We start from the raw sequence: 72089 nt of genomic DNA, 5'->3' as shown, positions 1-72089 counted from the left end.
GTCAATTGCGTATCCTATCTTTTTAATGGGATTTGCCTAACGCTGGTATTACGAGTCTTGGAAGAAGTGAGCAGTAGACCCTCTCCTGTCAAGACTTCTACCGCATTTAAAAGTCAGTAGTTGAAGAGGAAATGGGGCGGGATTATAGCATTTGCTGATGTGTGAGCAGCACTCACTTGCAGTTACAGTACTGTGCTTTCATACCCTGAGAAGAAGAGCTGAATAAATTTAATAGAAGATATGTCTTCTCCTCCAAAAGAGAAGTCGGACACGAAAGCTGGCCACCCTCCTGCTGTTAAAGCTGGAGGGATGAGAATTGTGCAGAAACATCCACACACTCACGTAGAAACCAAGGAGGAGAAAGAAAGCAATGAGGAAAATTGGGAAAGTGGCATTGTTCCACCTAAACCACCTTTGATAATCTCTGGAGCTGTCACAAGGGGTGACAAGGACTCCCACCCCCAGCTGCTGCTCAAGTAGCTCATCATAAACATCATGCTTCGGTGAAAAAGTTACCTGGCACAAACCAGGTCACTCATCATATCCATCAACCCCGCAAGTGAAAAGACAACCTTGGAAAAAGCAGCAGCACATTCACCATGTTTTGTGAAATAGGTTGTGATCTCTTCTCTGGCCTAAAATTGTGATTTAAATGTATGTGTATGTATATATATATATATATATATATATATATATATATGTATGTATACGTATATATACAGTATATTCAAATCCTTCACACCTATATGTGTTGTGCAAACAAGTATTACACCCATTTTATGAACCTTGTATTATGAGGTTTGTGTATTAAAGGAACATTATACGCGGAAAAAAAATACAATAAATCATGCATATGAAAGAGCAGAACTTTTTTTTCCAACTAAAGGTTTTTAAATTGAGACTAATACAGCAGTCATAGTTGTATACTTCCTAATAATGCTGATTTATACTTTTTGCTGATGTTCATTGAGTATAACATTTTAACTGATATTTCTGTATTAGTTCAATTTAAATAGTAGTTTTTAGGGTTTTTTTCTGGCAAAAGCAACAAAAAAATGTTTAAATGCTGTTCTTTCATATGTATGCTAAATACTATTTGAGTACAAAATCCATTAAGCAAATTCCCACAGATTGGTGCACCTGTTAGTATTTTAGGTTTAGTTACATAATTCCAACTGATGTAATTCAGATTTTATTTGATTATTTCTGTTAAACCCCTAAAACAAAATGCTAACAAGCCAATAAAGATACAGATTACCTTGAAAAAAAAAAAGTCAGCTAACGCCGGAACATAAAACTCTTAACTAAAGTGCTAAAAGTACACTAACAACCATAAACTACCTATTAACCCCTAAACCGAGGCGTGCCCCCCCCCCCCACATTGCAAACACTTAAATAAATATATTAATCCCTAATCTGCTGATCGGACATCGCCGCCACTTTAATAAATTTATTAACCCCTAAACCGCCGCACTCCCGCCTCGCAAACACTAGTTAAATGTTATTAACCCCTAATCCGCCATCCCTAACATTGCCGACACCTACGTATATTTATTAACCCCTTATCTGCCTCTATCAACGTCGCCGCTACTATATTAAAGGTATTAACCACTAAACCTAAGTCTAACTAAATACTTACTTATAAAATAAACCCTTAGCTAGCTACAATATAACTAATAGTTACATTGTAGCTATCTTAGGATTTATATTTATTTTACAGGCAACTTTGTATTTATTTTAACTAGGTACAACAGTTATTAAATAGTTATTAACTATTTAATAACTACCTAGTTAAAATAAAGACAAATTTAAACACAACACTTGTTCGGAGAGCCTAAGGTGCTTCTACCATCTGGTAATGACTTAATTTGTTAATTGCTGACATGATACAAGCCCCACTGGTGATCTTAGTAGCTGCATTATTTAAAATATGGGTGCAGTGAAAATATCTAGCTATGCTTCACATGCACGTGCAGAGAAAAATGTTAACACTAAAACAGTGATAACTCTTAATAGAAGCATTTTTGCCAATACATGTATATTGAAAATATGTTTCTATTCAAAAATGCAATAAATATACGTGCATTTAAATTTTGTCTGGAATGTCCCTTTTAAAGGGACAGGAAACCCCCCAAAAATTATTTCATGATTTGGATAAAACAAGATATTTTAAACAACTTTCCAATTTACTTCTATTATGACATTTGCTTCATTCTCTTGTTATCCTTTACTGAAGAAACAGCTTTGCACTACTGGCAGCTAGCTGAACACATCTAGTTAGCCAATCACAATAGACAAATGTGTGCAGGCACCAATCAGCAACTAGCTCCCACTAGTGTAGGATATGTGCATGTTCTTTTTCAACAAGGGATACCAAGAGAACGAAGCACATTTGAAAATATAAGTGAATTTAAAAGTGTATTAAAATGACATGCTCTATCTGAATCATGCAGGTTTCATTTTGACTTTCCTATCCCTATAAAGTAATTTTAATAGCCCTATGAAGAAAGGCAAAGTGCTGTACTCTGTACGTTAGCATGTTGCTTCACCTCTGCTGTTGATTCCTACTTTAAACAATAGGATTAATACGCATCCAGATTCCATTGCTCAGAGGTTTCACAGCATTACGAAGAGCCATAGGTATGCTGCCTGTGATCACGTTCATTAACTTATCTCTGCGTAGCGTTTTATGACAAGTTACTTGAGAAGCAATGTGGTGACTTCATGAACTAATGAAAGGTTATGAAATTCAGGAATTCTGGCAAAAACAAATTGCTTTCGGATAATCTCAGGCTTTTAAAGTCTAAAGGGAGTTTTTGTTTTTCTCCTACCACTTGTTTTAGTTTCTTCCTATTGCTGAATGTTTTTTCTTTATGTTATAATATTCATCATTGGCATGTTTTTTCTTTATGTTATAATATTCATCATTGGCATGTTTTTTCTTTATGTTATAATAGTTATCATTGGCATGTTTTTTCTTTATGTTATAATATTCATCATTGGCATGTTTTTTCATTTTTTTTCTCCACTATAATTGTGCTTAGCGATACTAAGACAAAAGGTTGTTATTATTATTTTTTATATATAATAGTACACCTTATTAAAGGTTTCCATGCCATAGTGAAAGTACTATGGCCATATTTCCATTTCTAGTTTAAACTTTAAACCACTTTAAAAAAACTACAGTTTAAACCTAACACCCTAATATAAACCCCGAGTCTAAACACCCCTAATCTGCTGCCCCCGACATCGCTGACGCCTGCCTACAGTTATTAACCCCTAATCTGCCGCTCCCGTTATCGCCACCACCTAAATAAAGGTATTAACCCCTAATCTGCCACTCCCGATATCGCCGCCACTATACTAAAGTTATTAACCCCTATTACGCTGCACCCCAACATCACTGCCACTATATTAAAGTTATTAACCCCTATTCCACCGCTCCCCGACATCCCCGCCACTATATTAAAGTTATTAACCCCTATTCCGCCGCTCCCCGACATCAGCAACAAAATAAAGTTATTAACCCCTAAACCTCTGGCCTCCCACATCACTACCACTAAATAAACCTATTAACCCCTAAACCGCCAGCCCCCCACATCGCAACAACATAAATTAAACTATTAACCCCTACACCTAACCCTAACGTAACCCTAACATCCCCTAACTTTAAGATAATTAAAATAGATCTAAACTAAAGTTACAATTATTAACTAAATAATACCTATTTAAAACTAAATACGGTACATACCTGTGAAATAAAACCTAAGCTAGCTACAATATAACTAATAGTTATATTGTAGCTAGCTTAGGTTTTATTTTTATTTCACTGGTAAGTTTGTATTTATTTTAACTAGGTAGAATAGTTATTAAATAGTTATTAACTATTTACTAACTTCCTAGTTAAAATAAATACAAAATTACCTGTCACATAAAACCTAAGCTGCCTTACACTAAAACCTAAAATTACAAAAAATAAAAAAGCTACCATTAAAAAAAAAAAAAGAAATCCAGAAAAATAAAAATTATTCCTATTCTAATACCCTTTAAAAAAAAAAAAAAAGCCTAATCTAGAATAAACTACAAATAAACCTACCTTTTGGGGGGCCTTAGAAGGGCCTTTTGTAGGGCATTGCCCAAGTTAAACAGCTCTTTTGCTACAAAAAACAAACAAACACCCCCTAACAGTTTACAAACCCCCATGCCCCAAACTACCAAGGGCCCTTAAAAGGGCCTTTTGGGGGGGGGGGGGGCTTAAAAGGGCCTTTTGTAGGGCATTGCCCTAAGTTAAACAGCTCTTTTGCTACAAAAAAACAAACACCCTTTAAAAAAATACATTACACAAAATAACAAATTATCAAAAATAATAAAAATTATTCCTATTCTAATACCCATTTTAAAAAAAACACCCCACAATAAAAAACCTAATCTAGAATAAACTACCAATGGCCCTTAAAAGGGCCTTTTGTAAGGCATTTCCCTAAAGAAATCAGCTCTGTTTATAAAAAAAAATTACAAACCCCCACCCCCCCCCCAAACTCACAAAATAGAAATAAAAACAATCTAAAAAAAAACCTATGCTACCCATTGCCCTGAAAAGGGCATTTGAAAGGGCATTGCCCTTAAAAGTGCATTTAGCTCTTTTACATGCCATTAGATTTAGCTCTTTTACATCCAATAGAATGAGAGCTCTTTAAATCCTATTGGCTGATTTAAACAGCCAATAGGATTTTAGCAGCTCTAATTCCTATTGGCTGATTCAAAATTTTCAGCCAATAGGAATGCAAGGGGCGCCATCTTGGATCGCTTACCTTGCATTGAAGATTCAGTGTACGGCGGCAACCGTATGAAGAGGATGCTCCGCGCCAGATGTCTTCAGGATGGACCCGCTCCGCGCTGCCGGGATCAAGATAGAAGATGACACCTGGATGAAGATTAAAGAGGCCGCCTGGATGAGGACTTTGCCGCCTGGATGAGGACTTCGCCGCCGGGATGAAGATTAAAGAGGCTGTCTGGATGAAGACTTCTCGCCACCTGGATTAAGATCATTCAAGCGGGACTTCAAAAACTGTAAGTGGATCTTTGGGGGTTAGTGATAGGTTTTTCTCCTGTTAAGTGTAGTCAGTCCACGGGTCATCATTACTTATGGGATATTAACTCCTCCCCAACAGGAAGTGCAAGAGGATCACCCAAGCAGAGCTGCTATATAGCTCCTCCCCTCTACGTCACACCCAGTCATTCTCTTGCACCCAACTAATAGATAGGATGTGTGAGAGGACTGTGGTGATTAAACTTAGTTTTTTATATCTTCAATCAAAAGTTTGTTATTTTAAACGACACCGGAGTGTGTTGTTTCCTTCTCAGGCAGAATTTGAAGAAGAATCTACCTGAGTTTTTTGTATATGATCTTAGCGGACGTAACTAAGATCCGTTTGCTGTTCTCGGCCATTCTGAGGAGTAAGGTAACTTCAGATCAGGGGACAGCGGGCAGGTTCACCTGCAAAGAGGTATGTTGCAGTATATTATTTTCTAAGGAATGGAATTGACTTTGAAAATACTGCTAATACCGATATAATGTAAGTACAGCCTTAAATGCAGTAGTAGCAACTGGTATCAGGCTGACATGTATATATGTTAACACTTAAGTATTTATGGGGAATGGCACTTCACTGGAAAAATACTGTATGCATATATCTTTTAGCCTAACTTGCAGTGGGAGCGACTAGCAGCAGGCTTTTTAAAGACATTTCATATATTAGATTTTAAACGTTTACTGGCATGTTAAATCGTTTAATTATCTGAGGTACTTGGTGAAAATTGTTTTGGGCTTTATTTTCCACATGGCTGTCGTTGTTTTAAATTAAAACAGTTTACTGAGCTCCCCTCACTGTTGTAGTGTGAGTGGGAGGGGCCTATTTTGGCGCTTTTACTACGCATCAGAAATTCAGTCACAGTCTGTCTTTTTCTCCCTGCATGATCCAGGACGTCTCCACAGAGCTCAGGGGTCTTCAAAACTAGTTTTGAGGGAGGTAATCACTCGCAGCAGACCTGTGAGACTGTGCTTGACTGTGATAAAAACATTTATATTGTCAATTGTTATACGTTTTTTTCTGATATTAAGGGTTAATCATCCATTGCTAATGTGTGCAATCCTTTGCTAAATTTGGTTTATATAACTAATCCGGTTCATTGTTATTCAACTGTGACAGTTTTTGTGTGCTTCTTAAAGGCACAGTAACGTTTTTACATATTGCTTGTAAATTTAGTTGAAAAGTATTTCCAAGCTTGCTAGTCTAATTGCTAGTTTGTTTAAACATGTCTGACACAGAGGAAACTCTTTGTGCAATATGTTCAAAAGCCGAGGTGGAGCCCAATAGAAATTTATGTACTAATTGCATTGATGCTACTTTAAATAAAAGTCAATCTGTACATGTTAAGCAACATTCACCAGACAACGAGAGGGAAGTTATGCCGACTAACTTGCCTCACGTGTCAGTACCTGCATCTCCCGCTCAGGAGGTGCGTGATATTGTAACGCCAAGTACATCAGGGCGGCCATTACAAATCACTTTACAAGACATGGCTAATGTTATGACTGAAGTTTTGTCTAAATTGCCAGAACTTAGAGGTAAACGAGATCACTCTGGGATGAGAACAGAGTATACTGATAATGCTAGGGCCATGTCTGATACTGCGTCACAATATGCAGAGCATGAGGACGGAGAGCTTCATTCTGCGGGTGACGGATCTGATCCAAATAAATTGGATTCAGACATTTCAAATTTTAAGTTTAAGCTGGAAAACCTCCGTGTGTTGCTAGGGGAGGTGTTAGCGGCTCTGAATGATTGTAACACAGTTGCAATCCCAGAGAAAATGTGTAGGTTGGATAAATATTTTGCGGTACCGACGAGTACTGACGTTTTTCCTATACCTAAGAGACTTACTGAAATTATTACTAAGGAGTGGGACAGACCCGGTGTGCCTTTCTCACCCCCTCCTATATTCAGAATTTTTTTTCCAATAGACGCCACCACACGGGACTTATGGCAAACGGTCCCTAAGGTGGAGGGAGCAGTTTCTACTTTAGCTAAGCGTACCACTATCCCGGTGGAGGATAGCTGTGCTTTTTCAGATCCAATGGATAAAAAGTTAGAGGGTTACCTTAAGAAAATGTTTGTTCAACAAGGTTTTATATTACAACCCCTTGCATGCATTGCGCCTGTCACGGCTGCGGCAGCATTTTGGTTTGAGTCTCTGGAAGACACCCTTGACTCAGCGACATTAGATGAGATTTCACTTAAGCTTAAAACCCTTAAGCTAGCTAATTCATTTATTTCTGATGCCGTAGTACATTTAATAAACTTACGGCTAAGAATTCCGGATTCGCCATTCAGGCACGCAGAGCGCTGTGGCTAAAATCCTGGTCAGCTGATGTAACTTCTAAATCGAAACTACTTAACATACCTTTCAAGGGGCAGACTTTATTCGGGCCCGGTTTGAAAGAAATTATCGCTGATATTACAGGAGGTAAAGGCCATGCCCTGCCTCAAGACAGAGCCAAACCCAGGGCTAGACAGTCTAATTTTCGTGCCTTTCGTAATTTCAAGGCAGGAGCAGCTTCAACTTCCTCTGCTCCAAAACAGGAAGGAGCTGTTGCTCGCTACAGACAAGGCTGGAAACCTAACCAGGCCTGGAACAAGGGCAAGCAGGCCAGAAAGCCTGCTGCTGCCCCTAAGACAGCATGAAGTGAGGGCCCCCGATCCGGTAACGGATCTAGTGGGGGGCAGACTCTCTCTCTTCGCCCAGGCTTGGGCAAGAGATGTCCAGGATCCCTGGGCGTTGGAGATCATATCTCAGGGATATCTTCTGGACTTCAAAGCTTCTCCTCCACAAGGGAGATTTCACCTGTCAAGGTTGTCAACAAACCAGATAAAGAAAGAGGCGTTTCTACGCTGTGTACAAGACCTTTTACTAATGGGAGTGATCCATCCAGTTCCGCGGTCGGAACACGGACAAGGGTTTTACTCAAACCTGTTTGTGGTTCCCAAAAAAGAGGGAACCTTCAGACCAATATTGGATTTAAAGATCCTAAACAAATTCCTAAGAGTTCCATCATTCAAGATGGAAACTATTCGGACAATCTTACCCATGATCCAAAGAGGTCAGTACATGACCACAGTGGATTTAAAGGATGCTTACCTTCACATACCGATTCACAGAGAACATTACCGGTATCTAAGGTTTGCCTTCCTAGACAAACATTACCAGTTTGTAGCTCTTCCCTTCGGGTTGGCTACGGCTCCAAGAATCTTTACAAAGGTTCTGGGCTCTCTTCTGGCGGTTCTAAGACCGCGAGGAATTTCAGTAGCTCCGTACCTAGACGACATTCTGATACAAGCGTCAAGCTTTCAAACTGCCAAGTCTCATACAGAGTTAGTACTGGCATTTCTGAGATCACATGGGTGGAAAGTAAACGAGGAGAAGAGTTCTCTCTTACCACTCACAAGAGTTCCCTTCTTGGGGACTCTTATAGATTCTGTAGAAATGAAAATTTACCTGACAGAGGACAGGTTAACAAAGCTTCTAAATGCTTGCCGTGTCCTTCATTCCATTCAACACCCGTCAGTGGCTCAATGCATGGAGGTAATCGGCTTAATGGTAGCGGCAATGGACATAGTTCCTTTTGCACGCCTGCACCTCAAACCGCTGCAATTGTGCATGCTAAGTCAGTGGAATGGGGATTACTCAGATTTGTCCCCTACGTTGAATCTGGATCAGGAAGGAGACCAGAGATTCTCTTCTATGGTGGCTTTCTCGGCCGCATCTGTCCAGGGGGATGCCCTTCAGCAGGCCAGACTGGACAATTGTAACTACAGACGCCAGCCTTCTAGGTTGGGGCGCTGTCTGGAATTCCCTGAAGGCTCAGGGATCATGGACTCAAGAGGAGAGTCTCCTTCCAATAAACATTCTGGAATTGAGAGCAGTTCTCAATGCCCTACTGGCTTGGCCTCAGTTAGCAACTCTGAGGTTTATCAGGTTTCAGTCGGACAACATCATGACTGTGGCTTACATCAACCATCAGGGAGGGACAAGAAGTTCCCTAGCGATGATGGAAGTATCAAAGATAATTCGCTGGGCAGAGTCTCACTCTTGCCACCTGTCAGCAATCCACATCCCAGGAGTGGACAACTGGGAGGCGGATTTCCTAAGTCGCCAGACTTTTCATCCGGGGGAGTGGGAACTTCATCCGGAGGTCTTTGCCCAAATACTTCGACGTTGGGGCAAACCAGATATGGATCTCATGGCGTCTCGCCAGAACACCAAGCTTCCTCGTTACGGGTCCAGGTCCAGGGACCCGGGAGTGGTCCTGATAGATGCCTTGACAGCACCTTGGACCTTCAGGATGGCTTATGTGTTTCCACCCTTCCCGATGGTTCCTCGTTTGATTGCAAGGATCAAACAGGAGAAAGCATCAGTGATTCTAATAGCGCCTGCGTGGCCACGCAGGACCTGGTATGCAGATCTAGTGGACATGTCATCCTGTCCACCTTGGTCTCTGCCTCTGAGACAGGACCTTCTAATTCAGGGTCCTTTCAAACATCAAAACCTAATTTCTCTGAAGCTGACTGCATGGAAATTGAACGCTTAATTTTATCAAAGCGTGGATTTTCAGAGCTAGTAATTGCCACCTGTCAGCGATCCACATCCCAGGAGTGGACAACTGGGAGGCGGATTTCCTAAGTCGCCAGACTTTTCATCCGGGGGAGTGGGAACTTCATCCGGAGGTCTTTGCCCAAATACTTCGACGTTGGGGCAAACCAGATATGGATCTCATGGCGTCTCGCCAGAACGCCAAGCTTCCTCTTTACGGGTCCAGGTCCAGGGACCCGGGAGCGGTCCTGATAGATGCCTTGACAGCACCTTGGACCTTCAGGATGGCTTATGTGTTTCCACCCTTCCCGATGCTTCCTCGTTTGATTGCAAGGATCAAACAGGAGAAAGCATCAGTGATTCTAATAGCGCCTGCGTGGCCACGCAGGACCTGGTATGCAGATCTAGTGGACATGTCATCCTGTCCACCTTGGTCTCTGCCTCTGAGACAGGACCTTCTAATTCAGGGTCCTTTCAAACATCAAAACCTAATTTCTCTGAAGCTGACTGCATGGAAATTGAACGCTTAATTTTATCAAAGCGTGGATTTTCAGAGCTAGTAATTGATACCTTAATACAGGCTAGGAAACCTGTTACCAGGAAAATTTTCGACAAACTTCTTCCCTGTTTGTCGTTTATTCTGGACAGAGGAGAGGTCAAAAAGCATCTGCTACCTCTCTATCCTTTTGGCTTCGTAGCATAATACGTTTAGCCTATGAGACTGCTGGACAGCAACTTCCTGAAAGGATTACAGCTCATTCTACTAGAGCTGTGGCTTCCACTTGGGCCTTTAAGAACGAGGCCTCTGTTGAACAGATTTGCAAGGCTGCAACTTGGTCTTCTCTTCATACTTTTTCCAAATTTTACAAATTTGACACTTTTGCTTCTTCGGAGGCTGTTTTTGGGAGAAAGGTTCTTCAGGCAGTGGTTCCTTCCGTATAGAGATCCTGCCTGTCCCTCCCGTCATCCGTGTACTTAGCTTTGGTATTGGTATCCCATAAGTAATGATGACCCGTGGACTGACTACACTTAACAGGAGAAAACATAATTTATGCTTACCTGATAAATTCCTTTCTCCTGTAGTGTAGTCAGTCCACGGCCCGCCCTGTTTTTTAAGGCAGGTCTAAATTTTTTAATTATACTCCAGTCACCACTGCACCCTATAGTTTCTCCTTTCTCGTTTGGTTCCTGGTCGAATGACTGGGTGTGACGTAGAGGGGAGGAGCTATATAGCAGCTCTGCTTGGGTGATCCTCTTGCACTTCCTGTTGGGGAGGAGTTAATATCCCATAAGTAATGATGACCCGTGGACTGACTACACTACAGGAGAAAGGAATTTATCAGGTAGGCATAAATTATGTTTTTTAAGGTTTTTTTGGGTGGGATTTTATTTTAGATTAGGGTTTGGGCATGTAAAAGAGCAAAATTCCCTTTTAAGGGCAATGCCCATCCAAATGCCCTTTTTAGGGAAATGGGTAGCTTAGGTTTTTGTTAGAGTTAGGTTTTTTATTTCGGGGGTTGTTTGGGTGGTGGGTTTTACTGTTGGGGGGTCTTTGTATTTGTTTTTACAGGTAAAAGAGCTGTTTAACTTAGGGCAATGCCCTACAAAAGGCCCTTTTAAGGGCTATTGGTAGTTTATTGTAGGCTAGGGGTTTTTTTTTTATTTTGATAGGGCTATTATAATAGGTGTAATTCTTTTTTCTTTTTGATAATTTTGTTTATTTTTCGTACTTTAGTGTTTGTTATTTTTTGTATTTAGATCGTTTGTCATTTTTAGAGTAGTGTTAGGATTTTTTTAATGTGTAGTTTAGTTTAATTTAATTGGTAGTTAGTTTAATTTTAGTTTAATAATTATATTAGTTTAATTGTTAGTTTAAACTTAGTTTTTTTAATTTGACAGGTAAGTTTTAATTTAAGAAAGGGAAATTGTAATTTTAATCTAAAGTTAGGGTTATGTTTAGGTTTAAGGGTTACTAGTTCTATTTAGTTTATTGCGATGTGGGGACTTTCGGTTTAGGGGTTAAAAGTTTACTTTAGTATATTTCATTGTGGGGGACTTGCGGTTTAGGGGTTAATAGGTTTATTATAGTGGTGGCGGTGTAGGGTTTAATAACTTTAGTATAGTGGGGGTGATGTTGGCGTACGGCAGATTAGGGGATAATTATATTTAAATAGTGTTTGCGATGCGGGAGGATGGCGGTTTAGGGGTTAATAAGTTTATTAAAGTGCTGGCGATGTCAGGAGCGGCAGATTAGGGGTTAATAACGTTAATATAGTATTTGCAATGCGGGAGGGCCTCGGTTTAGGGGTTAATAGTTAGTTTATGGGTGTTTTAGTGTACTTTGTAGCAGTTTAGTTATGAGTTTTATGTAACAGATTTGTAGTGTAAAGCTCATAACTACTGACTTTAGATGGCGGTACGGATCTTGTTGTTTTAGGCTGTAATGCCGTTTTTTTTAGCCTGACCGCAAAACTCATAATACCAGCGCTATGGGAATCTCATTAAAAAAACGTCATTTTTAAGAGTGCGGTACTGACGTTGCGTTACAGGCTAAAAGGCTAATGGCTGCAGTGCTGTTTTAACGCTGAAATGACCATATTTTCAGCGATAAAAGTCGAACGCACAGACTTGTAATCTAACTGATACAGGAGTATAAAAATAACTTTTAATGATTTTTTTTTTTTGATTGTTTTTTAAATAAGTGAAAATTACACCGATGTCATCGTGAAACAATACAAATGGTCATTGGAAGAATAGGTGTTCTCAAGTACAGTCATCTAGAGTTATCAATTATCCTAGAGCATTTCATGAAATGAGCAGTAATGGGAATTACACATTGTTGTCAAGGTCCGACAAGCTAAAAAAAACAAAAAACAGAAGCTCAACGGACATTCGATATGTAAAAGAACACCATTTTCATCAAATCAATTCCAGAGTTCCCAGAGGGGGCTCAACTCTCCTACTTGTATTTTCATCTCCAAAACTAAACAACCTGGTTTCAATAATGAGCAATAAAGCTATCCTATGAGTTTTTTCATACTCATTTGCAACGTTTAGATTCAATATATAATATCCACGGTTCCCATAGTTCTAGAAATTGATCCTTTTTGTCTAAGATATCAGCTGAGAAGCTACTCATGTGGTAATAAATAATAATGTATCTTATGTTTGACAATTTTAAAAGTGGGTATTTTTCCCCCCAATATCTGGCTATACAGACTCTAGTAGCAGTACAAATCATTGCTAAGAGTTTATTGGCAATAGGGGATAGGGTTCTAAGGGGGTTATATTGAAGAGCAGAGTTAAAGTAATGTTTTTGTCAAAACAACTCCTAATAACTCTGAATTCTAACTCCAGATATTTGTGACATATGGGCATTCCCACCACATGTGAAAATAGATGCTTCTGTTTCCACAGCCTCTAAAGCAAGTTTCAATATTTTGACTCATACCTGTATAAAACTTGGTCGGATTTAAAGGATATAGTTCTCATGTAAGTTGGCGCTAGAGCTGCAACAACTAATCGTCATAATCGATTAGTTGGTTTGGTCTGTGCACAACACCAGCAGCTTCACTCTAATGAACTCCTGCACATGGTATTGTGTTTTATGGTTATGTCCTTAGCCTAAAGGACGTCTACAGACGTCTACTTTTCACTTTTTCAGGACAGTATAAGTTTACAACTACCCCTGGCTTATGTGCAAATCAGATATAATAGTCATCATTTGGATTGTTTATATTAAATCAGATGATTTGTAACTATGCTATTCATGATATAGTGTAGGGCTGGGCGATATGTTCCAAAAAAAAAAAATCGCAATTTTTGGGGGGAAAAACGCAATTGCGATTTAATCGCGATTTTTTTATAAATGACTATAACACCTTCATTTTGCATTCTAAAGTTTATTTAACACTACAGAATCTTAATGTACATGTTTCTCAATGTCCAATACACTCTTGGAGCATAAAAATACAAACCACAAAATAGTTAAAATAAAATTTGCTGCCTGTGATGTGATTAAATAGTAGCCACTAGACAGTTATTAGGTCTTATGACACACAACATTATCATGTTTTCTTGGACAGTCATTCTAACAGTGGACAGTGGTATGATTAACAAGTGAAACAGTATAAGCCAAATACACACACACACAATTTATATATATATATATATATATATATATATATATATATACAGGTATACCCCGCTCATACAGCGGGTTAGGGACCAGAGCCCCGCTGTAAAGTGAAAACCGCCTTAAAGTGAAACAATGCGGTTTTAGCTTTCTTTTCACTTGCCAGTGTATTTAAAAGCTTGAAAACATGTTTGAACTTATATATATTAAGTGTGCAATAGCACTAAGTTTAGTTTAATACTAGCACAGTACAGTATTCAATAAATACTGTACCTGTAAAATAGTGACAATGACTGTAGTAAAATTTGCCAGTCTATAACACTGAGACACAGTTTGCACTGAAATGCTGTAAACAGAGTGAACTGTGCCTAACAAAAAGGTGCCAGTCACTTTTCTCACAATCTCACAATGACTACAGCCCTATTTCAAAATCCTTGGAGGTTGAACTTCAGCTCCACAAAGCGCTGTATTAGCGAAGCGCTGTAAAGTGAAGCGCTGTAAAGTGAGGTATACCTGTATATATACATACATACATAGATACATACATATCACATACACAGTTGCACACAGATATATATATATATATATATATATATATATATATATATATATATATATATATATATATATATATATATATATATATATAAATAAATAAAAAAACATTGTAGATCCAGTTAAGTTAACCCAGTAGCAGAGGGGACTGCAGTTGTAGCCTTTTTGGGAGCCGTGGGGTTAACTGCATCTGCTATGTATTTGAGCCGTTTCTCAGAGGAGCAGGACATTGTGTGGGAGGTTCCATAATGATTACATACCCTAAGTTTCAGACGGCCCTAGGGGGAAATATAAGTAAGTGGCTTTCTCTGCTCTTCATTCCTGCATGTGCTCTGCTTTTAGACTTCTAGATTGATCGGCTGCTTATGAGAACAGAAAGTGAAAGTAAAAACAGCCATTTTACAAATGTGTGCTAAAAGCAACCACTAGATGGAGCTGGTTTGCAAGAAATCACAAACAAATCAATATTACAGCCACTTTTGAGGATTTTTTTATTTAGCAAAAATTCGCAAACTCTCGGGGTTTTAAAATCGCGGCGATTAATTGCAGTTTTAAATCGCATATGCGATTAATCGGGCAGCCCTAATATAGTGCCAAGCTTGTTATTTACACCTAGCCCCTAGATTGATGGGAGTTATTTAAATTGATGTTTTTTGTCTGTTTGCACAATTATTAGCATATTGCTTGCTATTGCTGATTATATGTACTGTATAAATAAATGTGTAAGGCTTTATCCTGTTATTGATATATAGTCCTTAGCGCTTTTGATTTGTTTTCTTTTTAATGACACGATGAGTCTACGAATCCTCTTAATTACTATTGGAAATACCACTCCTGCCCTGCAGGAGGCGGCAAAGAGCACCACAGCAAAGCTGTTAAATATCACCTCCCTTCCCTCCCAACCCAGTCATTATCTTTGCCTACGATAAGAGCAAGGAGGTGGTAAATTAGGTGTTAGAAAAGATTCTTCAATCAAGAGTTTATTATTTTTAAAGTAGTGCAAGATTGTGCACTGGGGCAGGTTCTAATAATTGCGGTGGTTCCACATCTCCTGGCGGTTTTTATAACTTAAATAACCGACCGGGAGATTCCTTAGTGACACGCCCATGATGGGAGGTACTCTAGGAAGCGGCAAGTATTGAGCTCCCTTTTTCCGTTCACTCCGCTCTATTGTAGGAAGGCATACTACGCATCTCTAATCATAGCTGCCTGTTAACTCCGGAGACCGACATAGCTAAGCGTGTTTACACCGGAGACTGACTGTGCGACTGAAGTCTAATTTGTGTGAACATACGGCTCCTGCTCAGAGGAGGTAGGCACCTCAGCAAGGTGTTGCTGAGGTGTAGAGGTGTTTCTTTAATAAAATTTAATCTTTTTATGTCAAATTGTTTAATTGTGTTTTACAATGGACCAAGAGGCCTTACAAAGTGTCACTTGCTCTTTATGTTTCGATGCCAATTTGGAACCACCAATCCCTTTCTGTTTCTCATGTATTGAGAGAACTTTAAGCTACAGGGATAGACTCTTTTCTGAGCCAACATTTTCTAAAGAGGATGCTGTTCAGGAATCTAATGACAATGTTCAATATATGCCGCAGCTTTCTCCTCAAGCGCCCCAAATTTTACCGCCCTCACATGCAGTGAGTGCCCTGCGCTTCCTCTCTAGCTCCTGCTGGAGTTACTTCAAAAGACATCGCTTCTCTCATGTCTTCCGCAGTTTCAGATGCGTTGTCTGCTTTCCCAATGTTGCACGGAAAGCGTAAGAGGAAAATAAGACATTCAGTTAGCGAGGTTTCTGATGCAGTTGTTGCTATTTCAGATGTCCCCTGCCAGAAGCCTGAGGAGGAGGATAACTTAGTAGCATCTGAAGGAGAAATTTCAGATTCTGACAGTGTAATTCCTCTTGCTGATACTGAAGTTGTATCCTTCAGGTTTAAGCTAGAGCACCTCCGTCTGTTACTTAAGGAGGTTTTAGCTACATTGGACGACAGCGACTCCACGGTCGTTATTAATCCTAACAAATTCAGTAAGCTGAACAAATATTTTGAGGTACCTTCCTCGACATACGTTTTTCCGGTACCAGACCGAGCTTCTGAGATCATTGCTAAGGAGTGGAAAAGACCGGGTATACCTTTTTCTCTATCTCCTATATTTAAAAAGATGTTTCCGATAGTCGACTCGGTTAAGGAGGCTTGGCAAACAGTCCCCAAGGTGGAAGGAGCTGTTCCACATTAGCTAAGAGAACTACTATACCCATAGAGGATAGTTGTGCTTTCAAAGATCCTATGGAAATTTTTTTTGAGGGATTACTCAAAAAGATGTATGTACACCAGGGCTTATAATGGCAGCCAGCTGTGTGCATTGCTACCGTCACTAGTGCGACGGCATATTGGTTTGATGCGTTGTCTGATGCTATCAGGACAGAAACTCCCCTGGACGAGATCCAGGATAGGATAGAAGCTCTTAAATTGGCTAATTCCTTTATTACGGATGCTTCCCTTCAAGTTATCAAACTGGGAGCAAAGATTTCAGGTTTCTCTGTTCTAGCTCGCAGAGCCTTATGGTTAAAACCTTGGTCTGCTGATGTATCCTCTAAGTCAGTGTTTTTCAACCAGTGTGCCGTGAGAGATCCTCAGGTGTGCCGCGGCAGACTGACAACAGTGCGGGGGTGTTTGTGAATGAATGTTAATATGCCATGTATAGTTTGTAGGAGGCATGGCATGACAGCACAGTACAGTGTGTATATATATATATATATATCCTGTATTAGGCTACAATGTGTGATTTTGTAAAATTTTGGGATGGTGGTGTGCCACAGGATTTTTTAATATAAAAAAGTGTGCCACAGCAAAAAAAAGGTTGCAAATCACTGCTCTAAGTCTAAGCTTTTAGCGATTCCTTACAAGGGGAAGACCTTGTTTGGACCTGGCTTGACGGAAATAATTTCTGACATCACGGAAGGTAAGGGTCGTCTCTTCCCTCAGGATAAGAGAAACAAACAAAAGGGACGACAGAGTAATTTTTGTTCCTTTCAAAATTTCAATGGAAATTCTTCCTCTTCCACCTGCAAGCAGGAACAGTCTAAACCTTCATGGAGATCCAATCAGTCTTGGAATAAGGGAAAACAATCCAAGAAGCCTGCTATTGAATCAAAGACAGCATGAAGGGCCTGCCCCCGATATGGGACCGGATCTTGTTGGGGGCAGACTTTCCTTCTTTGCTCAGGCTTGGGTTCGAGATATTCTGGATCCCTGGGCAGTAGAAATAGTGTCCCAGGGATACAAATTAGAGTTCAAAGGTTTTCCTCCCAGAGGCAGGTTTCTGTTTTCAAGATTATCTGTAGACCAGACAAAAAGAGAGGCGTTCTTACACTGTGTAGGAGACCTCTCCGACCTGGGAGTGATAGTTCCTTTTCGGATACAGGAACAGGGTCTGGGATTTTATTCCAATCTGTAGTTCCCAAAAAAGAGGGAACCTTCAGGCCTATTTTAGATCTCAAGAGTCTAAACAAATTCCTCAGAGTACCATTCTTCAAGATGGAAACTATTCGTTCAATTCTCCCTTTGGTCCAAGAGGGTCAATTTATGACAACTGTCGATTTAAAGGAAGCGTACCTACATGCTCCCTTTAACAGGGATTATCACAAGTTTCTAAGGTTTTCTTTTCTAGACAAACACTACCAATTCATGGCTCTTCCCTTCGGTTTTGCCACAGCTCCCAGAATTTTCTCAAAGGTTCTGGGATCGCTGTTGGCGGTGCTTCGGTTACGGGGCATTGCAGTGGCGCCCTATCTGGACGACATACTAGTCCAGGCGCCATCCTTACAACAAGCAAGATCCCACACGGAAATGTTGTTATCCTTCCTGAGATCTCACAGATGGAAGGTAAATTTAGGAAAGAGTTCCTTAGTCCCAAATACAAAGGTAACTTTCTTGGGAACCATAATAGATTCCCTATCAATGAAGATTTTTCTGACAGAAGTCAGTAAATCAAAGGTTTTCGATACTTGTCTAGCTTTTCAGTCCACTCCTCGGCCATCAGTGGCTCAGTGCATGGAGGTAATTGGACTGATGGTAGTGGCAATGGACATCATCCCCATTGCTCGGTTCCATCTCAGACCTCTGCAGTTAAGTATGCTCAGGCAATGGAACAGAGATTACGCAGGAGTCAAGGGATTCTCTTCAATGGTGGTTGTCTCGGGATCATCTCTCCCAGGGAACTTGCTTTCGCAGACCAACTTGGGTGATTGTGACAACAGACGCCAGCCTTCTAGGATGGGGAGCAGTCTGGGGCTCCCTAAAGGCTCAGGGAGTTTGGACTCAGTCAGAGTCTGCTCTACCTATAAACATTCTGGAACTGAGAGCGATCTTCAATGCGCTTCTAGCCTGGCCCCAGTTAGCCTCGGTCCAGTTTATCAGGTTCCAGTCAGACAATATAACTTCAGTGGCTTACATCAATCATCAAGGAGGAACGAGGAGTTCCTTAGCGATGACAGAGGTAACCAAAATAATTCAGTGGGTGGAGACTCACTCTTGCTGTCTGTCGGCGATCCACATCCCAGGGGTGGACAACAGGGAGGCGGACTTCCTAAACAGGCAGACCTTTCATCCGGAGGAGTGGGAACTCCATCCGGAAGTGTTTTCCAGCCTGATTCTCTAATGGGGTCAGCCAGAATTGGATCTCATGGCATCTCGGCAGAATGTCAAGCTTCCGAGGTACGGTCGAGGTCCAGGGACCCTCAGGCGGTACTGATAGACGCTCTGGCAGTCCCTTGGACCTTCAGTCTGGCATACCTATTTCCTCCGTTTGCTCTTCTTCCTCTGGTTATTGCTCGAATCAAGCAGGAGAGGGCCTCAGTGATCCTCATTGCACCGGTTTGGCCTCGCAGGATTTGGTATGCAGATCTGGTGGACATGTCATCTCTGCCACCTTGGAGACTTCCGTTGAGGAAGGACCTTCTAATTCAAGGGCCCTTCCTTCACCCAAATCTAGTTTCTCTGAAGCTGACTGCTTGGAGATTGAACGCTTAATTTTATCCAAGCGGGGCTTTTCAGAATCGGTCATAGAGACCATGATTCAGGCTCGTAAACCTGTAACTAGAAAGATTTACCATAAGATATGGCGTAAATATCTCTATTGGTGTGAGTCCAAGGGCTACTCCTGGAGTAGAGTTAGGATTCCTAGAATTTTGTCCTTTCTCCAAGAGGGTTTGGAGAAAGGATTATTGACAAGTTCCCTAAAGGTTCAGATTTCTGCCTTATCTATTTTGTTACACAAACATCTGGCAGATGTTCCAGATGTACAATCTTTTTGTCAGGCCTTGGTCAGGATCAGTCCTGTGTTCAAACCAGTTACTCCTCCATGGAGTCTTAATTTGGTTCTTAAAGTTCTTCAAGGGGCTCTGTTTGAGCCTATGCATTCCTTAGATATTAAGTTCTTATCTTGGAAAGTTTTATTTCTTGTTGCTATTTCTTCTGCTCGCAGAGTGTCAGAGTTCTCGGCATTGCAGTATGAGTCTCCTTACCTTATTTTTCATTCAGATAAGGTAGTTTTACATACTAAATTAGGATTTCTTCCTAAAGTTGTTTCTGATCGGAACATTAATCAGGAGATTGTTGTTCCTTCCTTGTGTCCTAATCCTTCTTCTCAGAAGGAACGGCTTATACACAATTTGGACGTGGTTCATGCCTTAAAATTTTACCTGCAGGCGACTAAGAATTTTTATCAGTCTTCTGCTTTGTTTGTGGTTTTCTCAGGAAAATGTAAGGGACAGAAGGCTACGGCTACTTCTTTCTTTTTGGCTGAAGAGTATCATACGTTTTGCATATGAGACTGCTGGACAGCAGCCTCCAGAGAGAGTTTCGGCTCATTCCACGAGGGCTGTTGCTTCCTCATAGGCATTCAAAAATGAAGCTTCTGTGGAACAGATTTGCAAAGCTGCAACTTGGTCCTCTCTTCACACTTTTTCAAAATTTTACAAATTTGACACTTTTGCTTTGGAAAAAAAGTTCTTCAAGCAGTGTTGCCTTCCGTTTAGGTTCCCTCTCTTGTCCCTCCCGTATCATCTGTGTACTCTAGCTTGGGTATTGATTCCCAATAGTAATTTAGATGATCCGTGGACTCATCGTGTTACTAAAAAGTAAAGAAAATTTATGCTTACCTGATAAATGTATTTCTTTTTTGACACGATGAGTCCACGGCCCGCCCTGTTTTATAGACAGGTTGTTGGTTTCTTATAAATTTCAGACACCTCTGCACCTTGTTACTTCCTTTCTCTCCTTTACTTCGGTTGAATGACTGGGTTGGGAGGGAAGAGAGGCGATATTTAACAGCTTTGCTGTGGAGCTCTTTGCCGCCTCCTGCAGGGCAGAAGTGGTATTCCCAATAGTAATTAAGATGATCCGTGGAGTCATCGTGTCAAAAAAGAAATACATTTATCTGGTAAGCATACATTTTCTTTTTTATTGTTTTTTTCTTCTGTTAAGTGTGATCAGTCCACGGGTCATCATTACTTCTAGGATATTACTCCTCCCCAACAGGAAGTGCAAGAGGATTCACCCAGCAGAGCTGCATATAGCTCCTCCCCTCTACGTCACTCCCAGTCATTCTCTTGCACCCAACGACTAGATAGGATGTGTGAGAGGACTATGGTGATTATACTTAGTTTTATATCTTCAATCAAAAGTTTGTTATTTTAAAATAGCACCGGAGTGTGTTATTATCTCTCTGGCAGAGTTTGAAGAAGAATCTACCAGAGTTTTTGTTATGATTTTAGCCGGAGTAGTTAAGATCATATTGCTGTTTCTCGGCCATCTGAGGAGAGGTAAACTTCAGATCAGGGGACAGCGGGCAGATGAATCTGCATAGAGGTATGTAGCAGTTTTTATTTTCTGACAATGGAATTGATGAGAAAATCCTGCCATACCGATATAATGTCATGTATGTATACTTTACACTTCAGTATTCTGGGGAATGGTACTTCACTAGAATTACACTGTAAGAAATACATAAAGCTGTTTAATAACTAGAGATTATGTTTAACGTTTTTGCTGGAATGTAAAATCGTTTTCATTTGCTGAGGTACTGAGTGAATAAATGTTTGGGCACTATTTTTCCACTTGGCAGTTGCTTAATCTGTTTTCTGACAGTTTCTGTTCTCCCTCACTGCTGTGTGTGAGGGGGAGGGGCCGTTTTTTGGCGCTTTTACTATGCATCAAATATTTCAGTCAGCAACTCATTGTATTCCCTGCATGATCCGGTTCATCTCTACAGAGCTCAGGGGTCTTCAAAACTTATTTTGAGGGAGGTAATTTCTCTCAGCAGAGCTGTGAGAATTATAGTTTGACTGAGATAAAAAACGTTTATTCTGTAATTTGTTTCCTGCTTTCAGAATTTGTTATCTTTGCTAATGGGATTAAACCTTTGCTAAAGTTGTGTTGTTTACAAGGATTGAGGCTATAACTGTTTCAATTTATTAATTTTCAACTGTCATAGATCTTCTGTGCTTCTTAAAGGCACAGTACGTTTTAATATTATTCTAATTGAATTGTATTTCCAAGTTGCAAGTTTATTTGCTAGTGTGTTAAACATGTCTGATTCAGAGGATGATACCTGTGTCATTTGTTGCAATGCCAAAGTGGAGCCCAATAGAAATTTATGTACTAACTGTATTGATGCTACTTTAAATAAAAATCAATCTGTACAAATTGAACAAATTTCACCAAACAACGAGGGGAGAGTTATGCCGACTAACTCGCCTCACGTGTCAGTACCTACATCTCCCGCTCAGAGGGAGGTGCGTGATATTGTAGCGCCGAATACATCTGGGCGGCCATTACAAATCACATTACAGGATATGGCTACTGTTATGACTGAGGTTTTGGCTAAATTACCAGAACTAAGAGGTAAGCGTGATCACTCTGGGGTGAGAACAGAGTGCGCTGATAATATTAGGGCCATGTCAGACACTGCGTCACAGGTGGCAGAACATGAGGACGGAGAACTTCATTCTGTGGGTGACGGTTCTGATCCAAACAGACTGGATTCAGATATTTCAAATTTTAAATTTAAACTGGAAAACCTCCGTGTATTACTAGGGGAGGTGTTAGCGGCTCTGAATGATTGTAACACAGTTGCAATCCCAGAGAAAATGTGTAGGTTGGATAAATATTTTGCGGTACCGACGAGTACTGAGGTTTTTCCTATACCTAAGAGACTTACTGAAATTGTTACTAAGGAGTGGGATAGACCCGGTGTGCCGTTCTCACCCCCTCCGATATTTAGAAAAATGTTTCCAATAGACGCCACCACAAGGGACTTATGGCAAACGGTCCCTAAGGTGGAGGGAGCAGTTTCTACCTTAGCTAAGCGTACCACTATCCCGGTGGAGGATAGCTGTGCTTTTTCAGATCCAATGGATAAAAAGTTAGAGGGTTACCTTAAGAAAATGTTTGTTCAACAAGGTTTTATATTGCAACCCCTTGCATGCATTGCGCCGATCATGGCTGCAGCGGCATTCTGGATTGAGTCTCTGGAAGAGAACATTGGTTCAGCTACTCTGGACGACATTACGGACAGGCTTAGAGTCCTTAAACTAGCTAATTCATTCATTTCGGAGGCCGTAGTACATCTTACTAAACTTACGGCGAAGAATTCAGGATTCGCCATTCAGGCACGCAGGGCGCTGTGGCTAAAATCCTGGTCAGCTGATGTTACTTCTAAGTCTAAATTGCTTAATATACCTTTCAAAGGGCAGACCTTATTCGGGCCCGGGTTGAAAGAGATTATCGCTGACATTACAGGAGGTAAAGGCCATGCCCTGCCTCAGGACAAAGCCAAAGCCAAGACTAGACAGTCTAATTTTCGTTCCTTTCGTAATTTCAAAGCAGGAGCAGCATCAACTTCCTCTGCACCAAAACAGGAAGGAGCTGTTGCTCGCTACAGACAAGGCTGGAAATCTAACCAGTCCTGGAACAAGGGCAAGCAGACTAGGAAACCTGCTGCTGCCCCTAAAACAGCATGAATTGAGGGCCCCCGATCCGGGATCGGATCTAGTGGGGGGCAGACTTTCTCTCTTCGCCCAGGCTTGGGCAAGAGATGTTCAGGATCCCTGGGCGCTAGAGATAATATCTCAGGGATACCTTCTGGACTTCAAATACTCTCCTCCAAGAGAGAGATTTCATCTGTCAAGATTGTCAACAATCCAGACAAAGAAAGAGGCGTTTCTACGCTGCGTACAAGAGCTCTTGTTAATGGGAGTAATCCATCCAGTTCCACGATCAGAACAGGGACAGGGGTTTTACTCAAATCTGTTTGTGGTTCCCAAAAAAGAGGGAACTTTCAGACCAATCCTGGACTTAAAGATCCTAAACAAATTCCTAAGAGTTCCATCGTTCAAGATGGAGACTATTCGGACAATTTTACCTATGATCCAAGAAGGTCAGTACATGACCACTGTAGATTTAAAAGATGCTTACCTTCACATACCGATTCACAAAGATCATTATCGGTACCTAAGGTTTGCCTTCCTAGACAGGCATTACCAGTTTGTGGCTCTTCCATTCGGATTGGCTACAGCTCCAAGAATCTTCACAAAGGTTCTGGGTGCTCTTCTGGCGGTACTAAGACCGCGGGGAATCTCGGTAGCTCCATACCTAGACGACATTCTGATACAAGCTTCAAGCTTTCAAACTGCCAAGTCTCATACAGAGTTAGTGCTGGCATTTCTAAGGTCACATGGATGGAAGGTGAACGAAAAGAAAAGTTCACTCGTTCCACTCACAAGAGTTCCCTTCCTGGGGACTCTTATAGATTCTGTAGAAATGAAGATTTACCTGACAGAGGACAGGCTAACAAGACTCCAAAGTGCTTGCCGCACCCTTCATTCCATTCAACACCCGTCAGTGGCTCAATGCATGGAGGTAATCGGCTTAATGGTAGCGGCAATGGACATAGTACCCTTTGCACGCTTACACCTCAGACCACTGCAACTGTGCATGCTAAGTCAGTGGAATGGGGATTACTCAGACTTATCCCCTTCTCTGAATCTGGATCAAGAGACCAGAAATTCTCTTCTATGGTGGCTTTCTCGGCCACATCTGTCCAGGGGGATGCCATTCAGCAGACCAGACTGGACAATTGTAACAACAGACGCCAGCCTTCTAGGTTGGGGTGCCGTCTGGAATTCTCTGAAGGCTCAGGGACAATGGAGTCAGGAGGAGAGTCTCCTGCCAATAAACATTCTGGAATTGAGAGCAGTTCTCAATGCCCTCCTGGCTTGGCCCCAGTTGACAACTCGGGGGTTCATCAGGTTTCAGTCGGACAACATCACGACTGTAGCTTACATCAACCATCAGGGAGGGACAAGAAGCTCCCTAGCTATGATGGAAGTATCAAAGATAATTCGCTGGGCAGAGTCTCACTCTTGCCACCTGTCAGCAATCCACATCCCGGGAGTGGAGAACTGGGAGGCGGATTTCTTAAGTCGTCAGACTTTTCATCCGGGGGAGTGGGAACTTCATCCGGAGGTCTTTGCCCAAATACTTCGACATTGGGGCAAACCAGAGATAGATCTCATGGCGTCTCGACAGAACGCCAAGCTTCCTCGTTACGGGTCCAGATCCAGGGATCCAGGAGCAGTCCTGATAGATGCTCTGACAGCACCTTGGGACTTCAGGATGGCTTACGTGTTTCCACCCTTCCCGTTGCTTCCTCGATTGATTGCTAGAATCAAACAAGAGAGAGCATCAGTGATTCTAATAGCACCTGCGTGGCCACGCAGGACTTGGTATGCAGACCTGGTGGACATGTCATCCTGTCCACCTTGGTCTCTACCTCTGAAACAGGACCTTCTGATACAGGGTCCCTTCAAACATCAAAATCTAACTTCTCTGAAGCTGACTGCTTGGAAATTGAACGCTTGATTTTATCAAGACGTGGGTTTTCTGAGTCAGTTATTGATACCTTAATACAGGCTAGGAAACCTGTTACCAGAAAGATTTACCATAAGATATGGCGTAAATACCTATATTGGTGTGAATCCAAAGGTTACTCTTGGAGTAAGGTTAGGATTCCTAGGATATTCTCTTTTCTACAAGAAGGTTTAGAAAAGGGTTTATCTGCTAGTTCTTTAAAGGGACAGATCTCAGCTCTGTCCATTCTGTTACACAAACGTCTGTCAGAAGTTCCTGACGTCCAGGCTTTTTGTCAGGCTTTGGCCAGGATTAAGCCTGTGTTTAAAACTGTTGCTCCACCATGGAGTTTAAACCTTGTTCTTAATGTTTTACAGGGCGTTCCGTTTGAACCCCTTCATTCCATTGATATAAAGTTGTTATCTTGGAAAGTTCTATTTTTAATGGCTATTTCCTCGGCTCGAAGAGTCTCTGAATTATCAGCCTTACATTGTGATTCTCCTTATTTGATTTTTCATTCCGATAAGGTAGTCCTGCGTACTAAACCTGGGTTCTTACCTAAGGTAGTTACTAACAGGAATATCAATCAAGAGATTGTTGTTCCTTCTTTATGCCCAAATCCTTCTTCAAAGAAGGAACGTCTACTGCACAACCTGGATGTAGTCCGTGCTCTAAAATTTTACTTACAGGCAACTAAGGAATTTCGACAAACGTCTTCTCTGTTTGTCATTTACTCTGGGCAGAGGAGAGGTCAAAAAGCTTCCGCTACCTCTCTTTCTTTTTGGCTTCGTAGCATAATTCGTTTAGCTTATGAGACTGCTGGACAGCAGCCTCCTGAAAGAATTACAGCTCATTCTACTAGAGCTGTGGCTTCCACTTGGGCCTTCAAGAATGAGGCCTCTGTTGAACAGATTTGCAAGGCTGCAACTTGGTCTTCGCTTCATACTTTTTCCAAATTTTACAAATTTGACACTTTGTCTTCATCGGAGGCTATTTTTGGGAGAAAGGTTCTTCAGGCAGTGGTTCCTTCTGTATAAAGAGCCTGCCTATCCCTCCCGTCATCCGTGTACTTTTGCTTTGGTATTGGTATCCCAGAAGTAATGATGACCCGTGGACTGATCACACTTAACAGAAGAAAACATAATTTATGCTTACCTGATAAATTCCTTTCTTCTGTAGTGTGATCAGTCCACGGCCCGCCCTGTTTTTAAGGCAGGTAAATATTTTTTAATTTATACTCCAGTCACCACTTCACCCTTGGCTTTTCCTTTCTCGTTGGTCCTTGGTCGAATGACTGGGAGTGACGTAGAGGGGAGGAGCTATATGCAGCTCTGCTGGGTGAATCCTCTTGCACTTCCTGTTGGGGAGGAGTAATATCCCAGAAGTAATGATGACCCGTGGACTGATCACACTACAGAAGAAAGGAATTTATCAGGTAAGCATAAATTATGTTTTTATATTTTTTATAAATTGTGATAATATGTACCAGATTCAACCTTTATAAGTATATATCTGTTTTTTAGAGCGGACTAGATATTTTCCCCTAACCTTATAGCTGGTTATTTACCATTGCATATAGATATTCAAGATATTTTTTTATGTTAGAATGAAGTCAAGGGTTACTTTATTTAGAGGCCCCTTGCCAAGGTGGAAAACACTTTGCATTGGTGAAGAGCTAACAAAGATAAATATCCCACTTTGGTGAAATTGGCAAAAACCCTACTTTTGCATCTCAAGCACCTCAACACCATCTGAGTGCCTCTTCTCTGCTGCAGGAAATATAGCTGCAAACAGAGAACCAGCCTTAGCCAGAAGCATGTGGACATGTTGATATTTTTGCTTTTCAATGCAAAGTTTCTGAAAGAGTGAATAACAGAATGCTACTAACAGTGATAGTCTAACTCTTTCTAGTTCTACCTCTTTTCAAACAGATTTTGGTTTTGTTTCATTATAAAACTGTGCTCTGCTGCTTAAAAATTGGACAAACAGTTGTGTTTATGTAAAGTTTTAGTTTAAAGTTTATATTTGTAACACTCAGTATGTGGATTTTATTTAAAATATAGGAAACAATTTTCTTTTTTTTTTTTTTTTTATCCGATTAGTCGATTAATCCAAAAAATAATAGTTGCAGCCCTAGTTGGCGCAGTAGAACAATAAAACACCCCTGTTCAAGACCTCTGTTTATCCCCCCCTCCCAAGAGATTGAGGTTGACCGTGCACAAGTATGATATCGAAAGAGAAGGGGAGTTCAAGGTAGGAGAAGAAGGGAATGGGCGGAGTTTGTCAGCCATCTTTAACGTCTGAAAACAACGTTTTTATTTCTGAGATCTCCGTTTGTGAGGCAAACTCCGTAGGGTAAAGGGGGTGAGATAGAACTATCAGCACTTATTCTAACATATAAGCAAGGTGTAGACTGTCCCTTTAAGTTATTTAACTCCTCTTTATTTAACTGTGGTAGCTGACAGCCTGCAAGGAATTCTTCAATATTTTTCAGATGATTAGGTTCACTACTGGGTTTAGGGAGCTCATACACTTTTTGATAAAATGAGTCAAAGATGTCAGCTATATCTTGGGGATTATTTAGCACGCTTGAATTTGGAGTATTGAGGTAAATCTAGTTATTTCTTTGAGTTTATCGGCTAACATGTTTTCAGGCTTGCTAGCAAAAATGAAGTATTTGGGATCTCTGTTTTTAATAGATCTGGCTGCATCAGCAGATAGTAATTCTTCTAACTCATCTTTGTTTTTTGATAGATCTGGGGGGGTGGGGCATTAGGTCTTTTGTAAATGCCTGAAGTAATTGCTTGATTTCTTTTTTTAATGTTATTATTCTTTGTGATCTAAGTTTGGTTTGTGTATTGGATTCTTTAATTAAAATACCTCATAGGTCTTTAGTGCTCCCCATACATAAAGCAGGTTAGAGGTTGTTTTCATATAGGAAGTGTTGGATGTCCTTTTGTAACTTTTTGACAAATAATGAGTGGATTTGTGACGATGATTTATGTCTAGCTAGATCAGACATCCTCAAACTTGGCCCTCCAGAGGTTTTGGAACTACATTTCCTATTATGCTTAGCCAGCATATCAGCTGTCTGAGCATCATGGTAAATGTAGTTCCAAAACCTTTGGAGGGCCAAGTTTGAGGATGTGTGAGCTAGATCGACATTTCCTGAAAAAGTTAATGCAACTACTCTGTGTTCTGACCAAGGGCATTAAAGTTTAGCTAATTAACAAAATAGTTAATTTGCGAGAATGATTTATGTTCTGGTGAATAGTAGGTATAATCTCTATGTGTCCTATTAACTGCTCTCCAGCTGTCAATGAGATAAAAGCCAGATGAAAAGTCTTTCATTATAGTTTGCGAGTCCCTTCTATCTAGAGAATGGCGATACAAACTTCTGTCAATCTTGGCATTTATAACTGTGTTAAAATATCCTCCTATTATGAGCCAATATCTTTAGTAAGTTAATAATTTACCTATTTCTTCTGTTATGTGTGATCAGTCCACGGGTCATCATTACTTCTGGGATATAACTCCTCCCCAACAGGAAATGCAAGAGGATTCACCCAGCAGAGCTGCATATAGCTCCTCCCCTCTACGTCACTCCCAGTCATTCTCTTGCACCCAACGACTAGATAGGATGTGTGAGAGGACTATGGTGATTATACTTAGTTTTTATAACTTCAATCAAAAGTTTGTTATTTTACAATAGCACCGGAGCGTGTTATTGCCTCTCTGGCAGAGTTTGAAGAAGAATCTACCAGAGTTTTTACTATGATTTTAACCGGAGTAGTTAAGATCATATTGCTGTTTCTCGGCCATCTGAGGGAGGTAAAAGCTTCAGATCAGGGGACAGCGGGCAGATGAATCTGCATTGAGGTATGTAGCAGTTTTTATTTTCTGAATGGAATTGATGAGAAAATCCTGCCATACCGTTATAATGACATGTATGTATACTCTACACTTCAGTATTCTGGGGATGGTACTTCACTGGAATTACTCTGTAAAAAGTACATTAAACCTTTTAATAGGTATTTATTATGTTAAACGTTTTTGCTGGAATGTAGAATCGTTTGCATTTTCTGAGGTACTGAGTGAATAAATGTTTGGGCATTATTTTTCCACTTGGCAGTTGCTTGTTTTAATTGTGACAGTTTCGTTTCTCTCTCACTGCTGTGTGTGAGGGGGAGGGGCCGTTTTTGGCGCTCTTTGCTACGCATCAAAAATTTCCAGTCAGTTACTCTTGTATTTCCTGCATGATCCGGTTCATCTCTAACAGAACTCAGGGGTCTTCAAACTTCTTTGAAGGGAGGTAGATTCTCTCAGCAGAGCTGTGAGACTTATATATTGACTGTGATTAAAAACGTTGCTCTGTAATTTTTACGTTTCAAATTTAATTATTGTTACTTTACTAATGGGAACAAACCTTTGCTAAAAGTTGTGTTGTTTTCAAGGATTGATGCTATAACAGTTTTTCAGTTCATTATTTCAACTGTCATTTAATCGTTTAGTGCTTCTTTGAGGCACAGTACGTTTTTGTTAAATAAGATTGTAACCAAGTTGCAAGTTTATTTGCTAGTGTGTTAAACATGTCTGATTCAGAGGAAGATACATGTGTCATTTGTTCCAATACCAAGGTGGAGCCCAATAGAAATTTATGTACTAACTGTATTGATGCTACTTTAAATAAAAGCCAATCTGTACAAATTGAACAAATTTCACCAAACAGCGAGGGGAGAGTTATGCCGACTAACTCGCCTCACGTGTCAGTACCTGCATCTCCCGCCCGGGAGGTGCGTGATATTGTGACGCCTAGTACATCTGGGCGGCCATTACAGATAACATTACAAGATATGGCTACTGTTATGACTGAAGTTTTGGCTAAATTACCAGAACTAAGGGGCAAGCGTGATCACTCTGGGGTGAGAACAGAGTGCGCTGATAATACTAGAGCCATGTCTGATACTGCGTCACAGCTTGCAGAGCATGAGGACGGAGAGCTTCATTCTGTGGGTGACGGTTCTGATCCAAACAGATTGGATTCAGATATTTCAAATTTTAAATTTAAATTGGAGAACCTCCGTGTATTACTAGGGGAGGTTTTAGCGGCTCTTAATGATTGTAACACTGTTGCAATACCAGAGAAATTGTGTAGGTTGGATAAATACTTTGCGGTACCGGCGAGTACTGACGTTTTTCCTATACCTAAGAGACTAACTGAAATTGTTACTAAGGAGTGGGATAGACCCGGTGTGCCGTTCTCACCCCCTCCAATATTTAGAAAGATGTTTCCAATAGACGCCACCACACGGGACTTATGGCAAACGGTCCCTAAGGTGGAGGGAGCAGTTTCTACTTTAGCTAAGCGTACCACTATCCCGGTGGAGGATAGCTGTGCTTTTTCAGATCCGATGGATAAAAAATTAGAGGGTTACCTTAAGAAAATGTTTGTTCAACAAGGTTTTATATTGCAACCCCTTGCATGCATCGCGCCGATTACGGCTGCGGCAGCATTTTGGATGGAGTCTCTGGAAGAGAACCTTAGTTCAGCTACGCTGGACGACATTACGGACAGGCTTAGAGTCCTTAAACTAGCTAATTCATTCATTTCGGAGGCCGTAGTACATTTAACCAAACTTACGGCTAAGAACTCAGGATTCGCCATTCAGGCACGTAGGGCGCTGTGGCTAAAATCCTGGTCAGCTGATGTAACTTCTAAGTCCAAATTACTTAATATACCTTTCAAGGGGCAAACTTTATTTGGGCCCGGTTTGAAAGAAATTATCGCTGACATTACAGGAGGTAAGGGCCACGCCCTACCTCAAGACAAAGCCAAAGCTAAGGCTAGACAGTCTAATTTTCGTCCCTTTCGGAATTTCAAAGCAGGAGCAGCACCAACTTCCACTGCACTCAAACAGGAAGGAGCCGTTGCTCGTTACAGACAAGGCTGGAAACCTAACCAGTCCTGCAACAAGGGCAAGCAGGCCAGGAAACCTGCTGCTGCCCCTAAGACAGCATGAATCGAGGGCCCCCGATCCGGGACCGGATCTAGTGGGGGGCAGACTCTCTCTCTTCGCCCAGGCTTGGGCAAGAGATGTTCAGGATCCCTGGGCGCTAGAGATCATATCTCAGGGATACCTTCTAGACTTCAAATTCTCTCCCCCAAGAGGGAGATTTCATCTGTCAAGGTTGTCAACAAACCAGATAAAGAAAGAAGCGTTTCTACGCTGTGTACAAGATCTGTTATTAATGGGAGTGATCCATCCGGTTCCGCGGTCGGAACAAGGACAAGGGTTTTACTCAAACCTGTTTGTGGTTCCCAAAAAAGAGGGAACTTTCAGGCCAATCTTGGATTTAAAGATCCTAAACAAATTCCTAAGAGTTCCATCGTTCAAAATGGAAACTATTCGGACAATCTTACCCATGATCCAAAAGGGTCAGTACATGACCACAGTGGATTTAAAGGATGCTTACCTTCACATACCGATTCACAAAGATCATTACCGGTATCTAAGGTTTGCCTTCTTAGACAGGCATTACCAGTTTGTAGCTCTTCCATTCGGATTGGCTACGGCTCCAAGAATCTTCACAAAGGTTCTGGGTGCCCTTCTGGCGGTACTAAGACCGCGAGGAATTTCGGTAGCTCCGTACCTAGACGACATTCTGATACAAGCTTCAAGCTTTCAAACTGCCAAGTCTCATACAGAGTTAGTTCTGGCATTTCTAAGGTCGCATGGATGGAAAGTGAACGAAAAGAAGAGTTCTCTCTTTCCTCTCACAAGAGTTCCATTCTTGGGGACTCTTATAGATTCTGTAGAAATGAAGATTTATCTGACAGAAGACAGATTAACAAAGCTTCTAAATGCATGCCGTGTCCTTCATTCCATTCAACTCCCGTCAGTAGCTCAATGCATGGAGGTGATCGGCTTAATGGTAGCAGCAATGGACATAGTACCCTTTGCACGTCTACATCTCAGACCGCTGCAATTGTGCATGCTGAGTCAGTGGAATGGGGATTACTCAGACTTGTCCCCTACTCTGAATCTGGATCAAGAGACCAGAAACTCTCTTCTATGGTGGCTTTCTCGGCCACATCTGTCCAGGGGGATGCCATTCAGCAGGCCGGACTGGACAATTGTAACAACAGACGCCAGCCTACTAGGTTGGGGCGCTGTCTGGAATTCTCTGAAGGCTCAGGGACAATGGAATCAGGAGGAAAGTCTCCTACCAATAAACATTCTGGAATTGAGAGCAGTTCTCAATGCCCTTCTGGCTTGGCCCCAGTTAAAAACTCGGGGGTTCATCAGGTTTCAGTCGGACAACATCACGACTGTAGCTTACATCAACCATCAAGGAGGGACAAGAAGCTCCCTAGCAATGATGGAAGTATCAAAGATAATTCGCTGGGCAGAGTCTCACTCTTGCCACCTGTCAGCAATCCACATCCCGGGAGTGGAGAACTGGGAGGCGGATTTCTTGAGTCGCCAGACTTTTCATCCGGGGGAGTGGGAACTTCATCCGGAGGTCTTTGCCCAAATACTTCGACGTTGGGGCAAACCAGAAATAGATCTCATGGCGTCTCGCCAGAACGCCAAACTTCCTCGCTACGGGTCCAGATCCAGGGATCCGGGAGCGGTTCTGATAGATGCTTTGACAGCACCTTGGAACTTCGGGATGGCTTATGTGTTTCCACCCTTCCCGCTGCTTCCTCGATTGATTGCCAAAATCAAACAGGAGAGAGCATCAGTGATTCTAATAGCGCCTGCATGGCCACGCAGGACTTGGTATGCAGATCTAGTGGACATGTCATCCTGTCCGCCTTGGTCTCTACCTCTAAGACAGGACCTTCTGATACAGGGTCCATTCAAACATCAAAATCTAACTTCTCTGAAGCTGACTGCTTGGAAATTGAACGCTTGATTTTATCAAAACGTGGTTTTTCTGAGTCGGTTATTGATACCCTGATACAGGCTAGGAAGCCTGTTACCAGAAGGATTTACCATAAGATATGGCGTAAATACCTATACTGGTGCGAATCCAAAGGTTACTCCTGGAGTAAGGTTAGGATTCCTAGGATATTGTCCTTTCTACAAGAAGGTTTAGAAAAGGGTTTATCGGCTAGTTCATTAAAGGGACAGATCTCAGCTCTGTCCATCTTGTTGCACAGGCGTCTGTCAGAAAATCCAGACGTCCAGGCCTTTTGTCAGGCTTTAGCTAGAATCAAGCCTGTGTTTAAAATTGTTGCTCCGCCATGGAGTTTAAACCTTGTTCTTAACGTTCTACAAGGAGTTCCGTTTGAACCCCTTCATTCCATTGATATAAAGTTGTTATCTTGGAAAGTGTTATTTTTAATGGCTATTTCTTCGGCTCGGAGAGTCTCTGAGTTATCAGCTTTACATTGTGATTCTCCTTATTTGATTTTTCATTCAGATAAGGTAGTTCTGCGTACTAAACCTGGGTTCTTACCTAAGGTAGTCACTAACAGGAACATCAATCAAGAGATCGTGGTTCCTTCCCTGTGCCCGAATCCTTCTTCAAAGAAGGAACGTCTTCTACACAATCTGGATGTAGTTCGTGCCCTCAAGTTCTACTTGCAGGCAACTAAGGATTTTCGACAAACGTCTTCCCTGTTTGTCGTGTACTCTGGTCAGAGGAGAGGTCATAAGGCTTCGGCTACCTCTCTCTCCTTCTGGCTTCGTAGCATAATTCGTTTAGCCTATGAGACTGCTGGACAGCAGCCTCCTGAAAGAATTACAGCTCATTCTACTAGAGCTGTGGCTTCCACTTGGGCCTTTAAGAATGAGGCCTCTGTTGAACAGATTTGCAAGGCTGCAACTTGGTCTTCGCTTCATACTTTTTCCAAATTTTACAAATTTGACACTTTTGCTTCTTCGGAGGCTATTTTTGGGAGAAAGGTTCTTCAGGCAGTGGTTCCTTCTGTATAATGAGCCTGCCTATCCCTCCCGTCATCCGTGTACTTTTGCTTTGGTATTGGTATCCCAGAAGTAATGATGACCCGTGGACTGATCACACATAACAGAAGAAAACATAATTTATGCTTACCTGATAAATTCCTTTCTTCTGTTGTGTGATCAGTCCACGGCCCGCCCTGTTTTTTAAGGCAGGTAAATATCTTTTAAATTATACTCCAGTCACCACTTCACCCTTGGTTTCTCCTTTCTCGTTGATTCTTGGTCGAATGACTGGGAGTGACGTAGAGGGGAGGAGCTATATGCAGCTCTGCTGGGTGAATCCTCTTGCATTTCCTGTTGGGGAGGAGTTATATCCCAGAAGTAATGATGACCCGTGGACTGATCACACAACAGAAGAAAGGAATTTATCAGGTAAGCATAAATTATGTTTTTTGCTTAGAAGGGCTCTTGTTTCTTATTATGGATATATAAGTTAGCAATAATAACTGGAGTGTCATTCATTTTCCTCTTAGAATAATGAACCTCCCTTCTTTATCAATAATTATTTTTTCTTCATAAAATTTATTGAGGAGTGAATTAAGACACCCCACATTTTTTTCTTTGTATGGGGAGCATGATATTGAACTGGAAGCATCTTACCCCAGTATTTGGGAGTGCAAGAGTTTGTGAAATGCGACTCTTGCATGAGAACGATATGGGCACCTAAAGCTTTATATTCATTGAGAGCTTTTTTCCTCTTAATATTAGAGTTCAGTCCCCTAGCATTGTGAGAAATACATTTAATCATCTTTTAAGAGGCTAAATTATAGTAGTTAAACAATAAAGCATCCCCTGTCCAATCCAAAACATATTGACTTACCCACGTTCAGAGAGCTGAGCCCCACCAACCCCACACCTGTAAGAATGACAGTCACAGTGTCAAGATTTTTAATTATAAAAAATCGACGGAATGTACAGTGAAACGTTAGATATGTATTATTTGAACTGTTTATACACAGATGCCATTTTTAGTTTTAGTTAACGCACAGTATATATTGAGTAAACATACTTTGAATACACGCCCTCTCCCCACTGCCGAGATCTTGGATCACTGGCTATGTGGATATTTCCTATGGAAGGCACATTGCTCCTCAGGACTGAGAGGTTCAGCCCACTTTTTTATCAAATATTGTAATTTCTTGTGAGTCTGACAATCCTTTTAATATCAGTCACCTCAGTCAGGAGAATTAAGGAACTGTTAACATTATCCTCTCCTGAAGTGGAGACAGTATATTTGGGTTAGAGAAGGAGTGTGTCTCTTCTAAGGCATAGTCACAGGCAGGGTTCTCTTTTTAGCAGATGCACTATAGCTGTTCTCAGAACCAAACAGGATAACCTTGATCCTACCCCTGACTGTTTCATAATGTAAGTAGTTTGCACACTACCCTAAACCAAGATATATTTCTTATGATAATAACATGAGTCATATTCAAATGACTTGACACTGGCAGACCCATTTGGTGTCAAGTGAGATACAACGATGGTGCTAGCTGTATCTGGATTAATAGAAATTATTGCTGTCTGAGCATTCAATGAGGATTAGAGGCAACCGAGAGAGAACTAGACAAAAGTCTTTTACACAAAATAAAGATAAACCTAATATACAATTAATGGAGCTGGAGAACTTGGGATGGAGTGAACCTCCTTTAACTTTCTGCCAATTTGCCTGTCTCGTGGGCTGATAATAGAGAGTCTGGATTGTTGATGTGTAAAGATGAAATACGAAAATCCAGGATTGTACCATTGGGATAACTCCTGACAGAAACAAAGTACTTGTTTAGCAAAGAAGGTTCTTGGTGCCCTGCAGAAAACACCCCACTGTTATGAGCATTAAAAAAATTAAGACCCAGTTAATATGATGTCTACACCACACTGTCTCAAACAATGCTGCTTTCTCTGCAGGTTTAGTTGCCATACAATTCTCTGAATCACTGCGCTCCCCATAAGGCTGCCTCTGACTCCACTCCAAGGTATCCAGCGACCCTGCACATATCACAGCAGAAGTCGAATATGAAACAGGATTCCTCATTATATCAGAAAACTGGAGTGAGCTAAAAAGAGTATAATTTGTTCTCCTACATGTGTCATCCATGTGGTGTCTTTACCCCATGGGGGATTTAACAAGATATTTTAATTACTATATTACGATACAGCAAACTGTGTATTTCAAATGTGTTCTGTCCAGGTGTAACTGTGCATCTAGATAGTTTATATTTAAGTAATTGTTAAACCTTATATTAATATTACCTTAGTTGTTTTGCATGGATGCTTGGCTTTCACAATACATATTGCTGGAGGTGCCCCCCTGTAGTATATCAGTAATTAGAATTAGGGGCACGGATGCATATCCATACAATTTGGACAACATAGTGCTGGTTCTGTACTTTTCTATCGAACAGGGCAACTGTTAAAGATATATTGTATATTTCATCCAGAGAATCTTCTAATCCATCTCCTCTAATCCATTTATTTGTCCCGTCCTTGCACCTTTAACAAGGGCTAAAAGAAAATAAATATATATATGAATGCTAGAGTAGATAAATCTACATGGTAACTTGCATTTCCTCAAATTATAATTCTTATTTGTCTGTTTCTATGGAATATATTATGAGAAAAAAGTCCTAGCGGAGTCAAAATTGTTCCATTTGCTATATTCACTTTGTATCCTTACTAAACTGTATAACTTTTTGGTCTTAGAACCAATTTAGGATGATCAACAATTGCTATTTATACGTCCAGTTCTTTCTCTAGTGATTACCATACAAAATGTGCACTCTTTATTCATTCAGTGCCTTTGACATAAGCACAGCAGTGAAACCAACAGGTTGTTTTCTTCATCTAGATTATAGGGAACAGTTATTACTGGTTATTTGAATAAGAACACTCAATCCAGTGTTTATTTTCTTGTTTTATTAAAGCTAAGACTGCTAGATCCATTTCTTGTATAAGTTTATTCTACAGTTAGGGCTTTTTGATAGTTCTGGATGTTTATAGCTATACTATAAACTAGGCATGGTCAACTGGTGGCCCCAGGGCTACATGTGGCCCTTGGTACTAGTTTTTGCTGTCCTGTGGAAAAGCAGAACTAATCTAGGAAAAAGTGGAACTAAAAATCTGTGCTTTAGGGTGGCCACAAGTCTGAAGGAAAAATAGCAGACAGAAAGTACTCTGCATACTCACTTAAATCTGGCCCTGTGTTACTGAACATGTTTAGGAAAGACATTATTTGTTTGTTTAATAGTCCTAAATGTATATGCGTCCCTTTAAGTTTTGTAAACGATTGATCTAGGACACACGTGCTAGGAAGTTGCCCATCACTGCTTTAAACTATAGCTAGGTAAATGCCCAGCCCTATATATTACAAAGTTGTATTCTTTATTGTTCGGTTCCTTTGATGTGTATTGCGTCAGTTTCATTTTGTAAGTAATCTAATGTCACTGTGTACTTTTTTTTATGACTTAAAGGGACATGATACCCAAAAATGTTCTTCATTATTTGGAATCCTTTGAAGTAGCAGCAATGCACTACTGGGAACTAGCTGAACAAATCTGGTGAGCCAATGACAAGAGGCTTATATGTACAGACAATTGGCAGCTAACTCCCAGTATTGCACTGCTGCTCCTGAGCCTAATTAGGTATTCTTTTCAACAAAGAATACAAAGGGAATGAAGCTAATTAAATAGAAGTAAATTGTAAAGTTCTTTAAAACTGCATGCTCTGTCTGAATCATAAAAGTTTAATTTTGACTTTACTGTCCCTTTAAAATTACCATTGTATCACTTCTTTCCCTTCTCTACTCTAAGCTATACATATTTAGGTAATTGAGCCTCTCTTGGTAAGTTTTATTATTTTAGACCATGTACCATTGTAGTAGCCCTCCCTTGCACAGATTCCAGTTTGTTTATATCCTTCTGAAGATATGACCTCTAGAACTGCACACAATATTGAAGATGAAACCTAACTAATGATCTGTAACATGTTATAAGAACCTTACGATTTCTGCTGCAAATACCTCTACCAATACGACCAAGCATTCTACTTGCCTTACTCGCTGCAATACTATATTGTTTACTATATTTTAAATAATCTGAAATAATAATTCCCAAGTCCCGTTCTTCATTTGTAACAGTCAATAAAGTGTCATTGAGTCTGACTGTATTTAACGTTTGGATTTTCCTATCCTAAATGAATAATTTTAGGCTTTGCAATGTTAATTTTTTAGATCCCAGTCATTTATCCAATCCTCCAATTTCTCATCCCCCCCCCCCCCTCGAAACATCAACTCTATTACACATTTTTTTATCATCTGCAGACATACTTTCCCCTGTAGCCCATTGCTGATATCACTGATATGTATATTAAACAGGCCCCAGAACTGACCACTGAGGGACACCACTATTAACTGCCCCCTCTCCTGAATGCACTCCATTTACTAAGACACTCTGGGCAAAATGTTTGCAGTCGGACAGCTGCAAACAGAGCCATAAAAAATTATTGAAAATGTTTTGCCTGTTTAAAAGAGACCAACACAGCTCTTTTCATTAGTACGCAAAATCAAAGTGCTCTTTGGTTCAATCTGCAATCGGCAGCATTATTCGCACACTGAGACTTTGTGGGGGTTAAACACATAGCATTAAAGGGATAGTATACACTAATTTTCATATAACGGCATGTAATAGACACCACTATAAAGAAGAATATGCACAGATACTGATCTAAAAATCCAGTATAAAGCCTTTTAAAAACTTACTTAGAAGCACTGTTGATGAGGTTAGTAGGAACACCCACTGAAAGGGGCTGGGTACACAAAAATAGCAGACACTCCCACCTCCCCCCTTCCCTGCATATAAAAAGACAGATAACATAAACAGGAGCCTGCAGGAGTCTATAAACGCATGTATAAATCTGGCACTGTGGGGCTTGGTTAGGAGTCCAAAAATCAGCACAATGTTCTTAAAAAAAATAAGCAAAACTATACATTTTTATAAAAACATTACTAGATAGGCTTTTCACCTACAAAACATTCATGCAAAGAAAAACCTAGTGTACAGTGTCCATTTAAAATGTTGCTAGCAAATTAGACTATGTCATTTTAACACTATAATGGCCCTTTAAGAAGAAATTCCCACAGCTTGTTATGGTAATGGAAAGGTCAAGGATTGACTAGCTATGCATATTACAGCAACATTTATCATGCACTTTGCTTGAATTAGGTTAAGTTTTAGGTACAGAGCAGATGATCATTCATTTTATTCTTAGTTTCCCAATTTGATGTAGTGCATGATGATGTCACACATGCAAAGGCACTTCATAATTGCTTGTGTTGTTGGGGCAGGCTCTTATGGAGGCCGTATCAAGTGGGACATGCAACCGCTTGTTTGAAAGAGGGGAGTCTATGCCCCTCCCTGGTGGCCACGGACGGGCTGACAATGGGCCGGGGGTCTGCTCGGGGTGGGCAAGGGCGCGTCCATTATGATAGACCGGCCACCTCCTGTTTACAATGACTGCATCAGCTGGGGGTTTGTGTTTTCTATGCCTTACATCTTACTGTGGGGATTGTATATGTTAAATATGTTTCATTTTGTTCATTTGCACTGACGGGGGGGAGAGCTCTTGCAGCTGTTTTGCGGAAGCACTCCCCTTTATTTGAAATCTTTGCGGACAGGGGTACTATTTACCCTTCGCAAGCTTAGGCAGAGTTAGGCAGTCTCTGCCCTATTTCGAGTACTATCTACTCTAATCTTTCTTATCTTCTCTCTTCTCCCCCTCTACTCTCGTTCCCACCCTCTATCTCCCTTCCTTCCCTCTATACACTACTTTTCCCTCTCCCCATCCCCCTCCTTTTTTTTTTTTTTTTCTTCCTTGAACAACACTGAAATGAGGCTTTGTACTTTAAACGTGAGGGGCCTTAATTCCCCTACTAAAAGAAGTCTCCTGAAATCTTTGGTTACACATAAAGTTGATATAGCCTATCTACAAGAAACGCACTGGACTAGTGAAGGGGCTAATAGGTTTAACACAAGTAGGTATGCCACCTCTATTTCTTCAGTATATCATAAAAAAGCAAGAGGGGTTACTATATTAATAGGCAACCAACTGGCCTACGAACCACAGTTTGTAGAGCAAGATCCAGTGGGTCGCTACGTTATTTGTGTTTGCCGTCTAGATAATGTCCTCTATACTTTAGTGGCACTATACTTGCCGAATGTAAATCAAGCGAGTTTCCTTAGGAGACTCCTGGGGAAAGTAGAAAAGGTTAAGCAGGGCCAGGTTTTGATGGGGGGGGGAATTTAATATGCTTTGGGACCCTCAGAAGGATAGAAGGGGACTTCAACCGCAGGGTAAAGATCATACTAGAAAGGGTGTGTCTCTTGGTTTCAGAGGTCTGGCTTCCCAGTTTGTTTGTTTTTATATCTGGTGAGTTTTTCACCCAGATGCGTGTGATCACACTTTTTTCTCCACGCCGCACCAATCATTTTCCAGAATTGATGACCTGTTTTGTTATGCTGCTTCATTGGACTCTGTCAAGACAGCAGTGATAATGCCCTGCATGTGGTCTGACCACGATGCAGTCATTGTTCATTTTGACCAATCGCTTGAGGGTAGCCCTAAGGGTAAATGGTGCATTCCAAATTGTCTGATGCAGGATGTCCACCTCACGGAGTGGGGCAGGGAGTTGGCTGAGTATCTTACTTTTAATGATAAAGAGGACATATCTATTCTGACAATTTGGGCTGCCCTAAAGGCGTACATGAGAGGTCTTTTTGTTAAAAAAAGAGGCTCTTGGCAGGCGGGAGAGAGGTAAGACATTGGGCTCTATTTCAGACTCGCCAGAAACAGCAGTTATGAAGCAGCAGTCACAAAGACGCTGCTCCATAACCTGTCCGCCTGCTCTGAGCAGGCGGACAGACATCGCCGGAAATCAAACCGATCGAGTACGATCGGGTTGATTGACACCCCCCTGCTGGCGGCCCATTGGCCGCGAGTCTGCAGGGGGTGTGTATTGCTCGCCGTATTTAGCGAGGTCTGGCGGACCTGATCCGCAGTGTCGGATCAGGTCCGCCAGACCTTGATAAATATGGGCCATTGGCTCAATTGTATTGCGAGTACTTGACACTTAGAGAGCGGCACAAGCAATCCCGCACGGTACAGCTCCAAAGGGAACTGAGCGACCTTAAGGCACAGATTGAAAAACTTGAGGTAGAGAAAGTTCAGAGGAATCTGTATTATTTAAATTCCAAATACTATCATAAAGGGAACAAGGCGGACAGCCTATTAGCCCATAAGCTTTGCCAGAAAACTCAAACAAACAAAATAGCCTATATTGAGACAAAAGAGGGGAGAGTCTACTCACCCAAAGGCATAGGAGAGGCTTTTGCCAACTACTACAAAGGTTTATACCAGATTGAATCGCAGGAGGGCAGAGCGGCTGCGCATTTGGAGGCGGTCACACAGTTTCTAGGTTTGCTCAACCTTCCTAAGGTCCCAGAAAGGCCTAGTAGAGTCTCTGTCGAGCCCAATTACCTTAGATGAAGTGGTGACCTCAATAAGAACATTACAACTGCACAAGGAACCCGGGACCCGATGGCTTCTCCTCAGTTTTCTACAAAAAACTCAAGGATCTTACTGAGAGTTTTTAACAGGGCATTTGAACTGGGCTCTTTCCCGAAGGAGTTCCTGGAAGTGGAACTTTTCACCATCCCCAAGCAATACCCGAGTCTGTGTGCGAGTTACCGACTGATTTCGTTAATCAATGTTGATGTCAAGATCTACTCAAAGATATTGGCCAATCTTCTAAATTTAGTTCTGCCACAGATTATACATCATGATCAGGTAGGCTTTTTGAAAGGCCATCAAGGCTTTGACAATACGCGCAGAATACTAGATATCTTCACCGAGACTTCCTCCTTGGGGCTCCCACTAATCACCCTGTCACTCGACGCTGAGAAGGCGTTTGACAGGGTGAGGTGGGACTACATGAGAAAGGTACTAGAATCCTTTGGATTCCTGGCCCTTTATATTGGCGCAGTTATGGCCCTTTACTCGACTCCCTCTGCCAGGGTGAGAGGTATGGGGATTCGGTCTGAACCATTTAATATCCTGAACGGCACACGGCAGGGGTGTCCCCTGTCCCCCCTTCTATATGTCCTGACCATCGAACCTTTGGCAGAACAAATAAGGCAATGTGTCGGGATCCGGGGCCTGGTGCTCCATGACACCTTGCATAAGCTGGCCCTCGTCGCGGATGATCTAACATTGTTCATTGCTGAGCCCGAGCAGTCCCTTCCCAAGGTTTTCAAGATCCTGGAAAACTTTGGGTCGCTTACCCATTATAGGCTAAACTATTCCAAAACTGAGGTCTTAGCTCTTAATATTCCTCAAGAGGAATTCCAATGTTTAAAGAGGTCTTACCCCCTTGCATGTTTGACCACACAACTCAAGAACCTGGGAGTGATCCTCTCCCCAGTCCCTAAATTGGTAATTAGAGCAAACTATGAACGCCTCCTGAAAGAATTTAATGTACTTTAGATAAGTGGGCGAACTTAGAGGTTTCATGGATGGGCAGGGTTCATTCACTGAGAATGATGTTACTTCCTAAATTGATGTACCTTTTTAGATGCGTGCCGCTGCCTGTCCCTGCCTACCTGTTGAATCATTTTCAGTCTCTCTTTAATAAGTTCACTTGGCAAAAGAAGCTGCCGAGAAGCTCTATACCAGCTCCAACAGCCAATTCGCTGTGGAGGGTTGGCAGCACCAAATATTAATCTATATTACAAGGCGGCAATACTCTCTCACGTTTCAGCATGGGGGGTGTGGTAAGAGAGAGCAAGGCAGTATCAGCTGGAGCAGGCAATTTTACCCTCCGCGGTCCGATTAGGTGAACTGATTTGGATTTCCCAGCATGCTGACATTATAGTGGCTATTGATAACCCAGTCCTCAAAGCATGTCCTAGACTCTGGAGGGAGCTGAGACATGTGGAGCATGTTGCACCTCATCCATCGCCGATACACCCCATTGTAGCCTTATTATTCTGTCTCCCTGATTCTCACCCGGGACACTGGGGCTCTCGGGGGCTAATAAACTTATAAGATCTATACAACATACAACAGGAAGGGCATATTGGAATGGGAGAGGGAGATGGATATTAGCCACCCAGAGGAAGAGTGTCAAAGAGCAGTGTTGTCCACTAAACATGCGGTTCACTGTGTCACCATTTATGAACTGTTTGTTAAGCTGTTATTAAGATGGTACAGAGTTCCGACCAAGATCCATAATATTTTTCCGTTGAGGTCTGCGCTTTGCTGGAGGGGGTGCGGATGACCAGGATCCTACATTCACATTTGGTGCAGCTGTAGAAACATCCGCTATATGTGTTTCCAAGAAGAGTCTCTTGGGACAGTTGGGTTTAGTTAATGGGCTCACGGTTCGTATGGTCCTCTTCCACCTGGGTTTGGACGGACTGCATAGACCTGCCAGAACACTGTGTATTCTTATATTATTGGCAGCTAAGCTGGCGATAGCTAGGCACTGGCTGAGAGACAAGAGACACACATATATCCCTCACAATGGTGACCTACCTGCACTCTATGGAAGAATTCTCCTTGAAAATCAGGGAGAGGTTGGGTTTCCATTGTTTAACCTGGATGGCATGGGAGGAAATAGAGAGGGGTGACAGGGGTTTATCATAGTAGAACGGAAGATCCCGGTGAGTGCCTCTCTGTTGGGATTCTATTTCCCATGGCCCCCACCCCCTCCCATCCACTCCTTTTTTTTTCCTATCCTTCTTCTCTTTCCTCAAGACTTTTCTTCTTTCTTATTGACTTGATTTAAAGAGTGAACTGAGTTACAGTTTAATACATGTGCAATGGTACGACATTAGAGGTATGAAGAGTCCAGATATTCAATGTCCGGCGGGCTTTGGGCCTAGGACTTTAGAGGTTTTATTTCATATTCTGTAAAATGTCAAGGTATCATTGTTCTATTTAGATGTGTTTGATCATTAGTCTTAACAGGTCCTGATGACTTCTAGAGATTAGCCTGAGGGCTCTCCTGGACTACACTTAAGGGACCACGTAATTGTGAACATTAAGTTAAGATTTAATTTCTACTACAAAATGGGAAGTTATGTCATGCTACATGCTAATTTCTATGCTCTAAAATCTCAAGTTGAAGGTACTACCAGAGTCTGTTGCAAGAATATTGGATAATATTTGATTTTAGCTGTCCTAATGGGGAAACCCATGACATGTATATATTACTATGTAATTGTGGGACTGATTTGTCCCAGGTTGTACTTTTTTCCTAAATAAAGATTATTCTTAAAAAAAAAAAAAAAAAAAGAGGGGAGTCTGACCATTTAAAGGGCTAGATTACGTGTGGAGTGGTGCTTTGCACTCTTGCGTTAACTTCGCTAGAAGGATGCTTTTTGCACGTGTTAGGTAGCACGCGTATTTTAAGTTGAAAATAAAACATTTTCTTACAAGTTTTAACCCAATACGAGCAAAAGGCAGAAGATCAAATATTTTGACTGTGTTAAAGTATTTCCCCTGTAGACATCAATGGAGCGTGAAAAGTGGGGGAGTAAACTAACACTCTTACTTGTGCGCAAACCCAACATAAAATATTAATATTTCACATTCCAATGTTCTTCACATAGAAGAATATGTTCTATTTATACTTAAATACATTATATATATATATATATATATAATTATGTTTTTTGTAAAATATATATACAAACACACACATATATATATACAGTATATATATACAGTATATATACACACACACACACAGATGTGTGTGTGTGTATATATATATATATATATACTGTGTGTGTGTATATATATATATATATATATATATATATATATATATATACTTAGAACATATTCCACTATGTGAAGAACATTGGAGTGTGAAATATTTACATTAAATAAATAGTTAAATACTTTATTATATATGAATAAAGTAATAAATAAATATGTTTTTTTTATGTTTTCAGCTACTTGACTATAAAGGGCTCCAATGCACTTCTATATACTGTATGTCTATATGAGTATACATATGTACTTGTGTTTTTATGTGTGTATATGTCTGTAAATACATATATATATATATATATATATATATATATATATATATATATATATATATATATATATATATATATATATATATATATATATATATATATATATATATATATATATATATAAAACATGGAAGGGAACTGCACTCCAAGACCGGACCAGGTACACATCCTGTGACTCAGCAACATCCAGCCCTGGGTGCTAAATAGCACTCCAAAAAAGCTGTGATGTCACCAGAGCCACAGGCAGTTAACCCCAGTCCGGAATGGGTGCAATAAACAAGGGGGATTACAAAAAAAAAAGTAATACAACACATAGAAACACCCAGCACTCACCAGCTAGCTCACAGCTAAGATAAAATCACAACTGTAAAGGTTAGTTACCGCATCTGGCCAAATGGGAAAGCTCAGGCACCACGTCAAGGTCCTTTCCATTGCCTGAGTCCCTAACACAGCCACACCATCATGCGAGCTCACAAAGCCAAACAGACTGAGAACAAAGAAGGGGTGCACAGGTGGATGTAATCACCCAGAGAAAATACAAAACATGGAAGGGAACTGCACTCCAAGACCGGACCAGGTACACATCCTTTGACTCAGCAACATCCAGCCCTGGGTGCTAAATAGCACTCCAAAAAAGCTGTGATGTCACCAGAGCCACAGGCAGTTAACCCCAGTCCGTAATGGATTACATTCAATCGCCTACTAAGGGACTTTTAAGGTGTACCAGGCTCTAAAAGGTACCATAGTAGTGTACCCATTTAAACCACTAGAGTTGTGCAAATAACCCTTCTTTTTAAAGAGGGGAGATTCCTGTTTCATATGAGGAGTCATACACCCAGGTGGCTGTCTGGTAATCACAACAGTAATAGTGAACATGGCCAATTGCATATAAAAAAAAGACATTTTCTACCCCCCCCCCCCCTTGAATAAACAGTAGTACAACACTCCTTAAATCATCAATTGATCTTGTATTTGCCAGGTAATATTCAGAACAAGGGCAAATAAATCACAGTATTACTCTGATTTTGAAGGTCTGGTAATTCTAAACACATCCCTAAAAACACTCCTCACCACAGAGCTTTATCATAAGACAGCTCATTTAAAAGAGGAAATCCCACCATTTGTTGTTATAGCTGTCATCATAATAGTAATAACAATTATCCAGCAGCAACTGCTAGCCTCATTTTATTTTGTTCTTGGTGTAGTTTCTTTGAGCCAATAAAAACAGGCATGTAAATAATTGGTAAGTGTAAAAAATAGGTGACATTTTGTGAAAATCTATAAAGGATCATTTGGTTCAAGTAATTTATTGATTTGGAGAAACTAGGGTAGGAAATGTATCATTTTTTATGGTGGCATATTTTATTGCTACATATTTTCTGTATAAAATACAAGATAGTGCAAGTGACAAACAGTATAGTAACCTTTTATTTAATTTCTATTTTGTTTTTATATATATATATATATATATATATATATATATATATATATTCATTACATTTTACAGGAATACAGTAACAATGTAAATGCACTCATTCAAATAAACAAAAAAAATTAAGCTCTAAACAAGTGTATATAAATTAGTCACATGAAAGGCAATTTAAGAAATCCTGCTAAAAAAGTAATGAAGGTCATCTTTCAAGTTCCAAAAGTACAAGATTCTACAAGAATAAAATCCAGTTAGATATTATAGTATAGGATGTTTATTTTTTTTTTACAATTGCTAAATTGAGAAATATTTCTGGTTCACACATTTAGAAAGTAACTTCCATCCCATAGTTCAGTATGAAAGACCCAATATAGAGAAGTTCAATTTTAGACCTGTACCCATCAATGTCGTTAAGAAACACCTTAATAATCTAAAAATGAAAAACCAGTCTGGACCTGATCAAATCCCAGCAATGCTGTTGAAGCTCAGTGCACCGGCAATTGCTAAGCCTGTCAAAACCCTAATTAACGAATCCTTGGTGTCTGGATACATACCCAAACTCTGGAAAAGAGCAAGAGTAGTGCCTATTCATAAAAGTGGGGAGTTAACCTTGGTTTCTAACTATCGCCCTATATCATTGCTCCCAGTATTGTCAAAAATCTTAGAAAAATGCGTCCATACGCAATTATGCGAGTATTACCAACTTTCTAACTATCTGACCCCTGATCAATCAGGTTTTTGACCGAATCACTCCACTACAACTGCCCTCCTAAAAGTTTGCAACGACATCCAAACTGGCATGGAACAAGGAGACCTAACTGGAGCTATTTTCCTTGATTTTGCTAAGGCTTTTGACACAGTGGACCATGACATACTACTGCTCAAACTAAAAAAACTCTGGTATTGCTGATCGTCTGTTAACCTGGTTTAGATCATATGTATCGGATCGATCACAATATGTCTCTGTTTCTAACAGTGACGCCCTCTCCCAGTCACGTGTGGTGTTCCCCAAGGTTCCATTCTCGGCCCCCTACTATTCACATTATTTATAAATGATTTGCCTTATGTTTGCAAATCCTCAACTGTACACATGTACGCAGACGACACGGTAATCTATGCAAACAAATCTGATCTGCCACAGCTTGAAGCAGTGCTCCAAGACCAGTTCACAGAGGTAGAAAAGTGGATCTCAAAAAACAAACTCTTCCTAAACACTGACAAAACTGTCACAATGATCTTTGGAACTGGGCCTAAATTACACAAATTACAAAATTCCCATCTACGCATCAAAACAAAATCCAATTGCACTCTTACCGCAGTCCACTCTTTCAAATACTTGGGTATGTTCTTAGACCCTAATCTATCTTTTGGCCTCCACATAGAAAAACTTGCATCTAAACTTTATCCAAAATTAGGTGCCCTATACAGAAACAAATCTTGCCTCAGCCCTACAGTAAAGGAAAAGATTGTACAGCAAATGCTGATGCCTATCATAGATTACAGGGACTTAGTATACGCACCTGCACCGCAAACTCACCTTAATAAACTTAATACATTGTATAACTCGTTCTGCCGCTTTGTGCTACAATGTAACTACAAGACCCACCATTGTGATTTGTGACATGCTAAAATAACTAAACTTGTTGACGCTGGAATCCAGACGCACCCTCCATCTTTCCTGCCTTGTGTTTAAGTGCCTTTCTGGAAAGCTCCCACCCTACCTGAGCAGAATGCTCTCCCCGGCTATTCCCACCTCCTATAACCTCCGATCCAGTACCAGCACATTATTTAGCTTACCTCAATACAAAAAGAAAGCAGCTCGATCCTCCTTTTCCTACCGAGCGCTACAGCTATGGAATGACCTCCCGCACACTTTCAAACCTTCCCCAAGCCTAATATCCTTTAAGAGATCCCTCTATACATATCTCAAAACAGAATGCACCTGTCATGGTTGATTATATATTTCTTACCTGTTCTATGTAAATTTTTTGCATCTATTGTGTATTATTATTGTTCTTGTATTTTATTGTACCCTATTGTATCAATGCAATGTTTTGTGGACCCAGGACATACTTGAAAACGAGAGAAATCTCAATGTATCCTTCCTGGTAAAATATTTTATAAATAAATAAATAAATGTGCATTATTGAAAATCACAGCAACACAATCACTTTTTTTATTGCATTCCATGTAGTTGCTTTTTGCCATTTCTGAGGATTTCTGCAAACTAACTTTATTTTCTAAAAAATGGTTTGGTCTGCTAAAAAAAACAAAAACACCAGCACATGGTTTATGTGGATAACACACAAAAAAGGGTGTAAAATGGATCAGCAGTGAAAAGGTTAAATGTATAAAAACAATACATTTTACATGAAATGGATTACTGGTATAATAAAGACCAAATTACCCCAACCCCATAAAATTATGATATGCAGCATATAATTTAAAAATAGAAAGACACACACTATGCAATGTACACTCATTTATTTATTTTTACATCTTTTTCTGTAATCCGCCTCTGAAAATTTTGATTTCCCCACTGCTCCCAGAGAGGCTAAAGTGCATACTGCATAATTCAGAAACCAAGATAGCTAAATAAATTTGATAACAGAAGTAAATTGGAAAGTGTTTCAGAAGTGACATTTCAACAATTCATACGTTTTATTATTGCAAGTTAAACATTATTGCACTATAAATTCATTATTTATTTTACTGTCTTTTGCTGTAATATACATCTGAAAATTTTGCTTTTTCTACTGTCTCCCAGGAAGGATTGGGTTAATAATTTTAGGCAATTTATGTGAACTTTTGTTTACCTCCCATCTCCCCACTAAGCTTGGATTATCAGTTTTGCATCAACACTCATGATAGGAAAATCATTCTTTGCAATGGCAGTGTAGCTTAGGTGTGAAAACTATGCATGTATGTATGTATGTGTGTGTATGTATATAATCATACATACATAAGTATATATTTGTATTTAGCTATTAGATGGAGAATATAAAGTTATATATGTCTCTCTGTTTTAAAGGACACAAGTTAAAATTAAACTTTCAAGATTCAGATAGAGCATGCAATTTGAAACAACTTTCCAATTTACTCACATTAACAAAATGTGCACAGTCTTTTTTTATATTTACATTTTTTGAGTCACCAGCTCCTACTGAGCATGTGCAAGATTTCATAGACTATACGTATATGCATTTGTGACTGGATGATGGCTGTCACATGATACAGGAGTAGTGGAAATAGACATAATTGAAAACTGTCAGAAAAAAATCTCCTCATTTGAAGTACAAACAAAGTGCTATTTTATTGCTTTTTTTATCATGCATTTCTTGATTATGCAAATCTACTGTATTTACTGGTCCTTTTTAAATACTTGTTAAATAATTACTGAGTAACTACGTTAAATCCATGCTAAACCATGCTTCAGGTCACAGATGAAGGCTTGAGCCGAAATGTGTCTGACCCCACTTCTCTACATGTAGTTTTATGTGGTTTTTTTGTTAGTTTCCATGCTATAATATATGTTTTTTGCTTTTGTTTTACCCGTGCTCTGCTTTTTTGTCATTACCATGTTACCATTGTTTCTTTCCTTATAGGGACAGTCAACACCAAAAATGTTGTTGTTTGAAAAGATAGATTATCTCTTTATAAATTATTACCCATTCCCCAGTTTTGCACAGCCAACACTGTTATATGAATATACTTTTTACCTCTGTGATTAACTTGTATCTTGCCCCCTGATCACATGACATCTGATCACATGACATTTTATTTATTATCTATTGACTTTCTTTTTAGCCAATTAGTGCAGTGTCTGCCACAAGCCACGGGCATTATCACAATTTTATCTATATGGCTCACATGAACTAGCTCTTCCCTGTTGTGAAAAGCCAATTCAAAAAGCATGTGATAAGAGGCGGACTTCAAGGGTTTAGAAATTATCATATGAGCCTTCCTAGGTTTCAACTTTGAATACCAAGAGAACAAAGCTAAATTGGTGATAAAAGTAAATTGGAAAGTACAAAGCTAAATTGGTGATAAAAGTAAATTGGAAAGTTGTTTAAAATTGCATGTGCTATTTGAAACATGAAAGTTTTTTTTTTACTTGACTGTCCCTTTAATTATTCTTAGACATGAAGGTTCATAATCATGTAAATTACAGTTTGTCAATTTAAAAGGGATAGACAGATCAAAATTGAAATGTGCATGAGTGCCTTTCACTTTTAAAGAGAAGCAATTTGGCAATCCTATATTATAAAAGACAAGTGTTTGTCTGAAGCCGTCATGCGCAGTACAGACAAACACTTGGCCTTAGATTCTATTCTCGCGCACCTCGGCATAGCTGACAGCTGACAGATTGGGAGCGTGAGGTACACAGCATACAAGCAGCTGTGAGATAGGGAGCGCGAGCTACTCAACAGCTGTGAGGTCTGCTGCGTGAGAAGCGGCAACGCGCTCCCCAGACCTCACAGCTGTTTGTGGCCGACGGGAGCGTCACGAGGGGCGTGGCCGGGCGTCGCGAGGGGCGTGGCCGGGCGTCGCGAGGGGCGTGGCTGGGCGGGGTCCCGCGAAGACAGAGCCAGAGAGGGAGCAGGAGGGGGGGGCAGAGAGCCAAAGAGAAGGGGGGGGCAGAGAGCCAAAGAGAAGGGGGGGCAGAGAGCCAAAGAGAAGGGGGGGGCAGAGAGCCAAAGAGAAGGGGGGGGCAGAGAGCCAAAGAGAACGGGGGGGCAGAGAGCCAAAGAGAAGGGGGGGCAGAGAGCCAAAGAGAAGGGGGGGGCAGAGAGCCAAAGAGAAGGGGGGGGGGCAGAGAGCCAAAGAGAAGGGGGGGGCAGAGAGCCAAAGAGAAGGGGGGGGCAGAGAGCCAAAGAGAAGGGGGGGCAGAGAGCCAAAGAGAAGGGGGGCAGAGAGCCAAAGAGAAGGGGGGGGCAGAGAGCCAAAGAGAAGGGGGGGGCAGAGAGCCAAAGAGAAGGGGGGGCAGAGAGCCAAAGAGAAGGGGGGGGCAGAGAGCCAAAGAGAAGGGGGGGGCAGAGAGCTAAAGAGAAGGGGGGGGGGGCAGAGAGCCAAAGAGAAGGGGGGGGGGGCAGAGAGCCAAAGAGAAGGGGGGGGCAGAGAGACAAAGAGAAGGGGGGGCAGAGAGACAAAGAGAAGGGGGGGCAGAGAGCCAAAGAGAAGGGGGGGGCAGAGAGCCAAAGAGAAGGGGGGGGCAGAGAGCCAAAGAAAAGGGGGGGCAGAGAGCCAAAGAGAAGGGGAGGGGCCGAGAGCCAAAGAGAAGGGGGGGGCAGAGAGCCAAAGAGAAGGGGGGGGCAGAGAGCCAAAGAGAAGGCGGGGGGGCAGAGAGCCAAAGAGAAGGCGGGGGGGGCAGAGAGCCAAAGAGAAGGGGGGGGGCAGAGAGCCAAAGAGAAGGGGGGGGCAGAGAGCCAAAGAGAAGGGGGGGGGCAGAGAGCCAAAGAGAAGGGGGGGGGCAGAGAGCCAAAGAGAAGGGGGGGCAGAGAGCCAAAGAGAAGGGGGGGGCAGAGAGCCAAAGAGAAGGGGGGGCAGAGAGCCAAAGAGAAGGGGGGGGCAGAGAGCCAAAGAGAAGGGGGGGCAGAGAGCCAAAGAGAAGGGGGGGGCAGAGAGCCAAAGAGAAGGGGGGGGGCAGAGAGCCAAAGAGAAGGGGGGGGCAGAGAGCCAAAGAGAAGGGGGGGGCAGAGAGCCAAAGAGAAGGGGGGGGCAGAGAGCCAAAGAGAAGGGGGGGGGGGCAGAGAGCCAAAGAGAAGGGGGGGCAGAGAGCCAAAGAGAAGGGGGGGGGCAGAGAGCCAAAGAGAAGGGGGGGGAGAGAGAGCCAAAGGGAAGGGGGGGGGGGAGAGAGAGCCAAAGAGAAGGGGGCTAAGAGAGCCAAAGAGAAGGGGCGGAGAGCCAAAGAGAAGGGGGGGAGAGCCAAAGAGGGGGGAGAGAGAGAGAGCCAAAGAGGAAAAAGAGCCAAAAAGGAGAGAGAGCCAAAGAGGGGGGAGAGAGAGCCAAAGTGGGGGGAGAGAGAGCCAAAGAGGGGGGGGGGGGGGAGAGAGCCAAAGGGGGGGGGGAGAGAGCTAAAGGGGGGGAGAGAGAGAGCCAAAGAGGAAAGAGAGCCAAAGAGGAGAGCAAAAGAGGGGAGAGAGACAAAGAGGGGGGAGAGAGAGCCAAAGAGGGGGGGGCAGAGCCAAAGAGGGGGGGAGAGCCAAAGAGGGGGGGAGAGAGCCAAAGAGGGGGGAGAGCGCCAAAGAGGGGGGAGAGAACAAAAGAGGGGGGAGAGAGCCAAAGAGCGGAGGGGAGAGCAAAAGAGGGGGGGAGCCAAAGGGGAGGGGGGATCCAAAGGGGAGGGGAGAGCCAAAGAGGGGGGAGAGAGAGAGCCAAAGAGGAGAGAGAGCCAAAGAGGGGGGAGAGAGAGCCAAAGAGGGGGGAGAGAGAGCCAAAGGGGGGGGGAGCCAAAGAGGGGAGAGAGAGAGAGCAAAAGAGGGGAGAGAGCCAAAGAGGGGGGGGGAGAGCCAAAGGGGGGGGGGAGAGCCAAAGAGGGGGGAGAGAGAGCAAAAGAAAGGATGGAGAGAGCCAAAGAGGGGAGAGAGAGAACAAAGGAGAGGGGGGAGAGAAAGCAAAAGAGAGGGGGGAAAGAAAGCAAAAGAGAGGGGGGAAGAGAGAGCAAAAGAAAGGGAGGAGAGAGCAAGGGGTGGGACCGCTGTTCTGAAAAAAATGGCCCGTGTACACGGGCTTTAGTACTAGTATACTTATAATTAGCAAAACTGCTTCTGGTAAAAGTTATGACTCTTTCAATGGCATACATACATATGCTAAGTGTGACTAGAGCATCAGGATTCAACCATCAGGGCAGCTCAGAAAGCTGGGAGTGGTGAGTTTCAGTGAATACTAAATTTGTGTCTTACAAGCCATAGCTGACTCTTTGAGAAGATGTCATGTTTGAATACTGGTGCACAGGGCACTCACAGCATATGTGCATATGCAGCTGAAATGGTAATAGCTTTTACTAGAAGCATTTTTGCTATTGGAAGCATATTGCAAAATGCATCTATTTAAAATTTAAATGCACCTGTGCACATTTCTGTTTAGTTATTTCTATTCTATTAAAAGTTCATTTTCATGTCTGTGAGGGGTATCACTATCTATCAGTAACGTAATGGGAGTTGGGCTTATCAGACAGTGAGCAATAGGTATGTGCAGTCAGCAACTTTGTTAGCACCTGGGTGTGGAAGAAGGCAGCCGCTTGTGGATGCACATACGTAGTGAGAAGTCCTTACTGGGTCATTGTACTCACACATTTTCTATACTGTATCAGGCATTGCTGATCGGTGCCATATGTTGCCCTCTGCACTAGTTTTTGTTGCCTCTGGGGGAAAACAGAACTAAGATTATGTGCCATAGTTTTTGTTGCCTCACGAAAAAGGGGAACTAAAAATGTGTGGTTTGGATGGGCAAAGTGGGCAAACCTCAAGGGGGGGGGGGGGGAGCAGATAAAAGGTAACCTGTTCCCTTACCTAAATCTGGTGCTTTACTGCTGGACATTCTTACAAAATAAATAGATTATTGTTTGTGATGGCCTTTATGTTAGGAAGTTGGCCATCACTGATGTAAAAGAAGGAGCATAAGCTGTTTACATTTGAAGTGAAATCAATACAAAAGTGCAGCTTTTACCAGGGTATCTGTTATTCACTGGCTAAACATTTAAAAAAAAAAATTGTGATCAAACACTTTTGAGTATCACAACCCTTTAAGAGCAGTTGTACACTGATATGCACTCCGAATAAACAGCTTTAAGATTACTGTCTCATCATACAAACAATAATAACAACATTGCAATACTGCTATTAAATGTCAGAATATTTTACTGTTGTTTTAAAGGGAGATTTTGCAGCTAACTTACCCCATTACCCACTTACAGGTCATATTTTCAGGATGTTGGAAGTTCAGCACAGGTGATCTAATCAGATGCTCAGTAATTGAGGTTATCTACCTGCTCTCATCCAAGGTAATCCTGAGGGTGGAAGCTGGGAAACCATGGCTCAAATACAATATCCCATACATTTATTTAATTAAGCATTTTAAAAAAATGCAGTGTACGTTAATTATTATTTCCTTCCATAAGGCAGGGAGAGTCCACAACTTCATTCCTTACTGTTGGGAAATACAACACCTGGCCACCAGGAGGAGGCAAAGACATCCCAGACAAAGGCTTAAATATCCCTCCCACTTCCCCTATCCCCCAGTCATTCTTTGCCTTTCGTCACTATAGGAGGTGGCAGAGAAGTGTCAGAAGATTTGGATAGTCCTGTATGGGTATGTTCCCTTCTAGAAAGGACTGGAGTTTTAAGTAATCATGTCAACCTCTCAGTAAGAGTATTGATGAAAGTTAGAGTCTGGAGATGCAGGGAAAGTTTTTCGGTGAACCCATCCAGACTGTCGCTAACAACTCCTGAGCAATCAGTGTTATCGAGTTTCACTGCTTGCTGCTACACACTCAAGTCCATGGGGGGTAGTTATCAAGCCGTCTACTTTTCTGGCTTCGCCGGCCCAATACGCCCGCCTAAGCTCGCCTACCTTCGCCGCCGCGGACCTGAAAAAATACGCCTAAGTTATCAAATAAAGCTGTCAAAAAGCCGCGGGGCGATGAGCAGCGGACTGTGACAGTTATCACTCATCCGATCTCGCTGCTCTTCGGCTTTTTCCCAGCTTTATTGCTAGCCTGTCACTAAGCACTCACACTAAACTACACTGTTCTATCCCTATACCGGCGCCCCCGGAGCCCCCCGCAACTCAATAAAGTTACTAACCCCTAAACCGCCAGTCCTAGACCCCGCCGCAACTCTTATAAATGTATTAACCCCTAAACCGCCGCTCCTAGACCCCGCCGCAACTCTTATAAATGTATTAACCCCTAAACCGCCGCTCCCGGACACCGCTGCCACCTACAGTATACCTAGTAACACCTATCCTGCCCCCCCTACACCTTCGCCCTCTATTATAAAGTTATTAACCCCTATACTGCTGATCCCGCACCTCTCCGCAACTAAATAAATAGTTTAACCCCTAAACCGCCGCTCCCTGAACACGCCGCAACCTATATTAAACCTATTAACCCCTATCCTGCTCCCCCTACACCGTCGTCACCTATAATAAATTTATTAACCCCTTATCTGCCTCCCCTACACCGTCGCCCCCTATAATAAATTTATTAACCCCTATCCTGCTATTTTACAGGTAACTTTGTATTTATTTTAGCTAGTTAGAATAGTTATTAAATAGTTATTAACTATTTAATAACTACCTAGCTAAAAGAAATACAAAATTACCTGTAAAATAAATCCTAACCTAAGTTACAATTAAACCTAATACTACACTATCATTAAATAAATTAAATAAACTACCTACAAATAACTACAATTAAATACAATTACATAAACTAACTAAAGTACAAAAAATAAAAAAAGCTAAGTTACAAAAAATAAAAAAATAAGTTACAAACATGTTAAAAATATTACAACAATTTTAAGCTACTTACACCTAATCTAAGCCCCCTAATAAAATAACAAACCCCCCCAAAATAACAAAATGCCCTACCCTATTCTAAATTAAATAAAGTTCAAAGCTCGTTTACCTTACCAGACCTTAAAAGGGCCATTTGTGGGGGCATGCCCCAAAGCAAACAGCTCTTTTGCCTGTAAAAGAAAAATACAAACCCCCCCCAACATTAAAACCCACCACCCACATACCCCTAATCTAACCCAAACACCCCTTACAAAAACCTAACACTAATCCCCTGAAGATCATCCTACCTTTAGTCGTCTTCACTCAGCCGAGCCACCGATGGAACCGAAGTGGACATCCGGAGCGGAAGAAGTTAATCCTCCAAGCGGCGCTAAAGAAATCTTCCATCCGATGAAGTCATCATCCAGGCGGCGCTGAAGAAAAGTCTTCGATCCGGCCGATGTCATCTTCAAAGAGGCGCTTCTATGGGGGCGAAGTCATCTTCCAAGCCGGGTCTTGAATCTTCCTTCCGCCAACGCGGAACCTCCTTCTTCACCGACGGACTACGACGAATGAAGGCTCCTTTAAGGGACGTCATCCAAGATGGCGTCCCCTCAATTCCGATTGGCTGATAGGATTCTATCAGCCAATCGGAATTAAGGTAGGAAAATTCTGATTGGCTGATGGAATCAGCCAATCAGATTCAAGTTCAATCCGATTGGCTGATCCAATCAGCCAATCAGATTGAGCTTGCATTCTATTGGCTGATCGGAACAGCCAATAGAATGCGAGCTCAATCTGATTGGCTGATTCCATCGGAATCATGGAAGATTTCTTCAGCGCCGCTTGGAGGATTAACTTCTTCCGCTCCGGATGTCCACTTCGGTTCCATCGGTGGCTCGGCTGAGTGAAGACGACTAAAGGTAGGATGATCTTCAGGGGATTAGTGTTAGGTTTTTGTAAGGGGGGTTTGGGTTAGATTAGGGGTATGTGGGTGGTGGGTTTTAATGTTGGGGGGGTTGTATTTTTCTTTTACAGGCAAAAGAGCTGTTTTCTTTGGGGCATGCCCCCACAAAAGGCCCTTTTAAGGGCTGGTAAGGTAAAAGAGCATTGAACTTTATTTAATTTAGAATAGGGTAGGGCATTTTTTTATTTTGGGGGGGTTTGTTATTTTATTAGGTGGCTTAGATTAGATTAGATTAGATTTTTAACATGTTTGTAACTTATTTTTTTATTTTTTGTAACTTAGCTTTTTTTATTTTTTGTACTCGGGGTACATGTTAGGGTGTTAAGTGTAGACAGCTCCCATAGGAATGAATGGGATGTCTGTCAGCAGCGAACTTGTACTTTCGCTATGGTCAGACTCCCATTGATTCCTATGGGATCCGCCGCCTCCAGGGGTGGCTGTTTGAAAACCAGGTACGCTGGGCCGTAAAAGTGCCGAGCGTACCTGCTAGTTTTTTGATAACTAGCAAAAGTAGTGAGAATGTGTGCGGAACATCTGGAGTGACGTAAGAATCGATCTGTGTCGGACTGAGTCCGGCGGATCGAAGCTTACGTCACAAAATTCTACTTTTGCCGGTCTCGAGCCTTTGATAACTAAGGCGTATCAGCCTCGCCACAAATACTCTGCGGAATGCCAGCATATTTGAGGTTGACGGCTTGATAACTAGGCCCCCTTGTCAGAAGCGCTTCTGCAAGACTCATTCCACTATAGCAATGACTTCCTCTTGGGCTTTAAGAATGAAGCCTCAATGGTTCAGATTTGTAAGGCGGCTACCTGGTCCTCACACACTTTTTCTAAATGTAACAAGTTTGATGTGTTTGCTTTGGCTGAAGCAGCTTTCAGGAGAAAAGTTTTACAGGCTGTGGTGCCTTCAGAATAGGGTCCGCTTCTTTTTTTTGTTCCCTCTCGTTGTTCATTCAGTGTCCTCTGTAGCTTGCGTACTGTTTTCCCAACAGTAAGTAATTAAGTTATGGACTCTCCCTGCCTTATGGAAGGAAAACATAATTTATGCTTACCAGATAAATTCCTTTCCTTCCTGGCAGGGAGAGTCCAAGACCCTGCCCGTAATATATATTTTTGATGGGCGGCTCACATTTTATATTATTTCTTCTGGCACCTTTTATACCCTGATGTTTCTCCTAATTTTCCTTGTTCCCTCGGCAGAATGACTGGGGGATAGGGGAAGTGGGAGGGATATTTAAGCCTTTGGCTGGGGTGTCTTTGCCTCCTCCTGGTGGCCAGGTGTTGTATTTCCCAACAGTAAAGAATGAAGTTGTGGACTCTCCCTGCCAGGAAGGAAAGGAATTTATCTGGTAAGCATAAATTATGTTTTTTTTTCTTTATTTTCCTGTATCTTACAATTTATATTCTGCAGATAGAATAGAGTGCATACTATGTATGCCGCAGCTTATCCAAGCAAACCTGCATAAGCTAATTTTTATCTGGCCTCTGATTAGCTGCAGCAAAGAAGACCATTTACACCTCCTTATAAATGACAGAACAGGAATCAGCAAACAGTCCCTCTGTAAGTGCATGTGAAAAGATAGAGACCCACTGCAGGTCTCACAATATCCAAAAAAACACAATCACTTGTTCTGAGAGCCTAAGGTGCTTGTACCATCTGGTAAAGACTCAATTTGTTAATTGCTGACATGATACAAGCCCCACTGGTGCTCTGAGCAGCTGCATTATTTAAAATGTGGGGGCATTGACAATATCTAGTTATGCTTCACATGCACGTGCAGAGAAAAATGTTAACACAAAAACCTGCTTTGTGTGGCTGTTTAGGGACCCAGGTTTTTTTGAGACCTTGACGAGGTACCTGGGCTTTTCCCATTTGGCCAGATGCGGTAACTAACTCTTCCATTGCTACTTATCTTAGTTGAGAGCTTGTGAGTGAGTGCTGGACTTTTTCTGTGTGTTATATTAATGTATTTTTTTGTAATTTTCCCTGTTTGGACCTTGCACCCAGGCCTGTCTGGGGTTAACTGCCTGTGGCTCTGGTGACAGTGCAACTTCCTGAGAGTGCTGGTTTGCACCCAGGGCTGTGCATGTTGCAGGGTCCTAGGATGTGTACCCGGTCGGGCCTGAGAGTGCTGACCCCACCCGTGTTTTGTATATGTTTGGGGAGATTACATAAGCCTGTGCACCCTCCGTTTTTTCACAGTTGTTTGATTGTGAGCCTGCATTGTGTGGCTGTTTAGGGACCCAGTTTTTTTTTGGAAGAGACCTTGACGAGGTACCTGGGCTTTTCCCATTTGGCCAGATGCGGTAACTAACTCTTCCATTGCTGCTTTTTATCTTAGTTGAGAGCTTGTGAGTGAGTGCTGGACTTTTTCTGTGTGTTATATTAATGTATTTTTTTTAAATTTTCCCTGTTTGGGCCTTGCACCCAGGCCTGTCTGGGGTTAACTGCCTGCGACTCTGGTGACAGTGCAGCTTCCTGAGAGTGCTGGTTTGCACCCAGGGCTGTGCATGTTGCAGGGTCATAGGATGTGTACCCTGTCCGGCCTGAGAGTGCTGACCCCACCCGTGTTTTGTATATGTTTGGGGAAATTACATAAGCCTGTGCACCCTCCATTTTTTCACAGTTGTTTGATTGTGAGCCTGCATTGTGTGGCTGGTTAGGGACCCAGGTTTTTTTGGAAGAGACCTTGACGAGGTACCTGGGCTTTTCCCATTTGGCCAGATGCGGTAACTAACTCTTCCATTGCTGCTTTTTATCTTAGTTGAGAGCTTGTGAGTGAGGGCTGGATTTTTTCTGTGTGTTATATTAATGTATTTTTTTGTAATTTTCCCTGTTTGGGCCTTGCACCCAGGCCTGTCTGGGGTTAACTGCCTGCGACTCTGGTGACAGTGCAGCTTCCTGAGAGTGCTGGTTTGCACCCAGGGCTGTGCATGTTGCAGGGTCATAGGATGTGTACCCTGTCCGGCCTGAGAGTGCTGACCCCACCCGTGTATTGTATATGTTTGGGGAGATTACATAAGCCTGTGCACCCTCCATTTTTTCACAGCTGTTTGATTGTGAGCCTGCATTGTGTGGCTGTTTAGGGACCCAGTTTTTTTTGGAAGAGACCTTGACGAGGTACCTGTATAATTGTTATGCAACACTGCCACAATTTGATTTTGTTATGTGGCATAACCATTATTTGATTTGCTATGCAGTGCTACCACTGTTTGATGTGTTATGTGGCGTTACCACTGTCTGATTTGTTATGCAGCGCTAGCACTGTCTGATTTGTTATGCAGCCCTTCCACTGTTTGATTTGCATTTAGCCACCAATTAGCAAGAGCTACCCAGGTGCTGAACCAAAAATTGGCCGGCTCCTAAGCTTTACATTCCTACTTTTCAAATACAGATAGCAAGAGAAGGAAACGAAATTGATAATAGGAATAAATTAGAAATTTGCTTAAAATTCCATGCTCTGTCTGAATAAAGAGAGAAAAAATGGGGGGGGGGGGCGGCAAAATGTATCCTCGCCTGTGTGGCCAAAAATCCTAGCACCGGCCCTGCAGGCAATTCCACTCTCATGTTTTATGGATGTGTACAAACTATGTACATCCAGAGTGTATAACATACACTTGTCTGTGTCAAGAGCTATCCCTTCTAATTTATTTATAAAATCACCAGTATCCTTAATAAATAACAACAAATTTTCAACATGGGGTTGTAAATCCTATCCAAAAATTTCTAAATATTTGACAAAATAGACTCAGTACTTGCCACGATGGGGCGGCCAGGTGGACAATTAATGTCCTTATGGACTTTGGGTAGCGTGTAAAAAATGGGGGTAATAGGATGCTCTACCACCAAAAACCTTTTTATCAATTAGACAATTTTCAGCAAGTGATATTAACCTTCTAATCACTTGTTGGATTTTAAACTTTGGATCTTCATTTAATACACTATACACCACAGTATCCCCTAGTTGTCTATGACATTCTCTCAAATAGTCACTCCGATTTAATATGACTCATTGTTATGAGGAGGCATAAATCTACTCTTATTCCTAAAGCCTACCCCTTTAGCTGTGAACATAAGATTGTTCCCTTGCATAGTTAAACTCTTTGCAGAATCAGTAAACAAACATTTCAATCTTAAAGGGACAGTATACACTCATTTTCATATAACTGCAGGTAATAGACACTACTATAAAGAATAAGATGCACATATACTGATATAAAAATCCAGTATAAAACTGTTAAAAAAACTTACTTAGAAGCTCTCAGTTTAGCTCTATTGAAAAGGTAGTTGGAAAGCCCACTGCAAGTGGGAAATAAGACACTCCCCCCTCCCCCTTCTTTTGCATATGAAAAGACCCTTTACACAAACAGGAGCAAGCTGGAGTAGGTAGCTGACGGTATTCTCATAAAACTTTGGGGCTTGGTTTGGAGTCTGAAAATCAGAGCAATGTTATTTAAAAATAAGCAAAACTATACATATTTTCTTCTGTTATGTGTGATCAGTCCACGGGTCATCATTACTTCTGGGATATTATCTGCTCCCCTACAGGAAGTGCAAGAGGATTCACCCAGCAGAGTTGCTATATAGCTCCTCCCCTCTACGTCACCTCCAGTCATTCTCTTGCACCCAAAGACTAGATAGGAGGTGTGAGAGGACTATGGTGATTATACTTAGTTTTTATAACTTCAATCAAAAGTTTGTTATTTTACAATAGCACCGGAGCGTGTTATTACTTCTCTGGCAGAGTTTGAAGAAGAATCTACCAGAGTTTTTCTTATGATTTTAACCGGAGTAGTTAAGATCATATTGCTGTTTCTCGGCCATCTGAGGGAGGTAAAAGCTTCAGATCAGGGGACAGCGGGCAGTTGAATCTGCATTGAGGTATGTAGCAGTTTTTATTTTCTGAATGGAATTGATGAGAAAATCCTGCCATACCGTTATAATGACATGTATGTATACTCTACACTTCAGTATTCTGGGGATGGTATTTCACCGGAATTACTCTGTAAAAGTACATTAAACCTTTTAATAGGTATTTAATTCATGTTAAACGTTTTTGCTGGAATGTAGAATCGTTTGCATTTCTGAGGTACTGAGTGAATAAATATTTGGGCATTATTTTTCCACTTGGCAGTTTGCTTGTTTTGATTATGACAGTTTCGTTTCTCTCTCACTGCTGTGTGTGAGGGGGAGGGGCCGTTTTTGGCGCTCTTTGCTACGCATCAAAAATTTCCAGTCAGTTACTCTTGTATTTTCTGCATGATCCGGTTCATCTCTAACAGAACTCAGGGGTCTTCAAACTTCTTTTGAAGGGAGGTAGATTCTCTCAGCAGAGCTGTGAGACTTATGTAGTGACTGTGTTTTAAAACGTTGCTCTGTGATTTTTTATGTTTAAAATTTAATTAGTGTTACTTTACTAATGGGAACAAACCTTTGCTAACAAGTTGTGTTGTTTTTAAAGAGTGATGCTATAACTGTTTTTCAGTTCATTATTTCAACTGTCATTTAATCGTTTAGTGCTTCTTTGAGGCACAGTGCGTTTTTGTTAAATAAGATTGTAACCAAGTTGCATGTTTATTGCTAGTGTGTTAAACATGTCTGATTCAGAGGAAGATACCTGTGTCATTTGTTCCAATGCCAAGGTGGAGCCCAATAGAAATTTATGTACTAACTGTATTGATGCTACTTTAAATAAAAGCCAATCTGTACAAATTGAACAAATTTCACCAAACAGCGAGGGGAGAGTTATGCCGTCTAACTCGCCTCACGTGTCAGTACCTGCGTCTCCCGCCCGGGAGGTGCGTGATATTATGGCGCCTAGTACATCTGGGCAGCCATTACAGATAACATTACAAGATATGGCTACTGTTATGACTGAAGTTTTGGCTAAGTTACCAGAACTAAGAGGCAAGCGTGATCACTCTGGGGTGAGAACAGAGTGCGCTGATAATCCTAGGGCCATGTCTGATACTGCGTCACAGCCTGCAGAGCATGAGGACGGAGAGCTTCTTTCTGTAGGTGACGGTTCTGATCCAAGCAGATTGGATTCAGATATTTCAAATTTTAAATTTAAATTGGAAAACCTCCGTGTATTACTAGGGGAGGTCTTAGCGGCTCTTAACGATTGTAACACTGTTGCAATACCAGAGAAAATGTGTAGGTTGGATAAATACTTTGCGGGTACCGGCGAGTACTGACGTTTTTCCTATACCTAAGAGATTAACTGAAATTGTTACTAAGGAGTGGGATAGACCCGGTGTGCCGTTCTCACCCCCTCCTATATTTAGAAAGATGTTTCCAATAGACGCCACCACACGGGACTTATGGCAAACGGTCCCTAAGGTGGAGGGAGCAGTTTCTACTTTAGCTAAGCGCACCACTATCCCGGTGGAGGATAGCTGTGCTTTTTCAGATCCTATGGATAAAAAATTAGAGGGTTACCTTAAGAAAATGTTTGTTCAACAAGGTTTTATATTGCAACCCCTTGCATGCATCGCGCCGATTACGGCTGCGGCAGCATTTTGGATTGAGTCTCTGGAAGAGAACCTTAGTTCCGCTATGCTGGACGACATTACGGACAGGCTTAGAGTCCTTAAACTAGCTAATTCATTCATTTCGGAGGCCGTAGTACATTTAACCAAACTTACGGCTAAGAATTCAGGATTCGCCATTCAGGCACGTAGGGCGCTGTGGCTAAAATCCTGGTCGGCTGATGTAACTTCTAAGTCCAAATTACTTAATATACCTTTCAAGGGGCAAACTTTATTTGGGCCCGGTTTGAAAGAAATTATCGCTGACATTACAGGAGGTAAGGGCCACGCTCTACCTCAAGACAAAGCCAAAGCTAAGGCTAGACAGTCTAATTTTCGTCCCTTTCGGAATTTCAAAGCAGGTGCAGCATCAACTTCCACTGCACCAAAACAGGAAGGAGCTGTTGCTCGTTACAGACAAGGCTGGAAACCTAACCAGTCCTGGAATAAGGGCAAGCAGGCCAGAAAACCTGCTGCTGCCCCTAAGACAGCATGAACCGAGGGCCCCCGATCCGGGACCGGATCTAGTGGGGGGCAGACTCTCTCTCTTCGCCCAGGCTTGGGCAAGAGATGTCCAGGATCCCTGGGCGCTAGAGATCATATCTCAGGGATACCTTCTAGACTTCAAATTATCTCCCCCAAGAGGGAGATTTCATCTGTCAAGGTTGTCAACAAACCAAATAAAGAAAGACGCGTTTCTACGCTGTGTACAAGATCTATTATTAATGGGAGTGATCCATCCGGTTCCGCGGTCGGAACAAGGACAAGGGTTTTACTCAAACCTGTTTGTGGTCCCCAAAAAAGAGGGAACTTTCAGGCCAATCTTGGATTTAAAGATCCTAAACAAATTCCTAAGAGTTCCATCGTTCAAAATGGAAACTATTCGGACAATCTTACCCATGATCCAAAAGGGTCAGTACATGACCACAGTGGATTTAAAGGATGCTTACCTTCACATACCGATTCACAAAGATCATTACCGGTATCTAAGGTTTGCCTTCTTAGACAGGCATTACCAGTTTGTAGCCCTTCCATTCGGATTGGCTACGGCTCCAAGAATCTTCACAAAGGTTCTGGGTGCCCTTCTAGCGGTTCTGAGACCGCGAGGAATTTCGGTAGCTCCGTACCTAGACGACATTCTGATACAAGCTTCAAGCTTTCAAACTGCCAAGTCTCATACAGAGTTAGTTCTGGCATTTCTAAGGTCGCATGGATGGAAAGTGAACGAAAAGAAGAGTTTTCTCTTGCCTCTCACAAGAGTTCCATTCTTGGGGACTCTTATAGATTCTGTAGAAATGAAGATTTATCTGACAGAAGACAGATTAACAAAGCTTCTAAATGCATGCCGTGTCCTTCATTCCATTCAACTCCCGTCAGTAGCTCAATGCATGGAGGTGATCGGCTTAATGGTAGCAGCAATGGACATAGTACCCTTTGCACGCCTACATCTCAGACCGCTGCAATTGTGCATGCTGAGTCAATGGAATGGGGATTACTCAGATTTGTCCCCCACTCTGAATCTGGATCAAGAGACCAGAAACTCTCTTCTATGGTGGCTTTCTCGGCCACATCTGTCCAAGGGGATGCCGTTCAGCAGGCCGGACTGGACAATTGTAACAACAGACGCCAGCCTTCTAGGTTGGGGCGCTGTCTGGAATTCTCTGAAGGCTCAGGGACAATGGAGTCAGGAGGAAAGTCTCCTGCCAATAAACATTCTGGAATTGAGAGCAGTTCTCAATGCCCTTCTAGCTTGGCCCCAGTTAAAGACTCGGGGGTTCATCAGGTTTCAGTCGGACAACATCACGACTGTAGCTTACATCAACCATCAGGGAGGGACAAGAAGCTCCCTAGCAATGATAGAAGTATCAAAGATAATTCGCTGGGCAGAGTCTCACTCTTGCCACCTGTCAGCAATCCACATCCCGGGAGTGGAGAACTGGGAGGCGGATTTCTTGAGTCGCCAGACTCTTCATCCGGGGGAGTGGGAACTTCATCCGGAGGTCTTTGCCCAAATACTTCGACGTTGGGGCAAACCAGAGATAGATCTCATGGCGTCTCGCCAGAACGCCAAACTTCCTCGCTACGGATCCAGATCCAGGGATCCGGGAGCGGTTCTGATAGATGCTTTGACAGCACCTTGGAACTTCAGGATGGCCTATGTGTTTCCACCCTTCCCGCTGCTTCCTCGATTGATTGCCAAGATCAAACAGGAGAGAGCATCAGTGATTCTAATAGCGCCTGCATGGCCGCGCAGGACTTGGTATGCAGATCTAGTGGACATGTCATCCTGTCCGCCTTGGTCTCTACCTCTAAGACAGGACCTTCTGATTCAGGGTCCATTCAAACATCAAAATCTAACTTCTCTGAAGCTGACTGCTTGGAAATTGAACGCTTGATTTTATCAAATCGTGGTTTTTCTGAGTCGGTTATTGATACCCTGATACAGGCTAGGAAGCCTGTTACCAGAAAGATTTACCATAAAATATGGCGTAAATACCTATACTGGTGTGAATCCAAAGATTACTCCTGGAGTAAGGTTAGGATTCCTAGGATATTGTCTTTTCTACAAGAAGGTTTAGAAAAGGGTTTATCGGCTAGCTCATTAAAGGGACAGATCTCAGCTCTGTCCATCTTGTTACACAGGCGTCTGTCAGAAAATTCAGACATCCAGGCCTTTTGTCAGGCTTTAGCTAGGATCAAGCCTGTGTTTAAAACTGTTGCTCCGCCATGGAGTTTAAACTTAGTTCTTAACGTTTTACAGGGTGTTCCGTTTGAACCCCTTCATTCCATTGATATAAAATTGTTATCTTGGAAAGTTCTATTTTTAATGGCTATTTCCTCGGCTCGAAGAGTCTCTGAGTTATCAGCCCTACATTGTGATTCTCCTTATCTGATCTTTCACTCAGACAAGGTAGTTCTGCGTACTAAACCTGGTTTCTTACCTAAGGTTGTCTCTAACAGGAATATCAATCAAGAGATTGTTGTTCCATCCTTGTGTCCAAATCCTTCTTCAAAGAAGGAACGTCTTCTACACAATCTGGATGTAGTTCGTGCCCTCAAGTTCTACTTGCAGGCAACTAAAGATTTTCGCCAAACTTCTTCCCTGTTTGTCGTTTATTCTGGACAGAGGAGAGGTCAAAAAGCTTCTGCTACCTCTCTCTCTTTTTGGCTTCGTAGCATAATACGTTTAGCCTATGAGACTGCTGGACAGCAGCCTCCTGAAAGAATTACAGCTCATTCCACTAGAGCTGTGGCTTCCACTTGGGCCTTTAAGAATGAGGCCTCTGTTGAACAGATTTGCAAGGCTGCAACTTGGTCTTCGCTTCATACTTTTTCCAAATTTTACAAATTTGACACTTTTGCTTCTTCGGAGGCTATTTTTGGGAGAAAGGTTCTTCAGGCAGTGGTTCCTTCTGTATAATGAGCCTGCCTATCCCTCCCGTCATCCGTGTACTTTTGCTTTGGTATTGGTATCCCAGAAGTAATGATGACCCGTGGACTGATCACACATAACAGAAGAAAACATAATTTATGCTTACCTGATAAATTCCTTTCTTCTGTTGTGTGATCAGTCCACGGCCCGCCCTGTTTTTTAAGGCAGGTAAATATTTTTTAAATTATAATTCAGTCACCACTACACCCTTGGCTTCTCCTTTCTCGTTGGTCTTTGGTCGAATGACTGGAGGTGACGTAGAGGGGAGGAGCTATATAGCAACTCTGCTGGGTGAATCCTCTTGCACTTCCTGTAGGGGAGCAGATAATATCCCAGAAGTAATGATGACCCGTGGACTGATCACACAACAGAAGAAAGGAATTTATCAGGTAAGCATAAATTATGTTTTTTTAAAAAAACAACTTTATGGGCTATATAAATAGAAACATTTATGCAAAGAAAAAAATGAGTGTATAATGTCCCTTTAAAGTCCTGCAAAAGCTCTTGTCAGCTCACCTTCTACGGTTACCGGAAGTGACATCATTCCAACTTCCGGTTTCGGCACTGCGCCACCAATAAACTTTCCCCTGTGAGTAATATGATTCGTCACGGGCAAACTTCTTCTTTTTTTCCTGTAATTCCGTTTTCAAAGCTACAATTATTTCATCTATGTCTTTGATGACTTTATCAAACGAACTGACTGTCATCGATTTCCTCAGCTCATCCTTGATCTCCTCGATCGTCTGTTGCTGGGTTTCAATCTCCTTCTGCAGGTATTCGACCATTTACACCCCCTTATTCAAAAAGTTTTTAAAGGGTCATTGTACACTATAAAACATTTTTTGCTTAAATGTTTTGTAGATGATCCATTTATATAGCCCATCTGGGTGTGATTTTGTAAAAAAAAAATATAGTTTTGCTTTTTTTTTTTAATAACATTGTGTTGATTTTCAGACTCCTAACCAAGCCCAAAAGTTTTATATGTATACTGATGTATACAGACTTCAGATTGCTTTTTTTTTTGTATAATGGGTCTTTTCATATGCAAGGGAGGGGGGAGGTTTGTCCCTGCCTAACCTACTCAACAGTACTAAATTGGGAGCAACTAGGTAAGTTATTAAAAGGTTTTATATTGATTTTTTATATCCGTATCTGTGTGCATATTATTCTTTCTAGTTGTGTCTATTATAAAATAATAAATAAATAATAATAAAATAAAAATTGGTGTATATTGTCCCTTTAAGGAACATATTCCTGGATAGTATTATGCAAAATCCTTTACATTTTAAATCACAACTACAGTTTTAAAATATGCATTTTGTATGCAGGGCTTTTCTTTAATTAGGGTGTTTAATGGTTATACACTGTGAATGTATCAAATGTGACTTTAATCAGGGAAAATATCTGCTGTAATTTGCTGAAGCAAAATTCCTAAACAATGAGATAATATGATTATTCATTAGAAGATATAAATTACATTAACATGGCTGTTAGATGTTTTGCTAAGTGTGAAGATTTACTTGCTTTATTTTAAATGTTTACAACTATGGAACAAAAACATTAAAATAAGTTTTTATAGCAGCCTCTGTGTGTGCCTTTTCTTGTGCATTACTATGCTTTTCGCAATCACTGTGTATCTGTATCTGTCTTGTAGTTTTATTAGACCATTTATTCTATATTTACTCCCTGCCTGTCTCCTGGGCTGCCCCCTGGCATTGTATTCCTCTACTGTAGGTGTGTCTGCCCCCTCCTCTACAGCCTGCTAAGCTCAGCTTTTTACTGGAAGCAAATTCTAAGGAAGGAAGGGAGCACACTTTGTTTGATGCTCAGTTTGTGTTACACTACACACCCAAACACTATTATTAATACGTTTGTTTGTTTATTTGAATTTTTGTTTTTGTTTTTACCTAATCTGCTGAGAAAATGTTAGGAAATCGGAGGAAACTCCAAAACAGATTACAAATTGCTAAATGTGCTCTTTCCCCTTGCCCTAGTGCTTAATACTTATGCATCAGACTCCCTGACAGCTTCCAGGCACGTACTGGCATAAGTACACAGAAAATGTTTGGCTTATCTGTAGTACATTCATGAATTGGGTAATATTTAAACTACCCAAAATATTTCAGAGAAATTTTGTCTATAGCTGATATTTCCTACACAATGTAATGGTAGGCTTTTCTGTTTCTTTTTCTGCTGACTATTAAACTATATTGATATATTTCCCTTATATATGTATGTATCCATGATATCCATTATATGGCCAAACGTGTGGACACCTGAACCTAGCATCTATATGACCTTGCTGGACATCCTATTCCACTGGTGTTCAAACCTGTCCTCAGCCCTCAGGGCAGATTTTGGGGATATCTGAAATTGGAGCACAGGTAAAATAATCAGCTGATTAGTAAACATACGGCTAGATTACAAGTTTTGCTTTATGGGGGGAGCGGTGCTAATTTGCACGTTATTGTCACCGCTCACTTTCCTACAGCGCTGGTAATACAGGTTTACAAAAACCCGGCATTATTAGGCAAGAAGTTAGCGTAGAGCAAAATTGAGCTCCATACCGCACTCCAATACCAGCGCTGCTGAAAGCCGCGGTTAGCTGGTTTTACGTGCTTCTGCACGATTTCCCTATAGACTAAAAAAGTCTAACACCTGCAAAAAAGCAGCGTAAAGCTCTGTAACGCAGCCCCATTGATTCCTATGGGGAAACAAAATTTATGTTTACACCTAACACCCTAACATGAACCCAGAGTCTAAACACCCATAATCTTACACTCATTAACCCCTAATCTGCCGCCCCCAACATCACTGACACCTACATTATACTTATTAACCCCTAATCTACTGCCCCCAACATCGCCGACACCTACATTATATTTATTAACCCCTAATCTCCCGCCCCAATGTCGCCGCAACCTACCTACACTTATTAACCCCTAATCTGCCGTCCCCAACATCGCCGCCACTATACTAAATCTATTAACCCCTAAACCTAAGTCTAACCCTAACACCCCTAACTTAAATATAATTAAAATAAATCTAAATAAAAATTCCTATCATTAACTAAATAATTCCTATTTAAAACTAAATACTTACCTGTAAAATAAACCCTAAGATTGCTACAATATAACTAATAGTTACATTGTAGCTATTTTAGGGTTTATTTTTATTTTACAGGCAAGTTTGTATTTATTTTAACTAGGTAGAATAGTTAGTAAATAGTTATTAACTATTTACTAGCTACCTTATTAAAATAAATACAAATTTACCTGTAAAATAAAACCTAACCTGTCTTATACTAACACCTAACCTTACACTACAATGAAATAAATTACATAAATTAAATACAATTACCTAAGTTACAAAAACAAACAAACACTAAATTACAGAAAATAAAAATCAGATATTTAAACTAATTACACCTAATCTAATAGCCCTATCAAAATAAAAAAGCCCCCCAAAATAAAAAATCTAGCCTAAACTACCAATAGCCCTCAAAAGGGCCTTTTTCAGGGCATTGCCCCAAAGAAATCAGCTCTTTTACCTGTAAAGAAAATACAAACAACCCCCAACAGTAAAACCCACCACCCACACAACCAACCCCCCAAATAAAAACCTAACTAAAAAAAAACTAAGCTCCCCATTGCCCTGAAAAGGGCATTTGGATGGGCATTGCCCTTAAAAGAGCATTTAGCTCTTTTTCAGCCCAAAATCCCTAATCTAAAAATAAAACCCACCCAATAAACCCTTAATAAAACCTAACACTAACCCTCGAAGATCAACGAAGACGGGAGAAGTCTTCATCCAAGAGGCAAGAAGTCCTCAACGAAGCCGGGAGAAGTCTTCAAGCCGGCAGAAGTGGTCCTCCAGATGGGCAGAAGTCTTCATCCAGACGGCATCTTCTATCTTCATCCATCCGGCAAAGAGCGGCTCCATCTTCAAGACATCCGGCGCGCCCCCTCCCTTTGCAACTATAACAGCTGCATCCTCTTCTTTCGACGGCTAATGGCGAATAAGGGTTCCTTTAAGTGACGTCATCCAAGATGGCGTCCCTTGAATTCCGATTGGCTGATAGAATTCTATCAGCCAATCGGAATTAAAGGTGAAAAAATCCTATTGACTGATGCAATCAGCCAATAGGATTGAGCTTCAATCCTATTGGCTGATCCAATCAGCCAGTAGGATTGAGCTCGCATTCTATTGGCTGTTCCAATCAGCCAATAGAATGCAAGCTCAATCCTATTGGCTGATTGGATGAAGACTTCTCCCGGCTTCGTTGAGGACTTCTTGCCGCTTGGATGAAGACTTCTCCCGGCTTTGTTGAGGACTTCTTGGCGCTTGGATGAAGACTTCTCCCGGCTTCATTGAGGATGGATGTCCGGTCTTCAAAACTGTAAGTGGATCTTCAGGGGTTAGTGTTAGGTTTTATTAAGCATTTATTGGGTAGGTTTTATTTTTAGATTAGGGCTTTTGGGCTGAAAAATAGCTAAATGCCCTTTTAAGGGCAATGCCCATCCAAATTACCTTTTCAGGGCAATGGGGAGCTTAGGTTTTTTTAGTTAGGTTTTTATTTGGGGGGTTGGTTGTGTGGGTGGTGGGTTTTACTGTTATTATTATTATCAGGTATTTGTAGAGCGCCAACAGATTCCGCAGCGCTGACTTTTTTTTACAGGTAAAAGAGCTGATTTATTTGGGGCAATGCCCCGCAAAAGGCCCTTTTAAGGGCTATTGGTAGTTAAGTTTAGGCTAGGGTTTTTTTTTTATTTTGGGGGGCTTTTTATTTTGATAGGGCTATTAGATTAGGTGTAATTAGTTTAAATATCTGATGAGTTCTTTTTTTATTTTCTGTAATTTAATGTTTGCTTTTGTAATTTAGGTAATTGTATTTAATTTATGTAATTTAT

General features: G+C 41.5%; 1 protein-coding gene across 1 annotated transcript; it reads left to right on the top strand.

Annotated features, from left to right (window-relative positions):
• The first annotated feature begins 165 nt into the window (after positions 1-165).
• LOC128652004 (death-associated protein 1-like) lies at positions 166-578 on the top strand. The gene is given in 2 exon segments (XM_053704953.1): positions 166-456; positions 459-578. Coding segments are annotated over 2 exon segments (321 nt in total). The 5' UTR covers positions 166-240; the 3' UTR covers positions 564-578.
• The last annotated feature ends 71511 nt before the right edge of the window (positions 579-72089 follow it).

This window comes from Bombina bombina, chromosome 3 (genome assembly GCF_027579735.1).
Source record: "Bombina bombina isolate aBomBom1 chromosome 3, aBomBom1.pri, whole genome shotgun sequence".
Classification (NCBI taxonomy): domain Eukaryota; kingdom Metazoa; phylum Chordata; class Amphibia; order Anura; family Bombinatoridae; genus Bombina; species Bombina bombina.
Note: the sequence above shows the minus strand (reverse complement) of the source record. Positions and strands in the feature narration are given on the sequence as shown.